This window comes from Quercus robur, chromosome 5 (assembly GCF_932294415.1).
Source record: "Quercus robur chromosome 5, dhQueRobu3.1, whole genome shotgun sequence".
Classification (NCBI taxonomy): domain Eukaryota; kingdom Viridiplantae; phylum Streptophyta; class Magnoliopsida; order Fagales; family Fagaceae; genus Quercus; species Quercus robur.
Genome location: NC_065538.1, coordinates 42533052 through 42593999, shown reverse-complemented (window position 1 = coordinate 42593999; position 60948 = coordinate 42533052). Strand labels below are relative to the sequence as shown.

Sequence of the window (60948 nt, the reverse complement as noted above, 5' to 3'; positions counted from 1 at the left end):
GGGCTAGATATCCTTAGTCCTTTCCCCCGAGCCACGGGCAACAGGAGATTTGTATAGGTAGCTGTCAACTACTTCACCAAATGGGCGGAGGCGGAGGCGCTGACCAATATAAGGGACGTAGATGTCAAAAAGTTTGTGTGGAAAAACATCATCACAAGGTTTGGGGTGCCGAACTCTCTTATATCAGATAACAGGTTATAATTCGACAGTAAGGCCTTCCAGGAGTTTTGTTGTGGTCTTCGCATCAGGAACAGGTACTCCACCCCGGCGTATCCTCAAAGCAATGGACAAGCTGAAGCCACTAACAAGGCAATAGTAAACGGATTGAAAAAAAGGCTAGATGGTGCAAAAGGTAGATGGGCCGAGGAGCTGCCAAGCATTCTGTGGGCGTACCGTACGACTCCTAAGAGATCAACAGGAGAAACCCCGTTCTCCATGACATACGGGGCAGAGGCCGTGATACTGGCTAAGGTGAACCTGTGTAGTGCTCGGGTCGAAGAATTTACTCCAGCTCATAACGATGGGTTGATGACGGAAAGTTTGAATTTGTTAGAAGAACACTGAGAAGCTGCGACCATTCGGCTCACTGAGTATCAACAGAAACTCGCTCGGCGCTATAATAGCTACGAAAAAGACAAGGGAGTTCGGTGTCAGAGTCCTGGTACTACGGAAGGCGGTAGGGAACATGTGGGATTCGAATGCTGGAAAGTTAGCCCTTACTTGGGAAGGGCCTTACAGGATTACTGCTATCACAGGAGTAGGGGCTTACTACTTGGAGGATCTAGATGGAAGACTGCTTCCCCGGCCGTGGAATGTCCACAACTTAAAGAAGTTCTATCACTGACACATTAAACACAGGAGCGTAAATTAAATGAAACATTGTATATATGCTTTATGAAGTAATATTAAGATGATGTCTATTTTTGTAGGTGCATTAAAATTTCATTATTTGATCTATTAGCGCCGGCCAAGGGGTAAAGAAAAATCAGGGAAACCGAAGAACCGTGTTTCACATCAAGGACAGAAACCTGTCCCCGGTTCGATTCCCATCACCGGACAAGTGAAAACCTTAAATTAAAAATTCTAAGGACAGAAGCCTGTCCCCAGTTTGATTCCCATCACCGGACAGGTGGAAACCTTAAATAAAAAAATTCTAAGGATAGAAGCTCGTGCCCGGTTCGATTGGCATCATCGGACAGGTAGAAACCTTAAATTAAAAATTCTAAAGACAGAAACCTGTGCCTGGTTCGATTCACATCACCGGACAGGTGGAAACCTTAAATTAAAATTTCTAAAGACAGAAGCCCGTGCCCAGTTTGATTGGCATCACCGGACAGGTGGAAACCTTAAATTAAAAATTCTAAGGATAGAAGCATGTGCCTGGTTCGATTCCCATCACCGGACAGGTGGAAACCTTAAATTAAAATTTTTAAGGACAGAAGCCTATCCCCGGTTCGATTCCCATCATCGGAAAGGTGGAAACCTTAAATAAAAAAAATCCTAAGGATGGAAGCCCGTGCTCGGTTCGATTCCCATCGCCGGACAGGTGGAAACCTTAAATTAAAAATATTAAGGGCAGAAACATATCCTCGGTTAGTTTCCAATCGCCGGACAGGTGAAATCCTTAATAAAAATTCTAAGGATAAATATTAAAGCCGAAAAGCAAACCTATTAGTGCAAACAAAAATAAATAAAATAAAACCATTGTTCGGTCACCACAGCCCAGTGACTATAGGAAAATAAGTTCGAAAGTAAATAGGAAGAAAATTAAAACCATTGTTTGGTCACCACAACCCGATGACCCTAGGCAAACCTTAAAAAAGCAAGTAAAGTAAAGGCAAACATAAAATAGACTAGTATAATCACTAAGTTTAAACGGATGGGTCGGCAATTGAGGGCTATGCTGCTTCATCAGCTGGTTGAGTAGCAATATCCTCAACCCGTGGCTGTTGAGATTGGCCGTCATCTGCGACGTGAAGGGTGCTAGAAACCTTTGAATCAGCATGGGCGTCAATTGCTTGGACCAGCTCCCTCATACTGGTAGTTTCCTCCTCGTCCACCACATTTGCCTGACTTTGGGAAGGAGGTGGAGGGGCCGGGTATGGAATCTGACTTGGGTCTCTCAAAAGGGAGTCCTCAACCACTCCCATCACCTAGAGGGCCGCTAGCCAACCCTCCCCGAACCCATGAAGCCAGGTTTGATGAACAATGGGCTCCGTAGACTTCTCGGCGTCTGCAAATCCCTCATCGTACCACTTGTTTTCGCAGGCTTCAAGGGCTACTTTGAGGTTGGCTATCTGGTTAGCCTGGGCCAAGTTAAGACTATTTGCCTCTGCTAGTTTCAGCTCTACACCCTCCAGCCGACTCTCCACCTCGGCTCTTCCCTTCTCCGCCACCTAACGAGCTTTCTCCAAGGACTGATTTTTTTTCTCCGCAGCCTCGGCAGCCTTGCTTTTCTCCTTTGCGTTATCATTGGCAATGTCTTTCAAAGCTTTTTCCTACTCAGCATCCTCGACAAGCTCCATCAATCTCTCACTGAGGATGTGGGTCATCTATGCGAACTGGTAATGCAAAAACAAGTATTAAAACAGAAGAATACTTCCTGTATTTAAGTAAATGAATAAGGAGTGAGAGAGAAATTACAGCAATGGTGTGCCACTGTAGCCATCTCAACAACGAGTCCTCATCCTCTTCAAAGAAGAAGCGAACGTCCTCGGGGCAGCAACAAGCCGTGCACTAAGCTCTGTGCTACCCTACCCCCCTCACCCTTATCCCACACTATCGCACTGGCTGTGGCTAGTAGAGGTCCTTTTCCGAGCTTGAAGGTAGGCTGCCAGGGGACTACGGGCTGGGAAGAGGACGCTGCTTTCCCGCTGGTTTGAACGACAGACAGAGATTCGACAACTGGCTCCCGAATCGTGATCCTACTAGGCGGCCAGGGTAGGGTCTTTAATGAAGCATCGCTTGGAGCCTTGGACAATTGATCATCAATACGTTGTTTCTTTTTTGCACGGCTGGAAGAGGGGGGAGGAAGTGCTCGGCCTTTGCCCTGGGGTTGTTGAGGCTCGGCGGAGGGTTGAGAGCTAGGCAAAAATCGGCTAATCGTCATCTTTGGCCTTGTCACCATCTCGGCGTCTGGGTCAACCTTGGCTGCTTCTTGTTTGGCTGGCTGGACCGGATCTACCTGTTCCTCGACAGGAACGTGCTCCTGACGGCTTCGAGAGACGCACTCGGTAGATTCATCCCTGATCAGGGCTAGATCTTCTGTGGTTATATAACGTGGACCAAGTTCCCAGGCTTCACCAGGAGTCAGCTTTGGCGGGAGGAAGTTTGCGTGCCGCACATCTATGTAAGACAGCAGAGGGTTGTCCAGCAATAAGTCTTGACTAAAGGGCTGCCAAGTCTTGTACACAGAGATGCAGCCGAGTATGAGATGTGATGCTCGAAGCTACCCGTCAGTGTGAACGAATATTTCGAACCTGAGGACAAAATTCAAGTCCCTTACGTGCACCACCCTAAGGTCTAGGACGAATTCTTTGTCGTTTGCAATGAAGGAACACAGTAAACTAGTACCCGGATGGATAAAAAAAACGGGAGTAAACAAAAAAGGAAATAAGATGGACGGCTAGGCAATACGAACCAACTTTGTGTGGTGAAAGTGGGCAAGGGATCTCATCGGCAAACCAGTTGCCACTCACTCGGATAAACTCCCTGGCTGAGTTTCTGTTTGAATCAGGCAGGCATGAAATCAGCCGTACCCGGTAATCCCTAACTTTTAAATAATAGTGGGCGATTTTAGTTCTGCCCAGACTGTACATGTAATTTATTTCATGGTGGTTCGACTCCAAACTGTATAACTGATTCAACCTATCAATGTAACTAACTACCTGGTAAAAGTTGGGAGGAAGTTGCTCGGGGCTCAAATCGTAAAATCTAAGGGTATTAAGCAAGAGTGGGCTCACTGGAAATCTAACCCCACCCTCTAAAATTGCCATTAAAGGGAAGAAGGCGGTACTTGACCCGGAGCGCCTGTAAAAGGCAATCTCGCTCTTATGGCAATACGCCACATTCACATCCTCAGGGATGTTGAATGTCCGCCTAAAAGTGGCTAGGGATGCCCTAATATTTAATAGATGAGCAAAACCCATCCTAAACTCTAGAAATTGAAGGAAGAGATTAAAACAAGATAGAAAGGTAGAGGAACTTACTTTGGGGCTCTAAAAAGGAAGGGTGCTCTGGGCTGGAGGGTGAACGCACAGAGAGCTATGCACTGTAGGGAGGAAATTTTTTGAGCGAAGAATGTAAAAGTGGGAAAGTGATTCAGAACGAACTATTTATAGGGGATGAAAGGGATAGAATAAATGCCATTTAATAAATCAAAGGCGGGAAACTCTACGAATCCCATCCCAAAATGCCACACGCGCGCCGCCTCGATTCGCGAACCGCCAGTTAATAATGACGGCCCAGCTAAATGTCAGACACGACGCGTCTTTTGAGGGCACCTTAATTAATCTCTCAACCACTTAATGACTACTGATTGATCTTCCTGGGTTGCTGCTGTCCATTGAATTCCTTGATTCGCCCTTGGGCTCCGAGCACGAATCAAGGGGGGTTAATGTACGGCACCGGGCCCTCAGAGCCATTTGGGCCTTAGGCCCAAGTTGAATGGTATGTCCCACGGATCCTGACGCTCATGTTAGATAAACTGGGCTTGAGACCCACCAGGGCCACGGAGGCAAAATCCTGCAGTGTTATGTCAAGCCCAAAGCCTGTTGGGCCGGTCTTTGAAAAAGGTACTTATCGCCTCATTGCCGTGAAGTTGCCCGACGCATCCACATCCTATGCACATGAGTGCTCGGAAAGGTCCTATCCTGGATACTCGGCGACTCCTTGGCAAATCTCGCCGCCGAACATCATCCCTTCCCAGGAGTAGGAACTAGTTCCAATGTCACTCACACCACACTCCCAACTAAACATCCACTTAGCGATAACAGTATTGGACCTCCATTTCCATTAGCTTTAAGAGTAATCATGATTTTCCCACTGATTTTGAACTATAAATAGATGAAGCCAAGGAGAGGAAAGGGTTGTTGAAGCTCTGAAAGGAGAGCCTTAAATCTAGAGCAAGAGCTACAAAGAGGGAGGGGAAAGCAGTCCAGTAGTTGTAGAAATGTTGCTGGGTCTCTAAGTTAGAATCACCCAAAGTAGGAAAACCAAAGCCCACATTATAAGTATATTGTGAGCCTAAGAATGAGACTGACCCATTAAGCTCGTTCGAGGCGCGCACAGCATCATTCTTTGCTAGTGATGTAACAAAAAGAATTAGAAGGACAAAGTTTGACCCCGATGACCAATAGGAAAATGATATTTGTTTTATAGATCATCTTCCTATTTGTGGTTAGAGTCAAATATTTTCCTAATTTTTCAAGTAAATATGTTTGATATTCTTTAATATTTTATAGAACAAAAACAAAACATACCCATTGTGGGGGAATGGACCTAATTTGCCCTCAGGACCTTAACCCAAAGAGAAAGTCCTGAGAAACCCCAACTGCAGAATGAGCCTGGCCCATGGGCCAATAAGGAATAACCGAGCCTCCTATTGAGAAGAGACCATTTGGGCCCACTACCAAGGTAATCTGAGGAATTCATCTTCCTAAAGAAGAATAATTCAATCAAGAAGCGGTCAAGTGCTTAGCCAAGGACACCTTTTCACCTAACTTTTTTGGGGAACACATAGAAGAACACACAAAGCCCAATGTAATAGTCACCTCCACATTAATAAGTTCTGATAGGCCAAAAACGAATTAACCCCTTGTGATAAATTAACCAATTAATTTAGCCAAGTAAATTAATTAAGTTAATTAATCATGCAAACGCGTGGTAGCACAAACAAATCACCAATAAACTAATTATGCAGCGAAAAATAAATAACATGGTGATTTGTTTACGAATGGGGAAAACCTAACGGCAAAAACCCCATCGGGTGATTTTCAGGTTACCACTCCCGAAATTCCACTATTATCAAAACAAGCGGTTACAAGTAAAGGAATCCTAGTATCTTATACCAACCTACAGTTAAACCCTTACCCCAATACCCAATTGGACTTGTTTTGTAGTGACAATTTCTCCTTTTGATGAGCAGCTCCCAAGTACGTGACTAACCAATGCGCAGATCCCAGTACGCAACTTCAATCACCAACTAGAGAAGGTTGTTGGCTGTAAAGTTCTTCAATTCATACCAACGATGAAGATCAAGAAGATGCTTGATCACAAAACCCTACGGTGCACATACACAAAAACTTCTTCAAGAAAGATGAATTAGGGCAAAACTTTATCTCTAGTTACAAATTTCTTGAACAACACTTGTGCAACTTGTGAACACTTTGAAGGCCCTTAAAATAATCCTTTTATATGTCTAGGGTTAGAAGAAAAGAAAGTCCAAACACATAATCACGGATTAGAGTCAAAACAGAACTGAAATTCTGTTTTTCATAAAGCTCGATAGATACCTGTTTGTCGAGATGCTGTCAAGTAGCTGTTGAGCCTCGGGGCTGGAACAGCTTCTTAAGCTCGATGGATAGCTAGCTATCGAGCTTTAATGAATAACACTTCTTCAGCTTGAATCTTGGACAGACTTGCATGTCTTCAACACTTGATCTTGAAACACAGTTTCTTGAAGTATTAAACACATCCTAGATCTACCCAATTACAAGTAAAGTGCATTTTATTAAAAGATAAGCTAATTACATAAAATAGTGACATATGTTCCTAACAAGTGAATCGCATATGTCCTAAGTTCTCCCTACCTAATGTCAGCCACATTAAATACTAAGTGACTTGCCTGAACAATAGAAACAGCCCCAAAAGTTTATATTCATGACCAAGAAATGGTAGAAGAGGGTGCTGATGGAACAAGTATCACCCTAAATCCAACTAAGAGCTAGATAGTTGGAGGAGTATGAAGAATGACTATAAAAGGAAGAGGAGAACAACATGAAGGGGGATTTAGAAAAATTGAGTGAAGAACAAGAAAGAGAAAGGAAGAAGAGTCTTAACTTGTATTCTTACCTTATAACTCGTGTGTACCTCAAGAAAACACTTTTCATACATATAAAGTCTTGATTCAGTGATACTTGTCTCCAACCGTCTTTTTAATCTTCCCACTGTGGATTTCTACCTTCCATTCTTAAAAAATTAGTTGTGTAGACTTTTGATCTTAAGCCCAAACCTAGTTCTTTAGTTTTTGTGTTTTTGACCCCCACACCCATCATTCAAAAGAGATCGAATTTTCCTCTCTCTATATATATATAAAAGATCAAATTTGGCAAATTTGGATATATGAGAGAATCAATATTTCAATGGAGAAAATCTATCATGCATCAGATACAAATGTTGGGTCTACCTCCATGTAAGAGGGTAGATACATGCATCCAATGCTTGTAATACCACCTCATTTGGATGGATAAACTAATATGTTTCGTTGGCTTAGAGTGTGAGACTGTGAGACTATGACAAAAAGAACTCAAATGTGGCGAAAGTGAGTGCATGAGATGGGGAGAAAAAGATCAAAAGTAGGATTTGAGTATAATCAAATTGAGTTCTTTAGTCAATTAGCTAGCTAAACTATGTCTTCTCACATAATACTAGAGGATATAGGCTTATATCACCTTGGGTTGTTGTTTAATATAATGGGCTTATACGTGAAAAGGAACTAGAGTATCTAAATGGGCTATCTTTATTGCTCTAAATGGACTATCTTTACGATCCAAACATGCACTGAAAAAAAACAAAAAAAAAAATACTGCTGCGTTTGATTAGATAGAAAATATTTTCCTTCCATAAAATAATTTCAAGTGAAAGTATTTTTCAAAAAAGAAAACATTTTCAAGTGTTTGATTGCGTTCTTAAAAATGGAATGAAAAACCAGCAGTTGGCAGAGACCGATGGCATATGATGGCTGATGGTGGGGGTGAGCCGCTTTGGTAGTGGCGATGGTGGTTGGTGGTCGTAGACAGGGAATGTTAGTGTGGTGGTTGGGTGGCTTACAATGAGGGGTGGAGATTCGATTGATAAGTTTTAAGTGAGGTGGAAAATGAAAACGTAAACCAATTTCCGCCATAAGTGCCTTTATTTTACGATCAACTAGAAAACAATTTTCAGTGAACCAACATTTTCAGTCACCACAAACACTCCAAATGAGAAAAATATTTTCTGAAAATCAATTTTTGCTAAACCAAACACAATATGTAAATGACAAACTTTTCCGATTGACAGGCAAAAAATGGAATCCACATAAAGATATTGTTTTATCATTAAATAAAAGCTCTCTTACTTACAGCAGTACCATTTAACAAACCATTAGATTGTAAGTGTCAGAACTTGGGCTTGCCGAGCGGTTGGATCACCATGTATTACTTTTTTTTTTGATGGAGGACCACCATGTCTTACAACCTCTCAAGTAGTAGTGAATTTTATTTTCATGACATGATGACCAAAAAACGACATCATATGACAATATAAATAAATAATTTATAATATTTGAACACTGAACTATTATGGAAACACCAAAAAGTGCCAACAATTAAATATATTTATATGAGTTAAATGATGCAAATAAAGAAGCGGGTCACTTTGGGATGATTGCAAATTAAGTGGATCAACACAGAAAACCCAATTATTAATCCCATTTTGGCATGATCCCAGTTAGTTAAAGGTTACCCACAATAAACTCGAAATTACTTGTCTCATAATTCATGTCAAGAAGGTTTGACTTTGGCACAAATTTTTTTAAGCTAAACATTAACTACTATAAAATCTTATTGTGACCACTGCGCAAGGGTTTGTGGGGGTGTGGAAGACAAGGGTAGGGTTCAAATTTTCAAGAGAGAGTTTCACACACACTCCACAAATATAAATGCATGAGTTTTATATACATATACATTTAAATTTGGTTAGAGTCATGTTTTAAAAAAAAATTAGACATTTTTATTCAGTGATGTCATGTTTTCACTTTTAAATGGGTAGTGCGACGGTTTCGTTTACGCAAAATGCCAAAGGTCAGGGGATGATGTCCTGCACTCAAAGTTCCACACTGCTTTTGGTACTGAGAAGGGTTTAGCGAATTGCTATTTGTGATCATTTTAGGTAACACTGACTCAGCAGTCAGCACCTCCATTTTTACTGCCAAATGAATTTGCTTATCAACATGATCTTGATTGCATTTAATTTGCACAATTGATAAATGTCACATAACATAACATCATTGTAGAATGCAGTCTATTCTTGGAATAATTTTGAAATGCAGTTTTGGTTAGGCATTAAAGATATCTTGCCAACATTATTGCTCAGCTATACAGGGGGATTCAGAAGCCTCCCCAGCTATTGCCAACATTATTGCTGGTACTCTGCACCACATGCAGATGCTACGCCAGTTCGAAATTCGCCATACTCGAAGGGAAGGTAACAAGGCAGCACATGGATTAGCTAAGTATGCGCAGTGTATTGATGATTTTGTTTCATGGGTGGAGGAAACTCCACCCATTATAAATTCTGAGGTTTCATCAGATGTAAACCAGATTGTTACATAGTTGAATGGTTGAATGCACTGGTTTCCTTATAAAAAAAAAAAAAAAAAAAAAAGATATCTTGGCAGTAATTGGACTCAGTTGGGACGTATCGTTATATTTCTTTTTCTTAAAAGTGACAAGGAAATATATATACCAGTAAAGGATCTTGAAATTTAAGTGTAAAATCATCTTTAAACTAGTACAGGATTTAATTTTTGCTGGCTTAGAGCCTGTAAAAGGAGGAAGGGTGGTAGATTATATGTTGGCATTATACCTTAAAACTTGTAAAATAATCTATCATGACATAAGAAGTATATTCTTTGTATGATCCCTGTGTGTCAGTGGATTTCATTTTCTGTATTGTTTCTGGAGCCTTTGATGCCTAATCTCATAGCAGGTTGAAGAGTGAAAGCACAACATCAGTACATTGTTGATAGTTTATAGTTGAATATGAGTTCTTCTTAAGTCATATCTGATTTCTTTCTTTCTTTTATCAATTAATATTGAAATCCAGAATCCTGTACCTTCCTATTTGACCCCAAGTATTATCACTCACCTAAGTCATTGTGAAATCCAAAATACATTTTCAGGCTTTGATTTTATGAAGCCTTTTGAATTGATCTCTAATGGTTTATTTGAGAAGTCTGTCATTTCCATTGATCCTGACTTGTCAGTGGTTATAAATGCATACATTAATTCTGGGAATTTATAAGTGTTGCTTTCTCTTTCCCATATAAACTTAATAACTAGAAGAAGAAATATGAAGAGTTCTTGCCTCTATTTCTCTCTCTCTCTCTCTCTCTATATATATATATATGATACTACTGTTCTAGCTATGTATGTTGTAGACTATAATACTTATCTATAGTTAGGTCTTGTGCTTTTGTAGGACCAGATCCCTATTCTGAACAATAAACTAATACCCTTGCATTTATCTGTGATCTGTAATCATTCATGGGTTTCTTTCATATGTTATGATAAAGTTTTTTAATATAGACAGAAGTGGATTATACAAGGAAACTGCCTCATCCTCTTTGGACAAGTTATAGCTTGGTCAGGTTTTGTGTTCCGAATTTAGGTTTGTCACGAATTATGAATACAATTATGAGTTGAATGAATTTTTTCAGAAAAAAGAGCAAGCATTTTTTCTCAGGTGAATATAACATTAAACGGATCAAAACTGCGAGTCTGTGAGCTTGAATATTTACTTGAGGAAGTATGTGCTTAGGTTTCTTTCTTCTTCTTCAACTACCTCATTACCAAATACCAACGCATTACTATCATCTTCTTCTTGTTCTCTTTAATATCAACACTATTAATCTTCTTAATATTCTTAAGTTAAACAAGATTCAAGATTGATAGCCCTAGCAAACCCATAATAAAATCCTAAGTTCTCATTAACTAGAATATAATAACCCTTGGACCTTTTATCATTAATCCTTTTCCATAATAGTTCTGAACTTTAAAAAGTACGCATGATGAATTGTACTTTTGAAACAAGTAACAAACATAAAAAATACTAAATAATCAATTCCTTATAAAAGGACATAGGTGTCACTAGTCCATTTTCTTTTTACTTCTGAACAGCAATTGATTAGTTCTTGCCATTCTTTTCCCCCTACATACAAAAGCATTAGAATTTGTTGTTTAACTATAAACCAGGAAGACTTGAAAAGGAACTACAAGTTCCAATTTAGTTTTGAACCTAATTTAAAAATCCTGTTCTTTTGACTGACGTACAAACCACTTCTAAATATTGATATAAATTGCTCAAAGCACCCCTAAGTACTTTGGTTTTTGGACCTGATCATAACTCAGACAAAGCACCAATGGTATAGACTTTAGATGCTTAGAGTTGTTGCGGAATCTGGTTTATGGAGATTGATGAGATGCTGATTTATATACTACCATTCTTGATAATACATGTCTTCACTGATGCGTTTTAATGCTCCATTATTTTTAGCATATCCAGAGCCATTGGTTAAGATATGACTCCTTATTTTAACCATTAAGATTATTAAAAAAGTGGCAATCTCTCTGTCTCTCTATCTGGTTGAGGCATTAAGGTTTATCTTTCTTTAGCCAATGATGGCCAAGTGAATGGTTAGACATCATTTGGTTTCTAAGACTAGGATATACTTGTTAATATGCATTTTTGCAGGTGATTATGTTTTAATTTTATCTTTACATGTATTAATAAAACAAACGAGGAAAATGGAGATTAGTGAAGAATCGATTCCACCTTACCTACTTTGTCATTTTACAGAAAACATTTTGGCGTTACATGCAGCATTACATTTTCGCTGATTGACGGCTATATAAACGGCCTAGGGCAGATGTTATCACATAAGCCCTTCAGTTACATGCAGCTTTCCGGATCACCTCTATATAAAGTAAAGTTGCCCCAGAGTCTATTCAGAAATCCATCCATCACAACTCAATTTTGAATTTTTTAATTCCCATTAGAGTTATCAAATTCTATTTTCATCTTAGAAGATCCTAGAAATAGTTGAAGTTTCATAATAGAACATGATTTTATTATTGTAGCTTGTTGATACACATGGAAACTGTTATCAGGATGCTGTAAAGAGAGAATCCGCACCTTACTCTGTAAGTTTTTGACATCAAAACTACATGATATGATACCACTTCTTTTGATAAAATTTTACAAAAATTAGTATCATACAGCAAATTTAGTTGCTTTCTTGATTTTCATCAAATTATATGTTTGATTTCCCCACTGATGTTTAAATATTGTGCAGAGGACTCATGTTATCATTTAAAAAAAAAAAAAAACATTTGGACCACTGGTTAATCTTATTTGTTCAAACCATTTTAAACAGTAGATTGTGTCTCTAATTTTACCTGTGGAGCTGAATTTCTTGTGAAACTCATGTTCCTATTACCTTTAAGGCTTTTTTTTTTTTTTTTTTTTTTTTTTTTTTATGTAGTTTATCAAAAATTATTTAATAATATGAGCAGTGTTGTGGTTATGTGAGATGAAAGTTCTAAATGAAAAAATGAAGATAAGGAAAAATCTAACCTTGAAAATCTAATGCTGTTATGGAATATTTGGTTTTCATGAACCTAATAGGAATGATATAATTCAAGTTTGTATAGCATAATGACAATTGTCAATGATCATGATTGTGATAGATTATCGTAATTGCCATTGTTCGTCTGTTGTCAACTTGTCATGCAAAAGTATACCCAGCCAATATCATGGTTGGTTTATTATTACCTTTCCTTTTTTTGCATACAGATGATGTTTTGTATTTGTAAAAAGGTGATTTCACCAAACGTACACATTTTATTCCTTTTCTGGTTTTCATTGTTGGCTTAATCTTGTTTCATACGTAGGCAATATATGGACAGAAGCATAAGGTACCAACAGTGTACTTAGGAATAGATTGTGAAGTGCAGAATGGGCATGACCTTTAGCCCTCTTAATTCTATGGGCTCTTGCCATTGTCTTTTATTCTAACATAAGGGCTTGGTATGGGACTTATACTTAGTCTCATACTAGTTCTTTTATAACCTTGTGAACTGTGTTTCGTCTCTCTCTTTAGTGGCTTTGTTCCTAATTAACCTCCTTTAAAAGCTGATATTGTTTAAAATATAATTAGGAAAATGATTCTGCCATCTCCACAAAAATCTTTTCTACCTTTTATGGTATTTATGTTGATTCTGTGGTAGAAATTGCATATGCTGCATTAAGCAACATTAAATTTTTGTGAGGGAAGAAAATATCTCTAAAAGATTGAAATTTAGCATTGTCTCCCTCATTTATTTAACAGAGAAACTAATTGTACCTTTATTATTTACAGAAATGATTAATTGAATGGCTTAAATATGAATAACATGATAGATTTATTTATAGTGGAAAATTAAGTCCATGCTTCACATTGAGATCATATGTGCCAACTATGTTCTTCCTCAAAAGTATTTTGAATCACTAGGTGGTAACCCTATAATCTTTGAGTTATAATGCTAGTGAATCAACTTTGATTGATGGCAATTTACTGGTGTCCATTGTTCTGTTTTCTATCATCTTTGGAATTGAATGGGGAAGATGAGAAAGTATGACATTTTTGGAAAATATTTAAAACATGCATTATGATCTTTGTTATCTTAATGAAGCATAGAGGGAAAACCTACCTCAGAAAATCAATCATATTTTTTTTATGAGTAATTTCATTTTATGTAATCACCATGCCTATAGGTGTGAATAAGTAGCCCCAAGTAAATGATGAGACATAGCAGTGGCTGCTAAGTAAATTCTGTAATTTATATGATAACATTCCACCAGAACAGAGTTTTCTAGTGGGGATAGTGTGTGGATTCTGAATTTGAAATTTGTATGTGGGAATTGACAGCTTTACATGACCTTACAGCTATGCTCTCTAGCATGTTGATGACAATGATAAATTGGGTCATTTCTTGAAGCACAATGTGAAGTTATTTGTTCCAGTGTTGCACTTGATTAGTCTTCTTCTTTTTTTCTTCTTTTTTTCTTTTTTTTTTCTTCTTTTTTTTTTTAACATTGCCTATTTGGGACTTGGGAGTTAGAAGCTATTTCAAGGAGGAAAGACTCCTTTTTCAGATAACCGAGGAAGAAAGACTCCTAGTGGGCTATCTCCATGTATAGAAACAATACGGTTATATCAAGGACCTAAACCAGCACATTCAACATGACATTATAGTATCTGAGCATGTAATTTACTTGGCTCTTTTGCTGAAATTCCCATTCAAATTCCTCCCTAATTAGAGCACAGTGGGTTCTACATGTTTAAGTTTCTTCACGGTGAACATTTTGATTTCTAATCCTCTGTTTCCAATTAATGAGATTTCAATGTTAGATCTCCTGCAGGGGACATGTTATCTTGTAGGTTTGCAAAAATAAAATAGTCGCAGTTTATAATTAGCCATGACATTTAGTTTTAGCATCTTCTATAATGCATATAATTTGACTATTTTCATTATATATGACTGTTGTCCTTTGTTTCTGTGTATACCAAGTCATACTTCTTGACTTTGAAAGAGTTAAATGAAGAAACTTGTTTGATGCTGGATGGACGTGAGGGGGGCTTTGATCAACATGGTATTGCCAAAGAGGTGAGGTCCAAGCAAGAGATGGTATCACGGTGGCAATGTCCTAGAGTGAATGACCACCAGGTTCTAGCCAGGATGAAAATCATTATTGGAGCACAAGATTCATCAATTTCGACAGCTCTTTTTTACTCAGATTCCAAACATTATTACAATCTTTTACTCAAATACCAAACATTACGTATACCTAATTTTAAAAGTAATAAAGTATGAAATATATCATTTCACAACACACACAAAACGCCAAAACAACCCCCCCCCCCCCCCCCCCCCCTCCCAGCAACAAATATTTTACTTTACAAAATGCTGCAATGAAATATTTTAAGTTCAACTTAAAAAAATATGACAGTAAAATTTTTTCTTGAAATAAAACTAAACTAAAACAACAACAGAAGAGACTAGGTTCCAGTTTCATGTTCCACCGAAAATCATCTGTGGAATTAGGCGCACTAACCTTTTCTCTTACTTTTAAAATTAGAACCCAATCCTCCAACCATATATATAGTACTTGAGATGCTGGCTTGGAGACAGGAAGCACAAGTGAGTGAACAAGGTTTGAGGGCAAGAGAGAGGACACCGATAAGGGGCCTTGAATGCATCAATTAGCTGGGGCTGCTGCACATCTGCATGGTGTTCTTGCAACACCCGTTTGTTCACTCGAGCCCTTCTCTCCCTATGTCTCTCTTTCTTCACTCCTGCCGAACACCTCTGCACCTCTTGACACGTCTCTCACTTGTGCCACACTTGTTCATTCTCCACTGGCAGCATCTCAATTACTTCCCCTAATGTTAGAAACAAACACACTCTATAAGCCACAGGCACACCTCTGATCACAACCACAACCCCAGACTCCAGCATCACTGCTCTTTGCATTCATTCTGATTATGGAGAACTTGAACACACACATTCCTTCCACCACCACCTCCAACATGATCAATATGAGGCAACCAAACATGGCTTATCCTCAGAATTCACAGTTCTGTTACGGATCATGGAGCCTCACTTCAAGTACATGCCACCTCATGCAGGCCTGCAATTATAATATGTATTCACTTTCTGTGTATTCAGCAACCACATATCATGGAACCAAGTGGAGGATTGTACTTCCAAAGGTGAGAGTTTCTATTTTTCTTATTAACTTTTGTACTCAGATTTGCACCCAATTATTTTCCTAGTGGCTCACGTTTTTCAACTTCAAATATTTTTAGGAGTTCACTAGTGACGTGCACTAACTCAAGTAACTAGGTTTATTAAGGAGCCATATAACATGTCGGCTGGAATATTTAACGTGTCTTGCTTCCAACAGTCCTCCATCTCACACGCATCAAGTAATTATAGGTAATTATAGGGAAAAATCTTTAAAAATAAAAAAAAATAAAATAAAAAAAAGGAAATGACTTGTGCGCACAAAGTTGTGTAATAGTTTTTTAATTTACACACAACGTGGCAAGATATTGTCAAGCAACAACTCTTCATTGGTAAGATATTGTCCTCCTTCCTCAAGGTTTAAAAAGGTCTCTCGCCAATTAGAGTCTAAGCTAAGAGGTCATTTGATCTTTTGGGTCCCCACACTTTGAATCTTTGTAGATTATGGGTTGGAATATGTAATATGGAACTTATGTGCCTGGGGATTTATGTATCTATGTAATTATTGAGCTAATAGTAACTGGACGAAAAAAATTTCCTAACTGTTTTCTTAGTTAAGAAAACTGCACAGTTAAAGATTATTGATCAAAAAGATTATTAGGTATCAGGACTTTCTTAAATTGTATCATGCTGCACGACTTTTTCTGGTTGAATCCACGTCTACTTTGTATTTTGAATTAATTTCTATTGCAGCAGGAGAGACCAGAGGAATTAGAAAGGATTAAAAAAGCTGGTGGCCAGATTGTTTATCGAGATGGCTTACGAGTTCATGGAATCCTCAATATGTCTCGCTCACTAGGTAATCTTTTAAATGCAAAATCTTAAATGCATGTGATGAACTTGTCATCTTCTTGTTGTAATATATGATAAGGGTCACAGTAATGTGTCAGTTTAAGGAGGATAAGAATCTCGTGAAATTTTTATTCCTTAATGATTTTGTTTTTAAAAATTTATGGACAATTGAAGTCTGACTTTAGAAATTGAATGGGAGAATACTTTAGTTTGAACTGCTTGAGGTTGAGGATGATACTCACGCCCTCCAGGTTTACTATGAACTTTTTATGGACAATTGAAGTCTGACTTTACTATGAACTTTTTCTTTAAATGCAGTATTTCTCCATAAAAAGGGTAATGGGACCAGCAACGGAGATGGAGTCCTCTCTCAAAGAACATACCACATACCACACCTATAATTACAACCATTACTATGAAGCTAGGGATGAGAATTAGGAAGCATCATCTTTAGCACTACTAATAGAACATCTTAAACACAAAGAAATAATGTCACAAACAAAGGAACCCTGACCCAACAAGCTATTGCAGCAATCGAGCCTTCATCATCATCAACTGGTAATGTGAAGGGGGTGGACAATCTTGTCCGGCTGCTATTGTTGATCCTGGATTGCTCCCCCAAGCTAACAAGAATTATTATTCTCTTATCGACATGAAGACAAGAGCTTAACCAATACCAATGAGATTTCAAGCATTGATTATGTTGCTTGAAAATTTTCCCCATATGCATAACTGATTTTAAAGTGTATATATGGGAAAAGAACGATACATTCTTTGAATTTTTATTGTTTAGAACTTGAAAAGGTGGAGCAGAAAATTGGAAAAGAAAATCCATTTTATATACAAGCTGGTTTTGTGTTTCTGGTGATTAGATAAAATCGTTCCCTCCCTCGCAATACTAGAGAATAAAATTATGACTACAGTTTTTGCTTTTCCGAGAATGTATTTTCCTGGTTAGGGCATTATATTATCCTTTTTATTTATCAAAAAAGAAAAGGATTCTTTGTCAATTACCCTTCATTGGTTAAAAAATGAATCATTACTCTCACAATAACAACTTGACTCTTTTTTTATTTGATAAGTAAAAAGAATAGAAGGGGGCAACTAAAGTGTCTTCCCTACTTTTGCAGCATCCTACGAGAGGATTAGTTTTTGCTTCTTCGAGAATGTATTTTCTTGGTTAAGAAAAAGATTCATTGTTAAGAAGCTCTCGTAGCTCAGTTGGTTAGAGCACCCGTTTAGTAAGCGGGAGGTCTTGAGTTCAACTCTCAATGAGAGCATTATATTATCCTTTTTATTTATCAAAAGAGAAAAGGATTATTTGTTAATTACCCTTCATTGGTTAAAAAATGAATCATTACTCTCACAATAACAACTTGAATCTTTTTTCTTTTTTTTTTGATAAGTAAAAAGGATAGAAGGAGGCAACTAAAGTGTCTTCCCTACTTTAATAGCATCCTACGAGGGCATTGGTTTTTGCTTTTTCAAGAATGTATTTTCCTAGTTAAGAAAAAGATTCATTGTTAAGAAGCTCTCGTAGCTCAGTTGGTTAGAGCACCCGTTTAGTAAGCGGGAGGTCTTGAGTTCGACTCTCAATGAGAGCATTACATTATCTTTTTTATTTATCAAAAAAGAAAAGGATTCTTTGTCAATTACCCTTCATTGGTTAAAAAATGAATCATTACTCTCACAATAACAACTTGACTCTTTTTGTATTATTTGATAAGTAAAAAGGATAGAAGGGAGCAACCAAAGTGTCTTCCTTACTTTAGTAGCATCAGGGCATTAGTGTGCATTGAGTTAGGGGTGTGGGGTTTTTCCCAAAGACTTCTCATTACGAGATTCAAACTTGAGACCTTCACCCTCAAATCATTTGAAAGTAAGTCCATTGACCACAAAATCACCACCCTCAATGGTACACCGGTCTCTTTTAAAAAGAAAGTACTAAATGAATAATGAGAGTGGCATCTTGACCCACAAAGTATGACTTATTATAAGCAAACTGCAAAGCATAATTAAGTTGGTAAACAAATTTGAGTTTCCTTGTCAAATTTTGGAGGAGGGGGGGGGGGGGGGGGGAGTTGAGAAGTGCATCTATTATGAGATATGTATGTAATATTTTAATTAGATTTTCATTTTTCAAAAAAGAAAAGGATTCTTTGTCAATTACCCTTCATTGGTTAAAAAGTGAATCATTACTCTCACAATAACAACTTGACTCTTTTTATTTTTATTTTTTTTATTTGATAAGTAAAAAGGATAGAAGGGGGCAACTAAAGTGTCTTCCCTACTTTAGTAGCATCCTACGAGGGCATTAGTGTGCATTGAGTTGGGGGTGAGGGGGTTTTCCCAAAGACTTCTCATTGCGAGATTCGAACTTAAGACCTTCACCCTCAAATCATTTGAAAATAAGCCCATTGACCACTAAATCACCACCCTCAATGGTACACCTATCTCTTTTAAAAAGAAAGTACTAAATGAATAATGAGAGTGGCATCATGACCCATAAAGTATGACTTATTATAAGCAAACTGCAAAGCATAATTAAGTTGGTAAACAAGTATGAGTTTCCTTGTCCAATTTTGGAGTGGGGGGGGGGGGGGGGAGTGGAGAAATGCATCTATTATGAGATATGTATGTAATATTTTAATTAGATTTTTATTTTTCAAGAAGTGAATTGAAAGAAGGTTAGGTTAGGTATGTATTATATTAACTAGAATAACACTCATCATTTGAAAGGTCATTGGGTATTATACACTGAAGTGAGCATTTGGTCCAGTATAAGTGTGTAGCTACTTACAAAATGGTCTTTCCTTTGAACTCAACATCAAGTCTATTGAAACTAATTGAGAGTCCAAGTAAGATCCAAGAAAAAGATTTTTCTTTTATAAATGTCTTCATTCCTAGTATGATTTTCAATAAACACTATATTAGAGAGTTTTCTAATAGAATCAAGTCAAATGGAATTAGTAAATTATTATAAAAAAAATGAATGTAATACTTTTCATTCACACTATATTGGAGAGTTTTTTTTTTTTTTTTCAATAGAATCAAGTTGAATGGAATTAGTAAATCATAAAAGAATTGAATATAACACTTAGCATTCACATTAACCTTTTCAAAATTTAGCAAATAGCTAAAGACCACTTTTTTTTTTTTTTGGGCACTGTATTTCTATTATGTAGCATACTTTACATGTACGTACATCCAACAATTTTTTTTTCCTACTCCCATTTAAATATATATATATATATATATATATATATATATATATATATATATATATATATATATATATATATATTTTTTTTTTTTTTTTTTTTTTTTTTCTCTCCTAAAAATTTCTCCATCTTCATTCTCCTCTCTCTTAGCTCTCCTCTCTTCCTCCTTCATCAAAACCTTAGAGTAAACCCATCATCAATTGTTGGTGTAAACTCACACATGGCTAGAAACCACTAAAGCAATTGACCCCATATCCCGAACCTATCATTGCCACCAAAACCACCGAAGCCACCAAATTATCCAAATCAAAACCTATAATCAAAGCCTCCCAAATCATTTCCAAAACTGCCAAATAAACCCAAGCCAATCACCACAGATCAAGATGTTGACCCATTATGCAACCCGAGGACCTCAACTCCAAGCCATTGATAGCAATGCAAAGTGATTACAAGACTCGAGGGTTTAAGGTTTTGGAGAGCTTGTAGGGAGATGGATTTCGGTATTAATGAAACTAGCTTAGAACTCATGCTTATGCACGGGCACAATACACACACACATTATATACTTATATAAGTTTTTATCTAATAAGTAACGAACTATTTATAGTATTATGTAAGAGGTTAATAAATTTAAATTATTTTCAGTTAGATAACAAATATCATCCTCCAATTTGTGGTTGGAGCCAAACCTTTTTCTATTTTTTCAAGAAAATATGTTTGGTATTTATCAAAATGCGGTTGTCTTAAATATTTTTAAAAACAAAAGCATAACATACCCATCATTCAAAAGAGATCCAATATTCCTATAATAAAGAAAGAATTTGGCAAATTTGGATATATGGGAGAATCACTAATTGGATAGAGAAAATATATGACGCATTAGATACAAGTGTGGGGTCCACCTTCGCGTGAGAGGGTAGATACATTTATTCGATGCATGTAATACCACCTCATTTCGATGGGTAAACTAATAGGTTTGGCAAGCTTAGAGTGTGAGACTGTGACAAAAGAGCTCACATGTGGCGAAAGTAGGATTTGAGTACAATCAAACTGAGTTTTACTCAATTAGCTAGCTAAATTATGTCATCTCACATAAGCACAGAGGATATAGGCTTATATCATCTTGGGTTGTTGTACTCTAAATGGGCTTATACATGAAAAGGAACTAGAGCACTAAATGGGCTATCTTTAGAGTCCAAACATGAACTGAAAAAATAATAGTTGTTGTTATGCTTGGTTCAACTGAAAATATTTTTTGATCGTTAAATATTTTCAAGTGTTTAGCTATATTCTTGAAAATGGTATGGAAAACCTGTAGTTGGCAAAGATCAATGGTGAATGACGGCCAATGGTGGGGGCAACAAGTGGCTAGTGGTAGTCGGTGAACCACTTTGGCAATGGCAATGGTGGTTGTAATTTGTAAACCGAGGATGTTATTGTGGTAGTTAGGTATAATGAGGGGTGGAGGGTCGGTTGATAAGTTTTGGGTGAGGTGGAAAATGATTTATGGAAAATGAAAGCGTAAACCAATTTCCGCCACAAGTGCCTTTGTTTTTTGGTCAATCGGAAGAAAATTTTGGTTGAGCAATATTTTCAATCATCACAAACACTCACATATGAGGAAATTTTTTTTCATCAAACCATACACAGTTGTGTAAATGACAAATGTTTCCAGTTGACAGGCCAAAAAAATGGAATATATATAGAGGAATAAATATATTGTTATATAATTACCACTTACCAAATTACCGTTAGATTAAGTGTCAGAACTTGGGCTTGCAGGATGGTTGGATCACCACTTCTACATTTTTAATGGGAATGTATCTCTCAATTAGTAGTGATTTTTTTTTCATGCCATGATGACCTAAATCTACATCATATGATAAAATAAATAAATAATAATTTATAATATTTGAACTATTATGGAAACACCTAGAGTGTTAACAATTAAATTTATATGAGTTAAATGATGCAAATAAAGAAGTGAGTCGCTTTGGGATGATTGCAAATTAGGTGCATTAATACAAGACTATTTTGGATATACACCATTATAAGTTTCTTTAAAAAAATTTATCCTCTCTCCCCGTGTATGTATTAAAAATACTTAGTATTCTAAAAAAAAAAAGTGCATCAATACAGAAATTCCAATTATTAATCCCATTTGGCATGATACCATTTAGGTTAGCCACAATAAATTCGAAATTACTCATCTCATAATTCATGTCAAGATAGTTTGACTTTGGCACAAACACTAAACATGGGAAAATTATTGTACACTCCGGGAGTACCATAAATGCATACTTCCCACTCTCATATGAATTGTGGATCCTACTATAAATTTAATTAGTGGGACTCACAATTTCATGAGAATGAGGAGTATGCATTTATAGTACTCTTAGAGTGTTATATAATTACCCTAAACATGGTATTGTGTCTTAATTGTATTGATGAGTTGTAATTTTAGCATTTTTCGAAAATTCAATTAGATTTCAAATTGGAATTTAATTAGAGTTTAATTTTGCCTCATGTGTCTCATCTAATCTAAGCTTTTAAATTTTTGTGCAAAGTGAATTAATTTAATGTAAAAATTAGATTTCAATTAGAGTTTAATTTTGTGTCACATGTCTTATCTAATTTAATTTTTTTTTTAATTTTTGTGCCAAATAAATTAATTTAGTGTAGAAAACGAGGACTCCAATATATACATACATACATACATATATATATATATATATTAATAGCCAAAATTAAGAGAAAATTCTATTAGATTTCAAATTGGAATTCAATTAGAGTCTAATTTTATGTCATGTGTTTTATCTAATCTAAGCTTTTAAATTTTTGTGCCAAGTAATTTAGTGTAAAAATTGAATTTCAATTAAAGTTTAATTTTGCCCCACATGTCTTATTTAATTTATTTATTTTTAATTTTTGTACCAAGTGAGTTAAATCAATGTAGAAAATCAGGAGTCCAATATAAATAAACTTAGGTAATATATATATATATATATATATATATATATATATATATATATATATGTATGTATGTATGTATGTATGTATATATGTATGTATATTTTAAAACCAAAGCTTAGAGCAAATTTGAATAGAATCAAAATTAGATTTTGTTTTTATTAGCTTTCATATAAATTCAATTTTTTAGATTTTTTCTATTATTTTTTTTCTCCTGAACTAATGAGTATATATATTTTTTTATTGTTTCTATTTAAATATTTTGTATGTGAAGATCTTGAACATAACAAACTGTAATTTAGCTAAATGATTCCATGCACCTATGCCCCTATTCAATTTAGGAGATACTATTGAACCAATTTATTCTTTTATTTTTTATTGAATTTAGTAGAATTTCACGGACAATGATAGTGAGTTAATATTGTATATGTAGTGTCTAATAGTGATTTTCACAATTATATACATAATAACAATATAATAAGAAACTTGGCATAACCAATATTATTAAAATTGCAAGGAAAAAATCATTTTAGTAACTCCAAATGTTCTGATCAAACTAATGTCTTATATATTTAATAATTCAAACTAATATCAATAGTATCATTACAATTCATAATTCTTGTGCGTAAGCACGTTTACATACTAGTATATTATAAAAGTTGGATTCTAAAACTAATGGATACATAAAATAATGACACATGTACCTTTACTAAAGCACATAAACTTAACACGTAACGAAATCCTCAATAAATGTAGAGTGATATGGACTAATACTCCCTCTATCCCAGTTTGTTTGTCCTCTATTCCATTTTAGGATATCCCAAAATATTATCCTATTTCTAAAAATAAAAGTTATTAATTTACTAATATTCCTAGTATACCCCTAATTTATTTTCAAAACTATTTGAAAAGAAAACTAACAAATATTTAAAAAATCAATCTAATTGGAGCACATTTTTAGTTGCCTCATTAAGAATAACTCTTTTTTTTTAAATGCTGATAAATTTATTTAAGAGTAGTTTTGTAAACTTATATATTTTTATAAGGTAGACAAGATAATAAATGATGTTCTCTTAAAAATTTTGATTTTTCAAACAGGACAAACAAATTGAGATGGAGGGAGTAATAGTTTGCGGCAAGTTTTCAATCTGTTTAAGTGATATACATCAACCAATTATGCCACATGTCATGTTATTCAATGGCACAATAATTTTAGAGACTTAATGACTAATAATTAAAAAGGAATAAAATACTCGTAAAGATATTTTATTACAAATGAATCCGAATGACCATTCATTTATTATTAAATCCTTTCATTTTCTTTTTTATATATATAAAATCAAAATTTACCACTTTACATATAATTCTCTGCTCACAAATAATACATATACAATTTAATCAAAATTTTACAAATGGTTCTATAAATCTTCTTGGCCTAGTAATATATTTTGTGAAAAGAGCAGGCGTGAATTTAAGCAAAGAGTCAAGACTCAAGAATCTAGTCGAAATGTTACATGCCTATTACATTTTCATTGTATATTGAGTTCTAGTTTGAAGTACAATGGAAAAGCAAATACAGATCCCATGGGTCAAAATTTAATTCAGTTTTGCCCTCTCTCCTTCAACCAAGATTTGCCATTTCAATTTGGGAAGTAGATCTAGCGAAAGATCCTATCTTGTCCCATAAGGGCAATTAGTAAAGTTGAAGTTCATGAGTAGCAAAAAAAGCACTTGAATGACCTTAGGTTATTATTCCCCTAAGTCTGTGTTATGTACTGTTGAAATTAAATTAATGCTACCAAGCTAAGTTCAAGAAACAAACAACAAAAAATTCAATATATTTGTATTTCATGCATTCTAAAGAATCTAAACTACCATCTGAAATTGCGGTTTTAAGGGAATGGGATCATTTGTTCTCAGGATGACCAATTGACCATAAAAGCCGGTTTTTATTATTATTTTTTTATTATATAAAAAAGCTGCTAATTCATGAAAAGAAAAGAAAAGAAAATTTCAGAAAGTGTACTAATAGACCACCTTGTACCCCATCTATCTATGTTGCAGCCACTTGATTTAGGAAAATTAGAAGAGAATTATGATGAATCAAATAATTATGTTAGGACCATCAAAAATTGCATAATTTTGTGCCATAATTCACCTTGTGGCGAGTTGTGATTGGTGAAGGTGTGTCTGTGGGCCATGTGGGGACATACCTTAAACATAGCTTTTTTTTTTTTTTTTTTTTTTTTTTTTTTTTTTTTGAGAAACAATGAAAACAGAGCTTGACTGGACTTATAGCCTAGCCTATCTCAATCAGGAAAATATTCTCCGTAAGTGTAACGCTGATGCACGTCACAAATATCCAGTGTCTTCTCAAGTTTAACCACCAAAAAGAAGAGTAGATGGGCCGACCAAAGTTAAACCCATTTAGAAAAATTTTCCAACTCCTTTTATGCACTTAAAATCCTCACTTCAAAATAAATAAATAATATACATCCCTTAAGGAAAAAAAATACTTTTTTTTGGGTAAAGAATTATGAACTCCTTCCTCTCAAAATATTTTTTTTTTAAAAGTGTAAAAAATTTTAAATTCTAATACTCAAGAAGACCACACTTTAAGAAAGCCAAAAATTATCTAAGAAAATTAATATTTTTTTCCCAGAATTTTGGCCCCTAAAAATTATGAGCCCCTTGCCCCCCTTCCTCTCAAAGAAACAAAAAATGTGTCGAATTTTTCAAATTCTAATATTCAAGAGGTTCACACTTTAAAAAAAAAAAAAATCCCCAATAATCTCATTAATGAGAACAAAGCCATATAAGTATATTATAGAGAAAATATAAACGTCTTATTTTAATTCATTCTTGTAGTATTAAAATCAAGCCTTTGAAATTCTCAATTTTGTGTCACAATTTCCTATCAATTGAGCTTAGCTTTATAGAATCGTAAATGAAAGAATGAAATCTAATAAAAAATCATAAAGTTAAGAAATTACTTATAAAAAAACAGGAATATAAAATTAAGAACTTCAATTGTTCAAACACATTGAATCAAGAATCTTCGCATGATTTTCGTTCATATAAGTATAATATTTTTCATTAACACTTTTTAAGCAAACACAAATATATTAAAATCTGGGCCCCCAAAACAAGAATTTCTGACTAATTGGTTTGATCCAACTCTTTTTTCTAGAGATGTTGGACAACGGCTAAGAGGATCAAAGGTTTTTTTCTTTCTTTCTTTAGAAGAAGAATGAATGAGGCCCAGATATTGGTCAAGTACTGTAAAAATTGGAGGTAAGATATTGGAGGAAATTAAACTCATTGGGCAGAAGAATAAATTAAGCCGATGAATTTAATATCCTCCAATTCTCACTTACAACTTATACACTATATACATAAGCTCTGAATGTTTGTGTAATTTGACTGGAGGTAAGATATTGGAGGAAACTAAACCCAATATGATAAACTATGCCAATGGGATTAATTTCATCCAATTCTCACATACAGCTTGTGCACTGCCACTATTCTATTACTTCCAAATTCCAATCACTCTGAAAATTTATTCCAACTCTTCTGGGCTCTGCTGTTTATAACAATAAGAAACACACAATTCACATGATATCAAACAAATCTTCACCAATGGAAAAGTGGGGATGGAAAAAATATTGTGACACTTTTGCCGTTGGTTATTTACTAGAACAATGCCCTCCTTGTTGGCCAGATAACAACAGTTTGTTGCGATTTGAGCAGCATTTGTCCTCTACATTGCATGAGTTGAGTTTAAAGTTTAAAGGAGAGAGAATAAACAATTGATGATTAAAAATTAGTACATGAAAAAAAGTCTAATTGGCTAATTGTGCAAGATCGAAATTTTTGTTAAGACTAAAGATTATTATATGATTAAAATAGTTTAAAATAAACAATGAAATTTTTAAATTTTCCCAAACATTTAGTAATATTCAAAAATGTTAATGCAGTTATATTTTGGTGCGAAATTCTTTTCGTTAATATCTATTTACTATATGGGAAACCCTAAACCCTAAATTGTGTGGATTTAATTGAATTATATTATTGTTTCAAAGTATGTTGTATGAGTCTGTGTTAAGTTTTACATAGTGTGCTTACTGGATGTGGAGGGCAAAGGATGATTCGACCAGGTCTAGAAATTTTGAGGAGGTGGATTGTTTAAAAAGGGAGTTGAATGTTCTATATGATAAGAAAGAGAAGATGTGGCAGCAGCGGGCTAGGGTTTCATGGTTGCAACATGGCGATTGCAATACAAAATTTTTCCATGGTACAGCAACCCAAAGGAAGAGAAAAAATTTCATTAAGGGGGTGCATGATGGGAATGGGGTGTGGCAAGAAGGGGATGAGGTAGTTTCGGCCATGCTAGTGGACTTCTATTCTCACCTCTTCTCTTCTTCTAACCCTCATGATTTGGATCGAATTTTGAGTGGGGTTCAGCCTGTGGTATCTGATGAAATGAGAGCAAATCTTGATAAGCCTTTTTCTAGTGAGGAGGTCGGTCAGGCAATCAGGGAGATGGCCCCGCTAAAAGCTCCAGGACCGGATGGTATGCCACCTCTTTTCTTTCAAACCTATTGGACTAAAGTAAGTATGGATGTTACTCAGGCTGTGCTATCTTGTTTAAATTATGGGTCTATTCTCAAATCTATAAATCATACTTTTATTGATTTGATCCCAAAAGTTAACAATCCTGAAAGAGTATCTGATTTTAGACCTATTAGCCTCTGTAATGTTATTTATAAGATTATTAGTAAGGTGATTGCTAACCGGAGCAAATCCTCCTCAAATTGGGTTTTCAGGAGTCATGGGTGGCTTTGATAATGGAATGTGTTACCACAGTGTCTTATTCTATAATGGTGAATGGTGAACCAAAGGGTCTGATCAAACCTTCCAGAGGATTGCGTCAAGGGGATCCCTTTTCTCCTTATTTGTTCTTTTTTTGTGCGGAGGGGCTGAATGCTCTTCTGAGACAAGCAACGGTAAATGGTGATATCCACGGGTTCTCTTTGTGTTGAAATGGGCCTAAACTTACCCATCTATTTTTTGCAGATGATTGCTTGATTTTTTATAGGTCTACCTTGGAGGAATGTGCTAAAATCCAAGAGTTGCTTGCTGTGTATGAGGCTGTTTCGGGTCAGATGATTAACAGGGAGAAAACAACCTTATTTTTTAGCAAGAACACAGATGCACAAGCTCAAGAGGCTATTAAAGTGGCACTTAATGTTCCAGCCATCCAGCATTATGAGAAGTACTTGGGGCTACCATCTTTTGTTGGTAGAAATAAAAGGGCCTGTTTTACGCAGATTAAAGAAAGGATCTGGGCTAAAATGCAAGGTTGGAAGGAAAAGCTTCTGTCTCAAGCTGGTAAGGAAGTGATGATCAAGGCGGTGGTTCAATCTATACCGGCCTACTCTATGGGTGTCTTCAAGCTTCCGGTTGGTCTATGTAAAGGTATTGAAGCAATGATTCGTAAGTTTTGGTGGGTTAGTGGTGACTCGAAGAAAATCCATTGGGTAAAGTGGAGTTCTCTTTGCTCCTTAAAATCAATTGGAGGGATGGGGTTTCGGGATCTTTAGAAGTTTAATAATGCAATGTTAGCAAAACAAGTGTGGCGACTTATTCACCAAAAGGAGACCCTTCTTTTTAAAGTATTTAGTGCAAAATATTTTCGAAATGGCTGTGTTCTTGATGCTCCTATTTCACCAAAATGTTCCTATGCATGGAGGAGTATTTTGCAAGCTCGTGATGTAATAAATAAAGGAGCAATTTGGCGAGTTGGGAATGGGGAATTGATTGATATTTGGAGACATAGGTGGCTATCTGACCTGCACCACAGCAAAATTATTTCTCCTCGAGCCAATACCTCTGTAAATCAAGTTAGTGAGCTTTTTGTTCCCCACACAACAACCTGGGACCCGGGTAAATTGGCCCTTTGTTTTTTGCCTTGGGAAGCTGAGATAGTTAGCCAGATTCAGGTCTGTACGGTTGGGGAGGAGGATGTGCTCATTTGGCCGTTGATGGTAGATGGTGAATATAGTGTTCGGAGTGCCTATCACTTTCTTGTTGCTGTCGAGGACTGTCTTGCGCCTAGCTCATCCTCGTTGGCTCATGATCATGCTATGTGGAAGAAGATTTGGAAGATGAAGGTGCCTAATAAAATCCGGCACTTTATCTGGCGTGCTGCAAAGGACTCGCTTCCTACAAAGGGGAATTTAAAGGCTCAGCATGTACTTGTGGATGATGTCTGTGAGGGGTGTGGGGATTACTCGGAGTCGACATTGCATTTCTTGTGGCTTTGTGATCAAGCTCGGGCTGTTTTGATGTCAGGTCCGGAGTTCCAATTTCTAATTCGGAAATGATGTAGGTCATTTGTTGAACTTTTAGAGCATCTGTTCAATGAAGGGACGAGCTTACAGGTGGCTGTGTTTGCCACAATTTACTGGTGTTTGTGGGAGCGGAGAAATCGAATTAAAGTGCGACAAACCTCATGGCAGATTCACAAGATTGAAGACCGTGCGAGAATGATGGTCCGTGAATTCTGGGATGCCAATGATCAGGAGCAGCAACAGTCTGTGCGTCGTCCTTTAGCTCGTTGGTCACCTCCACTTGCTGGCACCTACAAAGCTAATTTTGATGCTGCGTTATTTGAAGAGCTGCACTGTGCAGGACTTGGCGTCGTGTATCGAGATCATTTAGGCCAAGTTATTGCTGCCTTAAGTCAAAGGATTAGTCTACCCAGTACAGTGGAGATGGCTGAAGCCTTGGCTGCCAGACGAGCTATGGAGTTTGCCAGAGAACTAATCCTTTTTGATGTCATATTGGAGGGTGATTGCCTGCGGGTTGTGAGAGCTTTAAATGCTTCTGGTGGGTGCAATACTTTGTATGGCCATGTAGTCAATGAAACTAAGAGGTTAGGGGCAGCATTGAGGCACTGTAGTTACCAGCATGTTGGTCGGGATGGGAATAAATTAGCTCATTCTTTAGCTAGGAGAGCAGTTTCAACTGCAGATATTGATGTTTGGGTAGAAGATCTACCTGGGGATTTGGACGCTGTGTTCCAATCCGATTTGTCTTAATTTGTTTTCTATCTTTAATAAAACTACGCTTACATTCTTCTCCAAAAAAAAAAAAAAAAAAAAAAAACATAGTGTGCTTACTAGAAAAATCTTGAATTTATAAGTGATTACAAGAAATTTCAATTATGACTTCTTTTTTTTTTAAGAAAAGCCCAAATTGCAACTTGGCTAGTTATTTAGGAGGTAAGTGGCTAAATTCAAATGTGACTAGTATAAACCATATCATCAAGAATTTTAAATTCATTACAGAAGAAAAATATTTAATTAATCCTTATATTCATTTAGATTTTGTTTTTGTTTATTAGTTATGATGACCGCTGGGATTCTCAAACAAATTCAACCGTTTCAACATTGCTAATTTATTTCTAGATCAAGCCTTTTCAATACCCAACTATTCATAAATTTCAAATTCGAGGGGTGCGCTTCAACATTGCTAATTTATTTGGGTTTGGCTTACCTTCAATACTTTTTTAACTATACATGTTCTTTTGTTTTAAATATACAATGCCAAATGATAGTGAGTTTTAATCGCCACATTTTATTTAGTTAGTAAGTGATATGACAGTCTCTCATTAAAACAAAAGGAGATTTCAGTTAAAAAAATACTAAAAGTAAGCCAAACCCAATTTATTTCTAGATCAAGCCTTTTCAATACCCAACTATTCATAAATTTCAAATTCCAATATCTAGGGGTGTTCGTAGTGTAATGCGGTGTGATTTTGGATCATTTTTAGCATCACACTTTACGGTGTGGTTTTGCCAAAACCATAATTGTACCACACCTCATTTTTGTGGTCACATGTGTAATGTGGTGCGATTTAAAATTTAGCCAAAACCATAACTGCAACACATCTCAGTTTGCAGTTACATGTGCAGTGCGGGGTATAAGATGCAGTTTGAAGTTTGTACATTTTTCAAATTTTGGTCTTTTCCTACCCAGCCTAAAGTTGATTTTTTCCTTTTGTTTTAGGCCAAGTTTTAAACTATTGAGCTAGTTTTTCTTTATTTTGGGCTGGCTTTTCTAATCAATACTTGTTAGGGTTATTAAACTTTTTTTTTTTTTAAACTAGGGTTATTAAACTATTAATAATATATTTAATATTTAAAAAAATAAACATATTAATATATAGCAAGGGTGTGGTATGGTGCGGTTTGTGTGGTTTTTTTTATTATAAAACTGCAAACTGCACTTCACTATGCGGTGCGAGGCACTGTTAATTGCGGTGCAGTGCGGTTATGCCATTTTGTTGGTGGTTTTGATACAATTTTTGTGGTTTGTGTGGTTTTGCGGTTTAGTGAACACCCATCTATTGTTTGCTCTTTTCTTTTTCCCATTGTTTTTACCTTTTTTATGTACTTTTTAAATTTATGCAATAAGGAGAAGGAGGAAAATATGGAGACGATGATATAGATAAAATTAGTTTAGCTCATTCTTTTCAAATATTTGGAATTTTTTTTTATAGTTACTTATTAAGTTTTTATTGTTCTTGATCTGTTGCAATATAATATTTGTATGTTTTTTTTTTTTTATTCTAAGGATTTATACTAACTTCTTATTGATGATTTTTTTTCAAGGATTTGTCTTTCATTTATAGATTTTAATATGATTTTTGTAATTTGATTTTGATCCAAGGAGATTTATACATTGGCATTTGTGGTCATGGCACAAATGAAATGGTGTTGAGCTTAAACTACTAATTAAGGTAAAACTCATCCATGTTCTTCATTTTTCTTCTTCATTTTTTGTCTTTTTGTTCCTATGAGAGTCTTAGGTTATTTCAAATGAGCAATGATCCTTCTTATGATTTTCTGTTTATTGGTTTTGCAATATGTGATTTGATCCTTGACCCAATAAAACTTGGAATTGTCATGAAATGGACTTTTTTTCTTCAATAAAATGAATAAAACATCTCCCTATAGGCTCATATATGTATTCACACTTGTATTTTGTGCAATACTCTATAGGTTGTTTGGTGAATGATTGTTAATCATTCATTTTCTATATTTCTATTTAATTCATTTTTAAAAATGCTACTTGTAAGGACACGATTTGTGACGACCCATAATAATATTGGGTTCGCACGTAAAAAGGCTCAAACAATATCATTTATAGAGCGTGGGTTTGAAAGGCTAGGCCTTGATCAACAGACGGTGGTTTTTTCATGGTATTCATACATAATTAAAGCATGTTCGCCCTAGGAGTCTTTCTCCTGGAGGCGGGTTGGGTGGCTCTAGTTTTTTGGCCATTTTTCCCAGCCCCTTTCTTGGTGCATTAACCTTCACAGTATATTGCCCTTCTTGGTTGATCTTAGCCTTCCACTTGTTGGTCAAGCAAGTGCCTACTTCTGTACCCGTCCCATCAGCTGTCCCTCTTTGCTTTCTGTTAGTTGCGATGATCGAAGTCACCCTGTCTAGGCGTCTTTTTTCATTAACATGGTCAGGACGCTGGCGGGTGCATTTAATGCGGAGGGGACGTATTTACCCTGAACCAGTTTTGCACCGTACCCCCACGTGGGTCACATTCTACTCGCATCTCCTTCAGGGGGTTTTTTAGGGGCTGCCTTCATCGAGACGTTGCTCTTCCCCTTGAAGTCCTAGAGTGCCGAGGATAGGGTCATCCTTGGCTGTTCCCCTCGACACTTCGACCTTTCCCATTCATCCTCGGCACACACCCTCCTCGGCATGGGCCCCGAGCCCTAATAGAGCGTGGGCCGGATCATAAGTTCCCTGACCCCACAATAGCCCCTCAAAATCCTGCTATCCGACTCCTCAGACGGATAAGAGGGTTTTGATGACATCAGATATCTGTCAATGCCTGTCAATCCTTGTCACCTATCGGTTCCTGAGACTTTTCGTTTGCCCGAGACACGTTCCTAGAGCCCTTGGAAGGTGAAACGTGGTCTCATTAAATACGGGCAGCTCTGTGTTTCCCACGTTCTACGGCATGATGAAGATCAAACGGTGGTGATTCCTTGGTCTTTATGGGCGGGAAAATTTGTGCAGTTACCCTAGAAAGTATAAAAGATTTTTTGGAACGGATCTGTCTCTTCAGTTTTGCACTTAAGAGTTTTAGCGCGTATACCTTGGGTTCATCTGAACTTTCGTCCAAACTCAAGTCTATCTCCAGCACAAAAAGCCTGTCCGAAGCGTCTTTCCTCTTTTATGTAAGTTCCTTGCCTCCATTAACTCGTGTTTTTTTCTTTTCTGGGTTTATTTTTCTCTGGTTCCCTTTCTTCCCCCGTCGCTGGTTGAGTTTGTTTAGTAAATCATAGAGATGGCTAAATCGAGACTGAGGAAATTAGTCGATACTGAAGAGGCGATGAATAAGTTCATCGCCGATTACCGGATTCCTCCCAACGTAAGTCTGAGGCATTGTAAGATGGGGGAGTGGCACTATAAGAGGGAAACGGGCGAGGTAGTAATTCCCGTCCTCGCCTTTGTAGAGGGGGGTATGAGAATCCCTATGGGGCTGGTAACGAGGGGTTACCTCAGGCACTTCCGATTAGCCCCCACCCAGTGCACCGGCAACATGTTTAGGATTCTGGGTTGCGTGGATACCTTAAACGAAAAGATGGGGTTAAGACTGACCCACCATGACGTAAATTGGTGCTATAATCTCCAAAATTTGAAGGGGAAATCCTACTACATGAAGACAAGAGACGAAATGGTTCGACTAATTCAATGCCTCCCTGATTCCAACAAGGGGTTAAATAAGGATTTCCTCATCGTCTCCAGTGAATGGCATGATGGCAATCCGTGCCCCATAGTAGAAGGAGAACCAGGTGAGGTATAGGGAATGGAAGGGCGCTGACCCTTTGCGCCATTCTAATCTGATGTGGTTCGGTAACTAACCATGCATATGTGTTTTTCTTTTGTAGATCCACACGCTTATCAACGGCATTTTCACTTAGTTAACCGGGTGGACTTGGAGACCGTTCTACAAGCGGCAGTTTTGGTAAATGACGGAGATGGTCAAGTCCGAGCAGCTCACAAAATATTAGGGTACGCTCCCGTTCAGAAGTCATTTGCCGACCCTAGGCACGTGATCAGTGCCAGTCGTCCTCGGCTTCCAAAAATTACCGTGGTCGAGACAGGATTTTTAATCTCCGAAGTACCATCTGTCCCAGAGAGCATCCCACTGGTGGACCTCTCCTCATCTCATCAAGTAGCGGAGGACGAAGGCGAGTTAGATCAGGCCGAGGAAGGGTTTGGGGTGTTTGACCTAGCCAACCAATCTGAGGATCCTTCTGGTGATATAGGTGACCCAGCCTTGTCCAAGGCGGAATTGCCATCAATAGGCACATCTTCTCAAGCCGAGATGGGACTCAAGAGAAAGCCCCCGACCAGCCTATTCGAACTCTTCGAGGGTCAACCAGGGAAGGATGCGCAGGGAACGCCACAACCCAATGCTCCTTTCCCACCACCTCAGCCCCAGACTGTCCAGACTAGGTCATCCTCCACAAAGTCACAGCGACAATCCCCCCGCCCCAAACTTCCTGCTCCTTCCCAACCAGCTCTGCCTCCTCGGCCGGAAGGCACTGATTCAAAGAGAAAGAGGAGCCCCAAGGGCAAGGAAACCATGGATGGAGGGAAATCCCAACCTTCTAAGGAGAGGGAGGAAGCCCCGCGTGCGAAACAATTGAAAATTGGGCACCAAAGCAAGGGTAAAGAGACTGAATCTCAATCTTCCCAAGGCAAGGGAAAGGGGATCGAGGCCCAATCCTTGCCAAATGCTTGGCTTTCTGCCCCAATACTTCACGGGGGGCCACTGCTGGAAACTGCGTCCATGAGGGACCTTGGAAATGGCGAGGGTGGCTACGTGGCAGACGCACTAGGGAGAACCATGCTATTTCCCACCGACGTGGATGGGCTGAAGAAAATGAGGATGCAGGAGGTCTTCCTCAATACGAAGAGGTACTTGGGCATGGTAAGGCTCTTGAAACCTAAAACTTTATTAACTCTCACTCCTGGTTTGTCATTCACGATGTATTTATCTCCCTTGACAGGCTCTCCAGGCCACCTATAGGATGGAGGAAGAGGTGAACAATCAGAGTAAGGCGGCCGAGAATGAACGCTCCAAGCGCTTAGTGGCCACGCGGACTCTCAAAGCTTCTGAGGACGACCTCGCCAAGGCCAAGACTGCCCTAACAGACGCTATCCGAGATAGGGATAGCACCTCGGCGTGTTTAGCTAGCGCCCAAAAACAGGCCGAGGATCAAACAAAACGTCTGCTAGAAGCCGAGGATCAGTTGCGAATAGCCAAGGAGTTGATTAATGATTTAAATAAAAGACTGATCATGGCAGAGCATGACAAAGGTGTGGCGGAGTATGCCCGCGACGAAGCCATGAGGGCCAAGCGGGAGGCCGAGTTTGCCAGAAACAAGGCTGAGGTTGCCAAGGAAACGGCCGAGGATGATGGTTATAACGCGGGGCTAGCCAAAACCCAAGCCATCCTTAAAGCCCTGATTCCCAGAGTATGCAGGCTTTACTGCTCCCAGGTTTGGGAAGAGACCTTGAAGCGAGCTGGGGTGAATGCTTCATCCGATTTGTGGAAAACGGAGAACATATTTTACCCTACAGCCATCCGTAAGGACACCTCCACCAGCTCCAAGGCCGTGAGCGACCAACATGAGGGAGGGGTCACTCAGTCAGATACTGTACAGGTCGGCGCCTCTCCTGGCAAGCCGCTTAAAAGGGGAGAGCTTCAGGATGTGATAGAAGCATCTCAGCGTACGGATCCCGAGGTACCCGAAGAGGTTGCTGAGCCTGTGGCCGGCACTCAAATGCCAAATGCCGAAGAGCCAGCCATACTTGCCCAGCCCCTACAGGCAATTCCCCTTGCTGTGGTCCCTCAGAGCACCGAAGCCGATCCTGTTCAGTCTTCCCCAGAAGGGACTATCCTCCAGGGCACCGAAGCTGATCCCGTTCCTCCTTCCCAGGACGTGGCCGATGCAAAATTAAAGAAGTAGAAACCCCGGCCAGGCTTCGTATTTGTTTTTAGTTTAACGATCAACTTGTTTCTTTTTCATTTTGAAAACTTTGTAATCCGCTAGTAGTTTGAACCTGTTGAACACGTAAATGAAATTCTTTTCTACCATTTTTCTTTTGGTTACTTGTTAGTTGCCCTTGTCGATACTTACTATTGTTTATGAATTTTGAACTAATTATCTTAACACGTATGAATAGTTGTGCATGCGATATATTTAGAATCATGCTTTAGAACGTTAGCTTACCTACACCTGTAGAGCCTTGAACTCATGTCTGACCCTCATTCAATGGAGATATAGGCATCATCCAAGATGTCACGTGTAGTGTTAGGTCCTGCTTAGTATCCAGGTTTCTTTAAAGTAGTTGGCTTCCCCATAGGTTTGACTTGATATTTAAGTAGTTGGTTTCCCCCTAGTTTGAATCCGAGGACCATGTAATACCTTGGTTCTGTCCAAAACTTGATATTTAAGTAGTTGGTTTCCCCATAGGTTTGAGTCCGAGGACCATGTAATACCTTGGTTCTGTCCAAAACTTGATTTTTAAGTAGTTGGTTTCCCCATAGGTTTGAGTCTGAGGACCATGCAATATCTTGGTTCTGTCCAAAACTTGATATTTAAGTAGTTGGTTTCCCCATAGGTTTGAGTCCGAGGACCATGCAATACCTTGGTTCTGTCCAAAACTTGATTTTTAAGTAGTTGGTTTCCCCATAAGTTTGAGTCTGAGGACCATGCAATATCTTGGTTCTGTCCAAAACTTGATTTTTAAGTAGTTGGTTTCCCTATAGGTTTGGGTCCGAGGACCATGCAATACCTTGGTTCTGTCCAAAACTTGATATTTAAGTAGTTGGTTTCCCCATAGGTTTGAGTCCGAGGACCATGCAATACCTTGGTTCTGTCCAAAACTTGATTTTTAAGTAGTTGGTTTCCCCATAGGTTTGAGTCTAAGGACCATGCAATATCTTGGTTCTGTCCAAAACTTGATTTTTAAGTAGTTGGTTTCCCTATAGGTTTGGGTCCGAGGACCATGCAATACCTTGGTTCTGTCCAAAACTTGATATTTAAGTAGTTGGTTTCCCCATAGGTTTGAGTCCGAGGACCATGCAATACCTTGGTTCTGTCCAAAACTTGATTTTTAAGTAGTTGGTTTCCCCAAAGGTTTGAATCCGAGGACCATGCAATACCTTGATTCTGTCCAAAACTTGATTTTTAAATAGTTGGTTTCCCCATAGGTTTGGGTCCGAGGACCATGCAATACCTTGGTTCTGTCCAAAACTTGATTTTGCAATACCTTGGTTCTGTCCAAAACTTGATTTTTAAGCAGTTGGTTTCCCTATAGGTTTAAGTCCAAGGACCATGCAATACCTTGGTTCTGTCAAAAACTTGATTTTTAAGTAGTTGGTTTCCCCATAGGTTTGAGTCTGAGGATCATGCCATACCTTGGTTCTGTCCAAAACTTGATTTTTAAGTAGTTGGTTTCCCCATAGGTTTGAGTCTGAGGACCATGCAATACATTGGTTTCGTCCAAAACTTGATTTTTAAATAGTTGGTTTCCCCATAGGTTTGGGTCGGAGGACCATGCAATACCTTGGTTCCGTCCAAAACTTGATATTTAAGTAGCTGGTTTCCCCATAGGTTTAGGTCCGAGGACCATGCAATACCTTGGTTCTGTCCAAAACTTGATATTTAAGTAGTTGGTTTCCCCATAGGTTTGAGTCCGAGAACCATGCAATACCTTGGTTCTGTCCAAAACTTGATTTTTAAGTAGTTGGTTTCCCCATAGGTTTAGATCCGAGGACCATGCAATACCTTGGTTCTGTCCAAAACTTGATATTTAAGTAGTTGGTTTCCCCATAGGTTTGGGTCCGAGGACCATGCAATACCTTGGTTCTGTCCAAAACTTGATTTTTAAGTAGTTGGTTTCCCCATAGGTTTGGGTCCGAGGACCATGCAATACCTTGGTTCTGTCCAAAACTTGATTTTTAAGTAGTTGGTTTCCCCATAGGTTTGAGTCCGAGGACCATGCAATACCTTGGTTCTGTCCAAAACTTGATATTTAAGTAGTTGGTTTCCCCATAGGTTTGAGTCCGAGGACCATGCAATACCTTGGTTCTGTCCAAAACTTGATATTGATAAGTAGTTGGTGGAATTAACCCCTCGGCTATGGCATGGGACCTTGGTTTAAGGGGAATTAGCTCCTCGGCCAAGCCCCTTGAACCATCCGTGCGGCTGACGCTACGAAGCGCAGTCCCTAGTAAAGAAATATAGCCCCTAGTGGAGTTTTACACTAGAACACTACAATCGGCTATTAAAAAAGATAAGGGGACTGTCTCGACCTACCGTCTATGCCAACACACAAGCCTTTCCCACAGACGGCGCCAATTGTAAGAACACGATTTGTGACGACCCATAATAATATTGGGTTCGCACGTAAAAAGGTCTAAACAATATCATTTATAGAGCGAGGGTTTGAAAGGCTAGGCCTTGATCAACAGACGGTGGTTTTTTCATGGTATTCATACATAATTAAAGCATGTTCGCCCTAGGAATCTTTCTTCTAGAGGCGGGCTGGGAGGCTCTAGTTTTTTGGCCATTTTTCCCAGCCCCTTTCTTGGTGCATTAACCTTCACATTATATAGCCCTTCTTGATTGATCTTAGCCCTCCACTTGTTGGTCAGGCAGGTGCCTACTTCTGTACCCGTCCCATTAGCTGTCCCTCTTTGCTTTCTGTTAGTTGTGATGATCGAAGTCACCCTATCTAGGCGTCTTTTCTCATTAACATGATCAGGATGCTGGCGGGTACATTTAATGCGGAGGGGACGTATTTACCCTGAACCAGTTTTGCACCGTACCCCCACGTGGGTCCCATTCTACTCGCATCTCCTTCAGAGGGTTTTTTGGGGGTTGCCTTCATCGAGACGTTGCTCTTCCCCTTGAAGTCCTAGAGTGTCGATGACAGGGTCGTCCTTGGCTGTTCCCCTCGACACTTCGGCCTTTCCCATTCGTCCTCGGCACACACCCTCCTCGGCATGGGCCCCGAGCCCTAATAGAGCGTGGGCCGGATCATAAGTTCCCTGTCCCCACACTACTTTTTTTTAATTTTTTTAATACAAGATATAAATTCTACTCTAACTTAATTTAAGTGTATATGTGTGTGAAACTCATTTTTGAAAACTTGAACTCAGGTCCTTACTCCCCACATCTCACAAGCATTTAATACTTGCAGAATGACTATTATGCCGAAGGTGCGCAGTGGTACATCTTTTTTTTTTTTTTTTTTACATTGCCTGATTTATAAATTTAAAAGATCATGTGAGTTAACTCTTACATAATAAAGAAATACAATTCATTTTTAGCTAAAAAACTAGCAAACACAATATCATTCAATTAATAATTGATATGAAAATTAAAACCCACATGAAATTTCATGAATAGAATTAAAGTAATTTACATATATTTTTTTTTTCATATGATGTATAATAAAACAAATAACAATAAAGCAACACTCCTATATCAAGTGGCGCGCGTTGCGCCCACAGTAACATTTCAAGGTTTATGTCACTAGCAAGAGAAAGAAAAAAAAGAAAAAAGAAAGAAGGAAGAAGGTTGTTCATATATTTCAAGCAATGATATGAGATCTAATAAAACAAAAAATATATTATATTTAAGCCAGTTACAAGAATTATACCCTTATATGTATATCTCATATGTTCAATGCGTTCTATTTTTGACAATGATAAGGATAAAATTGTAATGTTAAAATGAAAAGGCATAAGGCAATGCCCCAAAACCCGTCGGTCTCACTTGTGCTCTTAGGCAAGCAATGGCAGTAGGAAGTCTACGGCTTTCCCTCGAGGCTGATGGGAGCACCCTAGGCGACTAAGATGGAAAGCTGACGACAATAAGCTGAAGGGGATACGCGAGGCTCTGACGGTTCTGATGTGGCATTACTTGGTCTCCACATATGCGTAATTAAGGAAATATCTTGTGCTCCATGTTTAGTGCTAATCAAAATGACTCCTACAAGGAAAGAGCTCCGCAAAATATGCTCATGGAGACTCCTATAAGGAAAGATCTCTAAGCCAAGGAAGAGATGTCAATCCTCTACTACTATAAAAGCCCCAATACCCTCACTAACCAAGGTACGCCTAATTTATCCCAGCTCTAACGCTCTAGAGTTGTGAGAAATTCTAACTTAACCTTCGGAGGGTATTTTGCTGGCACCACACCGGTGCTCTCCGTTAGGTCTTCACTTTTTGTATTGTGCAGGTGTTGTTTCGAGCATGTGAGGACTATGTGATTTACTGTTGATTTTTCGACATCATCAGTTGGCGCCGTCTGTGGGGAACCTTAGCGACTTATAAGTCATACTATCGCTTCCCAGACAAAGAGTTGCATGAACGCCCTCAGAGGACGAGTATCCAAGGACCTCAACGACTTGGTCCACCGAACCGATTCACCATTCACTATGTCTGTCAATTCATACCCCCTCCCACCGAAGTTTTGTATGCCCCAAGTAGAAAGCTATGACAGAGCTAAAGACCTTCTAGATCACTTAGAATCCTTCAAGACCCTGATGCAACTTTAAGGGGTCGTAGACGAAATTATGCGTAGGGCCTTCCCTACTACGCTGAAGGGGCCGGCATGAATTTGATTCAGTAAGCTGACGCCTAACTCCATCAGTACTTTTAAGGAGTTAAGCGCCCAGTTTGCCTCACACTTTATTGGGGGGCATAGGTATAAGAAATCCACTGCATGTTTGATGAGCATCAAGCAACAAGAGAATGAGACATTGAGGTCTTACATAGCTCGCTTTAACAAAGAAGCACTTTTTATCGATAAGGCCAACGATAAGATACTTGTATCCGCATTCACCAATGGGTTGTGGAAGGGTAAGTTTCTATTTTCATTATATAGGAATGACCCAAAAACTATGTCAAATACGCTTTACAGGGTGACCAAATACATGAATGTTGAAGACGCGTTTTTGGCCCGAGAGGAGTGGCCTGAGAGGAGAAGCCCAAGAAGAGAGAAAGATAGGAGGACACACGGTAGGATAGAGGGTGGAAGATGGCGAGAACTAGAGAACGAAGGGATAACAGGCGTTCCAAGCCCCTTATGGGGAAGTTCACGAACTTCACCCCACTGACTACCTTGATCGACCAAGTCCTGATGCAAATCAAGGATGAGGGAGCCCTAACCTTCCCCAGCAAGCTGAAGGGAGATCCTAACAAGCAGTCTAGAGACAAATACTACCATTTCCACTATGACCATGGTTATGATACAACCGACTGCTATGACTTGAAACAGAAAATCGAAGCCCTCATTAGGCAAGGGAAGTTACAAAAGTTCGTCAGTAGAGAGAGTGGATCCGCCCCAAGAGCAGGTTCCCTGACAGGACAACGAGGGCCCAAGGCCACCCTTGGGCGAAATAAGGATGATTGTGGGAGGCACGGCGACTTACCTTAGAATAGTTCAGAACGTTCAACTAATGATCGCCGTCCCGAAGATGACGCGGATCGACAACCCCGTTGTTGGCTTCTCAGAAGAAAATGCTCGACGTCTTCACCATCAATATGATGATGCACTCGTCATTAGCATCCGGATAGGGGACTATAACACACATCGGGTCTTGGTCGATAGCAGAAGCTCCGTAGACATTCTCTATTACCTGGCGTTCCAACAAATGCGGATTAACAGAGAACATCTAGTCCCAACCAATGCTCTACTTGTTGGATTTGGAGAAACAAAAGTATACACCCTCAGCGTAGTCACGTTACTTGTAACAGTTGGAGATTACCAAGAGCAAATCACTAAGGACGTCACTTTCCTGGTGGTCGATTGCTCATCCACTATAACGCCATCTTGGGATGACCTACCTTCAACTCGTGGAAGGCTATAACTTCAACTTACAACTTAATGACCAAATTCCCCATCGACTATGGGGTAGGGGAAGTGCGAGGAGATCAAATAGCTATGCGAGAATGTTATATCGCGATGTTAGAGATGGACGACCATCTATAGAACATGAACATAGAAGAGCAGCGGACGATGGTGGAACCAATAGAAAGACTAGAGGAGATACCCCTCGACGACTCTAGACTAAATCGGACCACAAGGATCGGCACCTTTGCCAGCCCGACGGTTCACCAAAAGCTCACAACTTTTCTCAAAGCGAACCAGGATGTATTCGCTTGGAGCCATGAATACATGCCAGGAATCAACCCCTCGGTCATGGTACACAGGCTGAATGTATCGCCTTCTTTTCCACCCATCCATTAGAAGAAGCAAGTATTTGCCCAGGAATGGGACTGAGCAATAGTAAAAGAAGTTGGCAAATTGCAAGAGGTAGGCTTCATCAAAGAAGTATACTACCCCAACTGGTTGGCAAACGTAGTAATAGTCAAGAAAGCCAACGGGAAATGGAGGATGTGCGTAGACTTCATGGACCTGAACAAAGCATGGCTTAAGGATAGTTACCCTCTCCTTTGAGTCGACGTACTAGTAGACTCTACAGCTCAGCACTAGCTACTGAGCTTTATGGAAGCCTTTTTGGGTTATAATCAGATCCGGATGGACGAGGCGGGCCAGGAGAAGACTTCATTTATTACCAGCCAAGGTCTCTTCTACTACAAAGTGATGCCATTCGACCTCAAGAACGCAGGCGCGTCGTATCAAAGGCTCATGAACAAGTTGTTTGCAAACCAAATCGGGAGGAATGTCGAAGTCTACATTGACGACATGCTAATAAAAAGCCAAAGGGAGGATGACCATCTGGAGGATCTCAAGGAAACATTCAACACCCTTCGCTTTTACAACATGAAACTCAACCCGAGTAAGTGTGCTTTCGGGGTAACAGTAGGAAAGTTCCTAGTATTCATGGTGTCTCAAAGGGGTATTGAAGCCAACCCTGACAAGATTCAGGCCATAGTAGAAATGGCACCCCCAAGGAACGTGAAAGAAGTGCAAAGCCTCAACGGCAAGGTAGCAGCGTTGAATAGATTCGTATTGAGAGCAACGGATAAGTGTCTACCCTTCTTCCGCATGCTGAAAAAGTCTTTTGAGTGAATGGCCGAGTGTCAGTAGGCGTTCGAGGATCTAAAAGCCTACCTCTCTTCCCCACCGCTATTAAGTCTCTCACAACCTGGGGAAGAACTTTTCCTCTATTTGGTTGTCTCCTCGACAGTTGTCAGTGCAGCCCTAATTACGGAAGAAGACAAGGTTTAAAAGCCCGTGTACTACGCCAACCGAGCACTTCATGGTGCAGAGGAAAGATGCCCACCCATGGAAAGCTCACCTTAGCCTTAGTACAGCAGCTCGAAAACTCAAACCATACTTTCAAACCCATATGGTGATCGTCCTAATCGACAAGCCCTTACAATGGGCAGTGAGCAACCTGAAAGTTGCTGGTCAATTAGCACTATGAGCAATAGAGCTGAGTGAGTTTGACATCCAGTACTGCCCACGCACTGCCATCAAGGGATAGATCGTCGCTGACTTCATAGCAAAGTTCACCAACGGGGAAGACAAGGAGGCAGATGAGTGTTTTCGGTGGAGTATTCATACAGACGGGTCGTCCAACAGGCAGGCCAGTAAAGCAGGTATCGTGCTTCTTTCTCCTAGAGGAGATAAGATTAAATGTATGGTCTGCTTCGACTTCCCTGCCACCAATAATGAAGCAGAGTACGAAACTCTAGTGGTGGGACTCAACCTCGCCAAAGCGATAGGGGCCGCAAGCGTGGTTCTTTATTGCGACTCTCAGGTCGTCACCAACCAAGTGAACGGAGATTACAAATGTAAGGGCAAAAGGATGAAGAAGTACCTGAAGCAAGTAAGGAGAAGGGTGGACGACCTACAGGCCAAGATCATCCAAATCCCTAAAGGAGAGAATGAGCAAGCCGACCGCCTTGCCAAAGCCGCTTCAGCGGAACATATGATCGCCCTTGATAATGTACTTTCTTTTGTTCAGCTTGCTCCACTAATAGATTCCATTGATGTACAGGAGATAGGTTCTGTAGACGACTAGACCACACCATTCTCTCCTACTTGAAAAATGGCGTCTTACTAGACGGGAAGGAGACTGCAAGAAAGTTAAAGTTCCAAGCAACGCGATTCACTTTAATAAAGGACGTCTTATACAAAAGAGGTTTCTCCCACCCATACCTAAGGTGTTTGTGTCCTGAAGAAGCAGATTATGTTATAAGAGAAGTCTACAAAAGGATCTGTGGGAACCATTCAGGGTCGCGATCATTGGTGTACACAAACTTGTTCGAGCGGGGTACTACTAGCCCACCATGCAGAAGGATACTCAGACTTATGTCAAAGCCTGCGATAAGTGTCAAAGGTTTAGCAATGTCATTAGATAGCCGCTCGAAGAGTTGACCCCAATGATAGCCCCATAGCTGTTCACTCAGTGGGGATTAGACATCAAGGGGCCATTCCCGATAGCGATACAGCAGTTAAAGTTCCTTATAGTGGGCATAGACTACTTCACAAAATGGGTGGAAGTTGAAGCCTTGGCCACCATTACGGAGAAGAACATGAAAAATTTCATCTGGAGATACATCGTATGCAGATTTGGGATCCCTAGAGTCTTAGTCTCAGACAATGAGAAACAATTCGACAACAACTCTTTCCTGGATTTTTGCTCGTAGTTGGGGATCAGAAATCACTACTCCTCCCCCGCCCACCCTCAAGCTAACAGACAGGTGGAAGTCATGAACCAATCCTTGCTCAAAATTATCAAGACTCGACTCGAGGGGGCAAAGGGTATATGGCCCGAAGAGCTGCCAAGCATACTGTGGGCATACATGACAACAGCAAAGACATCTACAAGAGAGACACCATTTCGACTAACATACCGGAGCGAAGCAATCATCCCAGTCGAGGTCGAACTCACAAGCTATAAGGTGGACAATCATGATGAAAGCAAGAACGACAAGGCTATGCATCTACAGCTCGACCTAATTGACGAAGTCAGGGCGACAGCCAATCAAAGACTTGCACAGTACCAGGACCGCATGGCCAAGCACTACAATTCCCGAGTCCAACATAGAGACTTTCAGGTTGGAGATCTTGTTCTAAGGAAAGTCATGGGCGCTGCTAAAGACCCTACCCATGGGAAACTCAGCCCCAACTGGGAAGGACCCTACCGAATCACGTCATGACAAAGGAAAGGCACCTACCACTTAGAGGCATTGGACGGACGGAAACTGCACCATCCATGGAATGCCGAGCACCTGCGGAAGTATTACCAGTAGAGAGGATGGCATAGAAAGCAACACCCTTTTACTTCTAGTTTACCTTAGTTAATTCTAGCTATGCTCCTTAGTTTTTCCATTTACTTTAGTTTTTGCTACAATGCTCTTTTAAAACCCAAAGGGCAGGTCTTTTTCCTTTAAAGAACTACTTTTCCTACGAATGCATGGCTTATCATAATAAGAGTAGTTTATTCAAGTATGTATAAGGTGTCTACCTACAAAAAATCATTAAGTCCATAGAATGGACGAGTTTATCATCAAGTCCACAAAGTGGACAAGTTTATCATTAACGTCCACAAAGTGGACGACTTTATTAAGTCCATAAAGTGGACGACTTCATCCCAGAAGGATGAAAAATCATTAAGTCCATAGAATGGACGAGTTTATCATCAAGTCCACAAAGTGGACGAGTTTATTATTAACATCCACAAAGTGGATGACTTTATTAAGTCTATAAAGTGGACGACTTCATCCCAAGAGGATGAAAAATCATTAAGTCCATAGAGTGAACAAGTTTCTCATTAAGCCCACAAAGTGGACGAGTTTATTATTAATGTCCAGAAAGTGGACAACTTTGTTAAAGTCCATAAAGTGGACGACCTCATCCCAAGAGGATGAAAAATCATTAAGTCCATAGAATGGACAAGTTTATCATTAAAGTCCACAATGTGGACGAGTTTATTATTAATGTCCATAAAGTGGACGACTTTGTTAAAGTCCATAAAGTGGACGACCTCATCCTAGGGGGATGAAAAATCATTATCCATAAAGTGGACGACTTCGTCCCAAGAGGATGAAAAATTATCGTCCATAAAATGGAAGAGCTTATCATTGAGTCCACAAAGTGGACAAGCTTATTAGTAATACCCATAAAATAGACGACTGTGTTAAGTCCCCAAGGCGGACGAGTTCGTAAAATTGATGAGTTTATCCACCAAAAGACATGACTAGTATTATTAAAAGGTTTCCAAGGCGATAGTTTTATTATAAAGTTCCTGAATGAATAAGTCTACTGAGAAGGGAGATTGAGATTGTTTAAATCCATTAAACAAAGGGACAAACAAATTCGAATATGTCCATGAAATATACGAATACAGGACATAAGGATGTCTCAAGGCTATAAAGTTCATAGGGTGACGAGTTTACTACAAGACAGGTTTGTCCTAGTTCACTAAAAACAAACATATCCTTGCATACAAGCATGGGAAATAAAGATACAAGTGCTAACTAGTAGAAAACTAGACAATGTTAAAGACAACGGGCATAAGATATTGTATATAAAATGAAGTCTTTACAAATAGAGCCCAAAAAACACTAGGGCATTTAAACATTGTTTGAAAATTAAATGAAATATACAAGTTACAAAAAAAATAAGGCTAGGGCTAAACAACAGGAGCGTCATTCAGAGTCTCGTCATCTTTATCTTGAGTAGGAGGGTTCTCCACGTCTAAGAGCTTAATGGACGGGTTGGAAGTGGTGACAGGAGGATTCACAGCAGGTTGAGCAAGGATGACGCCATTATCCTTGGGAGGGAGATCTGACTCAGTAGAGTCGTCACTCTTACCAGTGACGGCGTCACCAGCAAGTGTCGACGGCATGGGTCATCCATGGTAATCCCGGATAGATCCAAGTCTGGGAAGGAGGATGCGACTTGTTTAAGGCAGTCTTTAAACCCAATACCATAATATTCAGCACAGGAGTCGATGAATGATTGCGATGCCTTGAATTCTGTAACGGCGTCGGCCCCAACCTTCTCCACCTACCGGTGCAAGGTCAACAGCTATCCCTATAGCGTCTCCTTCTAATGACCTGCCTCCTCCAACTTCTCCTTTGTCTCCTTCAGCTTACCATTTAGAGTACGGAGGGCATCCTTTTATTGCTCCTGCTCATTCAATAAGTTTGTATTATACTTCCTAACTTGGGTGACGACCCCCTCCTTGGCAACACATCGGTCCTGAAGTGCCTTAACACACACCAAGGCCTAAAAAGGATACAGTCGTCATTCAATGAACAAAAAGAAACGGGATAAAATTAGCCAAGAAAGTAAGCTTACCCGAGTAAGGTCAAAAAGAGCTGACGCCCCCAGCTCCTTCGTCCTTAGCTCAGCACAGAGCTCCACATCCGTCGGCTTCACAAGGGATCCCACTTCCTCGATGGCGTAGTCCTTGTGGGTGAGAAGGCGACGGGGTCCCTCAACGACGGGACCAGTCGAAATCATCATTCCCTTACCCGCGTCGCGACTTAACTTGAGGGGTGATTTCTTCTTGGGGTGTGCATCCCTAGGAATGACGGCTGCCTTTTTAAGAGGACGATCGTCCTTCCCGTTAGCCTTACTTTTGGTCGAACCCTTAGAGACGGCCTTGGGGGCTGACGAGGACGCCTCCTCCTTTCCCTTGGCTCTCCTTTCCTCCTCTTTCTTACGGGCAGCAGTTGCCTTCACCCTTTGCCTAGCTGCCTCCATTTCTGCAAAAGACAACAAACGTGCATTAGAAAAACAGACGGCAAGAATAAAACTGACGGGGATGGTAGAAAATCTACTTACGACGACGAGAGTATTCATCCAATCTACGAGCTTTAGGCGTTGGTTCCGGGCCCCTGCAGTATGAAGAAAGAGTGTCAAGAGTGACTAAGTCCCTACACTTTCGTTGCTCAAATAGGATGTCGAGAACTCGATGGATGAATTCCTTCTGCTCGTCAATTATGTGAGGACAAGCGCTGGCTGAAAAGAGAAACAAAATGACGACATTAAAGCACTTCGAAAATGAATGAAATAATAGAAGCAAAGGCTAATGGGTTAAAAACAAATAAAAGTCGTTGAAGCTAAAACCTGAGTCTTTAACTATTCCCCAGGTATTGTTAAAACCATGGGGCATTGTAACCCATTCTTCTGGACGACATACCCAATCCGTCTCCTAAATAAAAAAAGTATCTACTTTTCCATCTCTTATTAGAGTCTAGCATATCAGAAACAAGTCTCAAGTCCTTATTTTGGGCAGCGAAATGATATATTCCCTAGGAAGAGACGATGTGCTAGGTTTTGTAGCAGTAGAAGAACTTGTCTAATGAAAGCTGATGGTTCCCACCACTTAGACAACTCCAAAGGATTTCAGAACTTATGAAGATCCTTTAGGCGTTCGGAGCGATCTGGCTGACGAACAATCCCATGAAATCAACTAGCTGACGGTGCAAGGTCGTCAGTGGTAGTCTTAGTCCCATAGCAAACATAACGTCATGCATGCCGACGTTTGCGGTCCTCCCTGAGTAGCATCTTTCGTTTTTTCTAAGGAGACAGATTGGGATATGGTTTGAGATCTGGTAATGGGTACATAACTCCTTAAAGACCCTATCACTCATCTTTGGTAGAAATTTATTATGGTCCAATTTTCGAGAAGGATGAAGGGACGGTTGCCTCCAAGACTTCCTGAAGTTCCCTCATAGGATTCCTCATCACCTTCATCTCCATCTCCGTCACTATCTCTCTCCTCAACTTCACCTTCCCCATTTACCATTTCTTCCTCACTTACTATTTCTTCCTCACCTTCCTCTCCATACCTTCCAACTTCTTCGTTAGGAGATTGGACTGATGTTTCCCTCTTTGACAACTAGGAGAAGCTTTCAGGCTCATGACTTGAACCAAAGACCTCGTCGTAGCCTACTCCTTTGCAGACTGACGACTGCTCACTCGACGCTTCTTTAGATATTTGACTACCTGCAAGCGATGGATTCATTCTAAGAACCTAAGCTGATGGCCTCACTACTGAATCAATTAACCAGAATGAAAAATACAAGGCAAAAGAAAAGTAAAAAAAAGAAAACTTACAAGTAAAAGTCTCCTCGGAAAAAAGGGATGGCGTTATAGTAATGATCGTAGCAAGAGTGGCGCGATCAGCAGGCTGACGGAGGTGAAAATCACAAGGCGACGAGCTTTTTCTCAAAGATTAGCAAGGTTGAAATGAGAGAAATGAGGGAAGGAAACGAAATATATATAAGGGAAAATATGCACGGAAGACGAAGTGACGCCCTCATCCAGAAGCGGAGTCAATTAAGATACGCCACCTGTTCAGGCATTTAATAATGACTGCTCAAGGAGTCCCCCATAAATGATTTTCTCTCTCTTGTCTAAACAAAAGAAAATTAACAATAAAACTCAACTCCGTAACCCGTCAGCTCAAGCTAATGAGGCTATGGAGTAGGGGACAGTTGATAAGGATAAAATTGTAATGTTGAAATGAAAAGGCATAAGGCAACGCCCCAAAACCTGTCGGTCTCACTTATGCTCATAGGCAAGCAATGGTAGGAAGTCTACGGCTTTCCCTCAAGGTTGACGGGAGCACCCTGGGTGACTAAGAGGGAAGGCTGACGACAATAAGCTGAAGGGGATACGCATTAAGTGCTTGAATAAGGAAATATCTTAACTGAAGGGGATGTGGCATTACTTGGTCCCCACACATGCTTGAATAAGGAAATATCTTGTACTCCACGTTTAGTGTTAATCAAAAGGACTCCTACAAGGAAAGGGCTCCGCAAAATGCGCTCATGGAGACTCTTATAAGGAAAAGATCTCTAAGCCAAGGAAGAGATGTCAATCCTCTACTACTATAAAAGCCATAATACCCTCACTAACCAAGGTACGCATAATTTACCCCGGCTCTGGCACTCAAGAGTTGTGAGAAATTCTAACTTGACATTCGGAGGGTATTTGGCTGGTACCACATTGGTATTCTCCGTTAGGCCTTCACTTTTTGTGATGCGCAAGTGTTGTTTCGAGCACGTGAGGACCATGTGACTTACTGTTAGTTTTTTGGCATCATCAGACAAAATATGTTACATACCTTGCATGGTAATCCATTAAAGATAGTAAAATTAATTTGCATTTAATTAATTTATTTTCTAAGTAATTTTTAAATCACAACATGTGTAATGAAAAAGATTTTTCCATTCTTCTAAAAAAAAAAAGAAGATTTTTCCCTCACTCACTAGTGTGTATATATATCCTCACGGACAAAATTAAGGTATAATACCTTAGGTGCTGTTCTTTAAATTCTTCTTTAAGTTTTTTTTTTTTTTGATTGACTCTTTAAGTTTTAATCATGTGGTTACTTAACTAAAAAATACATTTTCATCTCAAAAAAAAATTTCACATAAAAAAAATCTAAAAATGAGAACATAAAGAACCGCACTAATTACTGTACTTTTTGAGTCTTCCCATATATCCACCACCCCTTTTATTCAGTGATATCATGGGTAGTGCGACGGTTTGGTTTGGTTTACGCAAAATGGGAAAGGTGAGGGGAAGGGGATGATGTTCCAGTTCCACAATGCTACTGACTGAGAAAAGGGTTTAACCAAACGAATTGCTGCTGCTATTGGTGAGCATTTCAGGTAACAAACGCTCAGCAGTCAAATAAATTTGCTTATCTATACGTTTGGGCTTAGGCATCGATTATAGGCAGTAGGCTGTTTAACCTTGGCTTGTTAGTTACTGATCCACATTTCTCTTGAAAAGATTTCTGTCACATAGCCCTTTATGGGTTTCGAGCCGATATGATCTTCAAGATATCTTGACAGTAATTGGGCTCGGTTGGGACGTATCGTCATATTTCTTTTTCTTAAAAGTGACAAGGAAATATATACCAGTAAAGGATCTTGAAATTGAAGTGTAAAATCATCTTTAAACTAGTACAGGATTTAATTTTTGCTGGATTAGAGCTTGGAAAAGGAGTAAGGGTGGTAGATTAGCCTTAAAGCTTGTAAAATAGTCTGTCATGACATAAGAAGTATATTCTTTGTATGGTCACTGTGTATCAGTGGGTTTCATTTGCTGTATTGTTTCTGGAGCCTTTGATGCCTAATCTCATAGCAGGTTGAAGAGTAAAAGCACAACTCTAGTACATTGTTGATAATTTATAGTTGAATATGAGTTCTTCTTAAGTCATATCTGATTCCTTTCTTTCTTTTATCAATTAATATTGAAATCCAAAATCCTGTACCTTCCTATTTGACCCCAAGTATTATCACTCACCTAAGTCATTGTGAAATTTAATATACATTTTCGGGCTTGAATTGATCTCTAATGGATTATTTGAGAAGTCTGTCATTTCCATTGATCCTGCTTTGTTAGTGATTATAAATGCATACATTAATTCTGGGAATTTGTAAGTGTTGCTTTCTCTTTCCCATATAAACTTAATAACTAGAAGAAGAAATGTAATGAGTTCTTGCCTCGCTATATATATATATATATATACTAGCCTCATCACACATGTTCTTCGAGCATGTGATGAGGCTCTTTTTTTATTTATTTTTTTAAATCTAAAGTCTGTTCTAGCTATGTATGTTGTGGACTATAATACTTACCTATAGTTAGGTCTTGCACTTTTGTAGGACCAGGTCCCTATTATGAACTGTAAACTAATACCCTTGCATTTACTGTGATCATTCATGGGTTACTTTCATATGTTATGATAAAGTTTTTTATTATAGACAGAAAGGGATTATACAGGGAAACCTGCGTCATCCTCGTTGGACAAGTTATAGCTTGATCAGGTTTTGTGTTCCAAATTTAGGTTTGTCACAAATTATGAATACAGTTATGATTTGAATGAATTTGTTCAGAAAAAAGAGAGTGCATTTTTTCTCAAATGAGTATAACATTGAAAGGATCAAAACTGCAAGTCTGTGAGCTTGAATATTTACTTGAGTAAGTATGTGCTTAGGTTTCTTTCTTCTTCTTCAACCACCTCATTACCAACACATTACTATCATTTTCTTCTTGTTCTCTTTAATATCAACACTATTAATCTTCTTAATATTCTTAAGTTAAACAAGATTCAAGATTGATAGCCCTAGCAAACCCATAATAAAATCCTAAGTACTCATTAACTAGAATTTAATAACCCTTGGACCCTTCATCATTAATCCTTTAAAAGTATGCATGATAGTTGTCACTAGTCCTTTTTTATTTTATTTTTTATTTTTTTTTTAAACCTTCCGAAGAGCAATTGATTATTTTTTGCCATTCTTTTCCCCCTTCATACAAAAGCATTAGAATTTTTTGGTTTAAATATGAATCAGGAAGACTTGAAAAAGAACTACAAGTTCCTTTTTAGTTTTGAACCTAATTTAAAAATCCTGTTCTTTTGACTGACGTACAAACCACTTCTAAATATTGATAAAAATTGCTCAAAGCACCCCTAAGTACTTTGGTTGTTGGACTTGATCATAACTCAGACAAAGCACCAATGGTATAGACTTTAGATGCTTTGAGTTGTTGCGGAATCTGGTTTTTGGAGATTGATGAGATGTTAATTCATATACTACCATTCTTGATCATACATGTCTTCAGTGATGCATTTTAATGCTCCATTATTGTTAGCATATCCAGAGCCATTGGTTAAGATATGATTCCTTACCTTAACCATTAAGATTATTACAAAAGTGGCAATCTCTCTGTCTCTCTATCTGGTTGAGGCATTAAGGTTTATCTTTCTTTAGCCAATGATGGCCAAGTGGATGGTTAGAAATCATTTGGTTTCTAAGACTAGGATATACTTGTTAATATGCATTTTTGCAGGTGATTATGATGTAATTTCATCTTTACATGTATTAAGAAAAGAAACGAGCAAAATGGAGATTAGTGAAGAATCAATTCCACCTTACATACTTTGTCGTTTTACAGAAAACGTTTTGGCCATGTTGCAAAACAGATTTAGCATTACATGCAGCGTTACATTTTCGCTGATTGACAGCTATAGAAACCACCTATGGCAGGTGTTATCACATAAGCCCTTTGGTTACATGCAGCTTTCTGGATCACCTCTATATAAAGTAAAGTTGCCCCAGAGTCTATTCACAAATCCATCCATCACAACTCAATTTTGAAGTTTTTAATTCCCATTAGAGTTACCAAATTCTATTTTCTTCTCAGAAGATCCTAGAAATAGTTGAAGTTTCATAATAGAACATGATTTTATCATGGTAGCTTGTTGACACACACGGCGACTGTTACTTATCAGGATGCTGTAAAGATAGAATCCCCACCTTACTCTGTAAGTTTTTGACATCAGAACTACCTGATACCATACCACGTTTTTTGATAAAAATTTTACTCAGATTAGTATTATACAGCAAATATAGTTGCTTTTTTGATTTTCATAAAATTATGTACTTGATTTCTCTACTGATGTTTAAATATTGTGCAGAAGTCTCATGTTATCATTTTTTTATTAAAAAAATTGGACCATGGGTTAATCTCATGTGTTTGTTCAAACCATTTTTATCAGTAGATTGTGTCTCTAATTTTACCTGTGGAGCTGAATTTCCTGTGAAACTCATGTTCTTCTTACCTTTAAGGCTTTCTTTTTATGATGTAGTTTATTAAAAGTTATTTGCTAATATGAGCAGTGTTGTGGTTGTGTGAGATGAAAGTTCTAAATGAAAAAAGGAAGATAAGGAAAAAAGGTAAAATAGAAAATCTCATGCTCTTATGGAACATTTGGTTTTCATTAACCTAATAGGAATGATATAATTCAAGTTGCTGTTGCATAATGACAATTGACAATGATCATGATTGTGATAGATTATCGTAATTGGCATTGTTCTTGTCAATTGTCATGTAAAATTATACCCAGCCAATATCATGGTTGGTTTATAATAACCTTTACTTTTGTTTTCTTGGTCGGAGTCTATGATTGTTTTAGAAGTGGAGATTTAGGGGTTGTTTGGATTTGTGGGTTTCCATCACTCATCACCCTACTTCCATCACTCATCACCCAAAATAAGTAGGTCCCACAGAGAAGGTGCTTGTTTGGATGGGTTTTGGGGTTTTGTTTCCATCACTTAGTTCTCCCCAAACCGGTTAATGAGTTACTAAAAACAAAAACAAGTTTTAGGTGTTTTTGAATTACAAAAACAAAGTAATGGATGACAATTTCGTAAATACCCTCACATCAGCAAGCCCCACGGTCAGAGAAGAGTTAAATCCGCAGCTCCTTTTTGTACTCCCCACCAACGGCTCTAATGAGCATTTGCTTCCACAACTACAGCCCCATCTGCACAGCCACATCACTACAGTCCCATCTTTCTTCACTTCCTCAAAGTGTGGGTCCCACATTTTTGAGTTTTTTGATTTGAAAACATAACTGGGTTTAGGTGCCAAACCTGGTTTAGGAGATGTTTGGGGATTTTTAGGTGATAGGAAATGAGTTATAGGGTGATGAGTGATGAATGATGATATTTGAGTGATGAGTGATGATATTTTTCCACCCAAACAAGGCCTTAGTCTCTATTTTTGGTAAAGACTACATCTAGCTTTGCATACAAAGGATGTTTTGGAAATACAGTGATTTCACCAATCGTACACATTTTATTCCTTTTCTGGTTTTCTTGTGGCTTTTTCATACGTAGGTAGTATATGGACAGAAGTACAAATTACCAACAGTGTACTTAGGAATAGATTGTGAAGTGCAGAATTGGCATGACCTTTAGCCCTCTTAATTCTATGGGGTCTTGCCATGGTCTTTTATTCTAACATAAGGGCTTGGTATGGACTTGTATGTTTTCTCATATTAGTTCTTTAATAACCTTGTCAAAATGTGTTTCAGTTTTTTCTCTTTAGTGGCTTTGTTCCTAATTGACCTTCTTTAAAAGCTGATATTGTTTTAAATATAATTAGGAAAATGATTCTGCTATCTCCACAAAATTCTTTTCTACCTTTTATGGTATTTATGTTGATTCTGCGGTAGAAATTACATTTTCTGCATTAAGCAACATTAAATTTTTGTGAGGGAGGAAAATATCTCTAGAAGATTGAAATTTAGCATTGTCTCCCTCATTTATCTAACAGAGAAACTAATTGTACCTTAATTATTTCCAGAAATGATTAATTGAATGGCTTAAATATGAATAACATGATAGATTTATTTATAGTGGAAAATTAATTCCATGCTTCACATTTAGATCATATGTGCCAACTATGTTCTTCCTTTAAATTATTTTGAATCACTAGGTGGTAACCCTATAATCTTTGAGTTATAATGCTAGTGAATCAACTTTGATTGATGGCAATTTACTGGTGTCCATTGTTCTGTTTTCAATCGTCTTTGGAATTGAATGGGGAAGATGAAAAAGTATGACATTTCTGGAAAATATTTAAAACGTGCATTATGATTTATGTTATCTTAATGAAGCATAGAGGGAAAACCTACCTCAGAATATCAATCATTTTTTTATGAGTAATTTCATTTTTTTGTAATCACTATAGGTGTGAATAAGCAGCCCCCAATAAATGATGAGACATAGCAGTGGCTGCTAAGTGAATTCTGTAATTTATATGATAACATTCCACTGGAACAGAGTTTTCTAGTGGGGATAGTACTATGTGTGGATTCTGAATTCAAATTTGTATGTGGGAATTGACTGCTTTACATGATCATACTGCTATGCTCTCTAGCATTTTTGTCGCAAGACAAATGATAAATTGGGTCATTTCCTGAAGCACAATATGACGTTATGTGTTCCTTTGTTGCACTTGATTAGTTTTTTCTTTTCGTTGCCTATTTGGGACTTGGGAGTTAGAAGCTATTATAAGGAATAGACTCCTTTTTTTTTGATAACCAAGGAAGAAAGACTCCTAGTGGACTATATCCATGTATAGAAACAATACGGTTATATCAAGGACCTAATCAAGCACATTCAACATGACATTATAGTATCTGAGCATGTAATTTACTTGGCTCTTTTGCTGAAATTCCCATTCAAGTTCCTTCCTAAATAGAGCACAGTGGGTTCTATATGTTTAAGTTTCTCCATGGTGAATATTTTGATTTCAAATCCTCTATTTCCTAATAATGATATTTCAATGTTAGATCTCCTGTAGTGCACATGTTATATTGTGGGTTTGCAAAAATAAAAATACTCGTGGTTTATAATTAGCTATGACATTTAGTTTTACTATCTTCTATAATGAATATAATTTGACTATTTTCATTGTATATGACCGTAGTCCTTTGTTTCTGTGTGGACCAAGCCATACTTCTTCACTTTGAAAGAGTTAAATGAAGAAACTTGTTTGATGCAGGATGGACGTGAGGGGGGCTTTGATCAACATGGTATTACCAAAGAGGTGAGGTCCAAACAAGAGATGGCATCACGGTGGCAATGTCCTAGAGTGAATGACCAACAGGTTCTAGCCAGGATGAAAATCATTATTGGAGCACAAGATTCATCAATTTCAACAGCTCTTTTTTACTCAGATTCCAAACATTATTACAATCTTTTACTCAAATCCCAAACATTACGTATACCTAATTTTAAAAGTAATAAACTATAAAATATATCATTTCACAACCCACACAAAACGCCACAAAACCCCCAACAACAAATATTTTACTTTCTGTGTATTCACCAACCACATATCATGGAACTAAGTGGAGGATTGTACTTCCAAAGGTGAGGGTTTCTACTTTTCTTTTTAAATTTTGTACTCAGATTTGCACCCAATTCTTTTCCTAGTGGCTCACATTTTTTAACTTCAAATATTTGTGTTTTGAAATAATTTCTATTGCAGCCTGTGAGTGTGAGACATGAGGAGTTAGAAAGGATTAAAAAAGATGGTGGCCATATTGTTTATCGAGATGGCTTACGAGTTCATGGAATCCTCCATATGTCTCGCTCACTAGGTAATCTTTTAAATGCAAAATCTTAAATGCATGTGATGAACTTGTCATCGTCTTGTTGTAATTTATGATAAGGGTCAGAGTACTGTGTACAATATTACATTATATGTTCTCACATTATTACAGCGATCTCTTGCCTTATTTTGGCTTTAAAAAAAAAAAAAAAAAAAATCTTGTTTGTAAGGTGACTGGGAAAAGAAAAGGCTAGAATCCAATGTCATATAAAGTTTTCCAAGAGCTTGATCGCAGTTAGTCCTAGAATGCTAGTTGTTAACTTCCAAGTTCCAAGATGGAGATTTGTCATTTGGCTTAACAGAACCTTCTTAAATAAACTTTAACTGGTTTTGTGGCTTTGATCTTCTTCTTTTCCTTTTTTTTAAAAAAAAAAAAAGCTTTTTCTATTTCAGTATATCACGTTTCATATAATTTGGTAGAGATGATATTGGATATGGATTGGTGATATTATGTGATTGAGATAAAAGCTACATGCAATTTTTTTTTTTTTAAACTAATTTGCTTGTGTAAAGCCTCACCCTTTTTTTTTCTTGCTTGGTTTTATGCTCTTTTCATTCTTTTTTCTTCTGAAAAAGAGAAACAAGTAAAACAGCGAACCAATATCTACTTTTACTTGTATGGTCGGACCATGCAATTTGATTGTGATCTAAACTGCCCAATACCAATGCCCAAATCTACACAAAATGAATGTAATTAGTGTCACATCAATAATATAATAAATATTTTTCAATTAACTTTTTGTCTTGTTTTTAAAAGTTGACATGTTTATAATAATATTAAAATTTGTAATATTCCTAACATCACTCTATTCTTTTAGAATTATCCTTTTTGCAAGAAGACTTAGCCAAATAATTATGATTATCTAACAAATGAAATAAAAAGAAAAATCTCATTGGGGTTTGATTTACAACTGTACAAAGTGAGTCTATGGGTGTTGCAATTGCTTTGCACTTTCTCTTCTGGTTGGGGTAATTTGTATTTTTGTTTCCTCAAATATGAGATTCTAGCTAGTACCCTTTATGAGGAAGTGGAGAAGAATCTTGTGATTTTTTTTATTCCTTAATGATTTTTTTAAAATTTATATATAATTGAAGTCTAACTTTAGAAATTGAATGAGATAATATTTTGGTTTGAGCTGCTTGAGGATGATACTCACGCCCTCCATGTTTTCTATTCCGATGGCAATATTCCTTTGGATTAAGTAGAAGGGAAAAGACAAAATGTGAGATGCTATTGAGGACAAAATAGGACAGTTCTTCATTGACACATAAAGATGATGTATTAGCAATAGAGTTGCCATTGAGCTGGTATTTTGTTTGCGTTTTTCAGTGGAACAAATACTAAGCAAGTTTTTTATTTTATTTTATTGTAACCAATAGAGGACTATGTATTGAGTTTGTTATAGGATATAGATATCAGTGTTTGTATTACAAAGCATTGTAGTTTTGTAAATATAGAGCTAAACTACAGTAGTTTAGTTTAGCTTAGTTTAGATAGCCATAACCATAAACGGTTGTCGTTTTGTATACAGGTTAATGAGTTTGTTATCTCTTATTCCACGTGTACAGTTTGGATTGGTTAGGCAGTTATTTTTCTGTTACTCAGCTTTCCCGTCTCTGTTCTCACTATATAAAGAACAGAGCATTGTAAACTTATCAATTAATTCAATATACAAGTTTCACATCATTCTTTTCTCTCTCTCTCTGAGTTTTCATTCCACCATTGATGTATCTTCAAAGCTTGTATGGAATTCAACATGGTATCAGAGCTTGAACTAGGTCAGAGATCATTCAAGTATGGTATTCTGAAATTTCCTAGTTCAATTACGTTCTTCTTTGATTTCTTAGTGCTTCTTTCAGATCAACTAGAAATTTACTTGTTGTATTTCTGTTGATTCTTGCATTAAGTTCATCATCTTTGAGGTTTCAATTCTTTTAGTGTGTTGAAATCTTGTTTTGTTCTTCCGTTGATAATTGAAATTGAAATATTCAATCTTAGGGTTTCAATTCAATTTTTTTTTTTTTTTTCGATCCTAGGGTTATTCCATTCCCAATTTACTGTTTTCTTTGTGATCTCATCAAGATTGTGAATTACATCTTGATTGTCACACAGAATCCAAATTCTTGTTTCTTGAAGAATTCTCAAAGAAAATCAATTCTTGATTTTTCTTTTCAATTCTTGGTTTTAGTTGCTTGAGACCTTGAATTTTCGTCATTTCTCCTTGATAAGCATGACTGAGAGTACCTCTAGTGCTACTGCTCCTATTGTCCAACCTTGGGAAAACACATCTAGCCCCTATTTTCTATCCAGTGGTGATAATCCAGGAGTTTCTTTAGTGGTTCAACACCTCACTGAAGAAAACTATAACATCTAGAGTAGGGCGATCCTTATTTCTTTGGATGCCAAAACTAAATTGGGCTTCATTGATGGTTCTATCCCTAAGCCTCAATCTGTTGATCACCCAAATTACACAGCATGGAATAAATGCAATAGTACAGTCCTAGCTTGGCTGTTTAATTCTGTTTCCAAGGAGTTGCAGTCAAGTATAGTTTATTTCAAGACTGCCAGAGATGTATGGATTGATCTGCAAAACAGGTTTGGGCAAGGAAATGGACCTACAATTTTTGACTTGAGAAAGGAAATTAGTTCATTGACTCAAGAGGATTTAACAATCAATGCGTATTATGCCAAATTTAAAGGTCTTTGGGATGAATTCTCCAATTATAGGACATGTACATGTGGTCATCAAGTTGAGGAATGTACCATGTCATTCTTGATGGGGTTGAATGAGACATATGCAGCTGTCAGGAGCCAAATTTTGCTTATGGAGCCTGTGCCTACCTTAAGCAAAGTGTTCTCTCTTCTACTGCAAGATGAGAAGCAGAGAAAAGTAGGTGCTGGGAAGAAGGCCTTGGTTGATACATCAGCAGCTTTAGCAGCTTTTGGGTCTAAACCTGGTAACACCAAGACCTTTGTTAAGTTCAAGAATGGCAGGCCACAATGCACTCATTCTGGAGCCATGGGGCATGTTGTTGACAAGTGCTACAAGTTACATGGATATCCTCCTGGGTATAAGTTCAAAAACAAAGGTGGTCAACCTTTTGCAAACACTGTCGTTGCTGCTGAAGATCATATCAGTGAACCTGTTGCTCTAACCAAGGCTCAATATCAGCAATTGATTGGTTTGTTGAACTCTCAATGTCACTTTGGCACTCAAGCACCACCAAAGGCATGTTTGGCAAATGCTTATCAAGTTGCCACCATCATTACTCAGCCTTCAATGGATGTTCAAGCCCAAACCTTATCAGGTATTTGTTTTTCCCCTTCCCTTGAGCATTCAGTCTTTTCTTCCAGTGTAAATACCTCTCATATTAGTTCATATGATTGGATTCTTGATAGTGGTGCAACAGACCACATGGTACATTCCATTCACTTCTTCACTTCTGTCACTTCTTCTGTTCAGATTTCAGTTAGACTCCCTAATGGTGAAATGGTTAAGGTGACTCATGTTGGAACTGTTAAAATCTCAGCCACATTGATTCTAGAAAATGTTCTTTGCATTCCTACCTTTTCTTTCAATCTTATTTCCATAAGCAAACTAACCCAAAACCCTTCATGTTGTTGCATCTTCCTTTCTCATTACTGTTTTCTCTAGGACTTACTGCATTGGAAGATGATTGGGTTGGGTAAGAGACATGGAGGGCTGTATATCTTGCAGTGCAATGATTCCATCACCTTAACGTCTTCTGTTTCAGAGGTTCTATCCAAATTACCATCTTTCCTTTGTAATAAACGTGTCAATGCCTGTAATCTTGATTCTTCTCCTTTTGTTGCTACTTCAAATGATGTTGTTAGATTGTGGCATTATAGATTGGGTCATCCCTCTTCACAAAGACTAGCTTTGTTGAAACCTATTGTACCTGATCTGACTTCTTGTAATAATAACAACTCCTTTGATTGTCATATCTGCCCTTTATCTAAACAGCACAAATTACCTTTTTCTAAATCCACAAGTGTTTCCTTAGCTTGTTTTGATTTAATCCATGATGATATTTGGGGACCCTATTCTACTCCTTCCTTAAATGGCTCAAAATACTTTCTTAC

General features: G+C 38.1%; 1 protein-coding gene, 1 long non-coding RNA gene and 2 other non-coding genes across 4 annotated transcripts in view; all 4 read left to right on the top strand.

Annotated features, from left to right (window-relative positions):
• The first annotated feature begins 17822 nt into the window (after nucleotides 1–17822).
• TRNAT-AGU (transfer RNA threonine (anticodon AGU)) lies at nucleotides 17823–17896 on the top strand. The gene has a single exon. It is a non-coding gene; the product is annotated as a tRNA-Thr (tRNA).
• Nucleotides 17897–18146: 250 nt separating this feature from the next.
• On the top strand, nucleotides 18147–18220 carry TRNAT-AGU (transfer RNA threonine (anticodon AGU)). The gene has a single exon. It is a non-coding gene; the product is annotated as a tRNA-Thr (tRNA).
• Nucleotides 18221–29358: 11138 nt separating this feature from the next.
• Nucleotides 29359–29910, top strand: LOC126728200 (uncharacterized). The gene has a single exon (XM_050434064.1). It carries the CDS (start codon nucleotides 29359–29361, stop codon nucleotides 29908–29910), a length of 552 nt encoding a protein of 183 aa, XP_050290021.1.
• A 20464-nt stretch (nucleotides 29911–50374) lies between these two features.
• The window catches only part of LOC126725998 (uncharacterized), a 14805-nt gene continuing 4231 nt past the window's right edge, over nucleotides 50375–60948 (top strand). Inside the window, exons 1-3 of the long non-coding RNA XR_007655665.1 lie at nucleotides 50375–50536; nucleotides 56232–56602; nucleotides 56721–56832. This is a non-coding gene — a long non-coding RNA (uncharacterized LOC126725998). The remainder of the gene's footprint in view (nucleotides 50537–56231; nucleotides 56603–56720; nucleotides 56833–60948) is intronic.

What these genes read in the sequence shown, in the direction of transcription:
- LOC126728200 (XM_050434064.1), top strand. Translation starts at nt 29,359, where the DNA reads ATGGTCCGTGAATTCTGGGATGCCAATGATCAGGAGCAGCAACAGTCT.